This window comes from Bufo gargarizans, chromosome 7, assembly GCF_014858855.1.
Source record: "Bufo gargarizans isolate SCDJY-AF-19 chromosome 7, ASM1485885v1, whole genome shotgun sequence".
Lineage (NCBI taxonomy): Eukaryota > Metazoa > Chordata > Amphibia > Anura > Bufonidae > Bufo > Bufo gargarizans.
This window is the reverse complement of record NC_058086.1, coordinates 42,339,574-42,411,662: the sequence shown is the minus strand read 5'-3', so window position 1 is coordinate 42,411,662 and position 72,089 is coordinate 42,339,574. Positions and strand designations below refer to the sequence as shown.

The following is a 72,089-nucleotide window of genomic DNA, read 5'->3' as shown; positions in this document are numbered from 1 at the left end:
CCAGGACAGAGAATGGGGTCTCTTGCTCTTGTTTGAACCTTGTATTAAATACGGCTACTGTCTAAGGCTACTTTCACACTAGCGTTCGGGCGGATCCGTTCTGAACGGATCCGCTCATATTAATGCAGACGGAGGCTCCGTTCAGTACGGATCCGTCTGCATTAATAACTTTAAAAAAATTCGCAAGTGCGCAAGTGCGAAAGTAGCCTGCGCGGATCCGTTCAGACTTTCAATGTAAAGTCAATGGGGGACGGATCCGCTTGAAGATTGAGCCACATTGTGGCATCTTCAAACGGATCCGTCCCCATTGACTTACATTGAAAGTCTGGACGGATCCGCACGCCTCCGAACGGCCAGGCGGACACCCGAACGCTGCAAGCAGCGTTCAGCTGTCCGCCTGTCCGTGCGGAGGCGAGCGGAGCGGAGGCTGAACGCCGCCAGACTGATGCAGTCTGAGCGGATCCGCCTCCATTCAGACTGCATCAGGGCTGGACGGCTGCGTTCGGGTCCGCTCGTGAGCTCCTTCAAACGGAGCTCACGAACGGAAACCCAAACGCTAGTGTGAAAGTAGCCTAAGGCTAGTTTCTCTAGATCTGGCAGTGCCCTATGCAACTGGAATGCCTGCTGGCTCCATTAAAGGGGTTGTCCGCGATGACCTGTCCACAGGATAGGTCGTAAATATCAGATCGGCGGACGATCAGCAGTTTCAAGCGAAGGCTGTGCTCATATGAGAGCTGCCTACTCCACTCTGTTTAACTGCTCGCCGCAGCAATGGTGAGCAGGTGTAAATAAAAGTATGGCGTCCCCAGTCACTTCTATGGGACGACTGATACTACAGAGCCGTCCCATAGAAGTAAATGGGGACGCCATACTTGTCATTTCACTTGCTCACCACTGCAATATCCCGGGAAGCTCACACGTCCCGCTATACGACAAGGCAGGTCGGCATTAGGTAACAGACCTGGGCTTATTATCTCAATCTCACCTGGGCGCATTCATCCACATGCCCCCATGGCTGGGTGACCACCATGTAAATACATGCGCTGAAGCGATCACCTGTGGTTCTCCAGCTATTGGAAAACCGCAACTCCCAGCAAAACCCGACAGACAGACTAGGGGTTGTAGTTCTGCAGAAGCTAGAGAGCCAAAGGATGGAGACCTGTGCACTAGAGAATACCTGCAATACAAGACTCATAGCATGACATGCTGCACGTACCTTTATTACCCAACATCACGGCGAGGTGTAGCGGGGTGTTACCTGCAAGAAGAGAGGAAGAGATGAGCGAGACACAGTCACTGCGGCGGTGTCAATGTGATACAGGCAGCCTGCAGTGGTTAATGCTGGAAGTCAGGGGTCCTGGGATGCCAGCTACCTGGAAACTGCAGAACTGCCACTCTCTAAGGGTCCCAAATAACTCTAGGGGGTCCTGTTTGTGGTCTGAATTCATTTTAGGGGTTAGATTTCATTTCAGGGATCTGGTGTCTGAATGGTTTTAGGGGTCTGGGGGGGGTATTAATTTTGGGATCTGGCCTGGTTATTCATATCTTGATATATATAGCTTTATGAAGCTCAAAAACATTAACAAGCCATTTGCTGCCGGAGTTCAGGTAAACCTAGTACCTCTGCTGTCGGTTATGCCGGGGTACAAGACACGGGAGGCAGGTGGGGATGTCAACAACACATGTAGATTGTAAGCCCTCACGGGCAGGGCCCTCTCTCCTCCTGTACCAGTTTGTAACTCGTCTTGTTCATGCTTAGTGCAATTGTCTGTATTATGTATGTGCACCGCTATGGAATGAATGGCGCTTTAATAAATAATAACAACATGCGACATTTGCAAGAATTCCCACCACGATGCATTGTCAGACCGTCACCATGGAGCCCTGACCTAAAGGTTACACATTCTACTACTAAGCCACATGACTTTCAAGATCTCTGCTTGCAGTCAGTGATCAAATACATGGGTCATGTGATGCTGTAAAAAGGTTAACTCCAACTTGTGGCTCCTCCGTTGTTGCGAAACTACAACTCCCAACTGGAGGCCATCAGGGTACCTTAGAAGTTGTGGTTCCACAGGTTGGAGACCACTGCTCCACAGCAGGGACATGCTGGGAGTTGTAGTTTCACAGCACCTGGGGAGCTACAGGTTGGGAGGCCACGACCATTTCCTCCGGCACATCAATGACATATGAGAATAAAGAGCACGGTGTAATAGAAGCCGACGTGTCGGCCCCGCCGAGCACAGATCCCAATTAATGGGTCACCACTTAGAAAGGAAATGAGAAAATCTTATTGAAGGAGGCATGAAAGCCGGTGAGGACGCCTGGCAGATCGAGGCCGACAGATCTGGGGCAGCAAACACGCACGCTACTCTGATAAAACTTTAAACAGCACTTTATATGAATATTTCAGGTGGCGAAAAGTAAAATGACTGATGTTCCAAGTCTGAATGGCAAGACGCTTGCTATATGGAGCCTTATGAGGTGGGGGAGGGGTGCTCCTTAAAGTGCCACCAAGCCTAAGGCCTCTTTCACACGGGCGAGATTTCACCTCACGCATTGCACCCGCACTGAATCCGGACCCATTCATTTCTATGGGGCTGTGCACATGAGTGGTGATTTTCACACATCACTTGTGCGTTGCGTGAAAAATCGCAGCAAGCTTTATTTTGTGAGTTTTCCACGCAACGCAGGCCCCATAGAGAATATTGTATTGTGTGAACCTAGCCTAGGGTGACGCATGCCACGTAAAAATACATCACAATTAAAAAAAATAATAATCTGAAATTTTCAAGGTAATATGTAGGGTTGAGTGAATCGACTTCGGTTGAAACATCCGAAGTCGATGCGCATAGAACTTAGTTCTAATAGTGTACGGAGCAGGAGGTCCGTACAGTATTAGAATGTATTGGCTCTGATGAGCCGAAGTTATTACTTCGCAAAGTCTCGGGAGACTTCGCATAATAACTTCATAAATCAATTTCTACTGTAAAAAAAAACCATTTCCCGAAAGCGGGTCAGGTGCCAAGGTACTAATTGAAACCGGACCCAAGTTCAGGAAATGTGTTTTTTTTTACAGTACTAATTTATGAAGTTATTACCTGAAGTCTCACGAGACTTCACAAAGCAATAACTTCGGCTCATCGGAGCCAATACATTCTAATACTGTACGGAATTAGAACGAAGTTTTATGCGAATCGACTTCGGATGTTTCATCCGAAGTCGATTCGCTCATCTCTAGTAATATGAATCAGAAAATGAGCCATTGTTTAAATCATGTTACACGTTTTTAAACAATTTTTGGTGATGTGTTATTTTTAATTTTCCATGGCAATATCTGTATTTTTAAACTAAAAACATAAAATCCTGCAGTTTAGCCAAACATTAAGCGCCACTTCTTGATCTGTACAGATCACTTTACTGCAGTTATCTGCTTATCATTCAAAGCAGGATTAGAATGACAGGTATCATATAATGTGTGTGTGTATATAATATATATATATATATATATATATATATATATATATATATATATATATATACACACACACACACACACACATGCTTACATATACATACACATATACTCCCCTAAAGAATTATTAGGACCACCATACTAATACGGTGTTGGACCCCCTTTTGCCTTCAGAACTGCCTTAATTCTACGTGGCACTGATTCCACAAGGTGCTGATAGCATCTTTAGAAATGTTGGCCCATATTGATAGGATAGCATCTTGCAGTTGATGGAGATTTGAGGGATGCACATCCAGGGCACGAAGCTCCCGTTCCACCACATCCCAAAGATGCTCTATTGGGTTGAGATCTGGTGATTGTGGGGCCATTTTAGTACAGTGAACTCATTGTCATGTTCAAGAAACCAATTTGAAATGATTCAAGCTTTGTGACATGGTGCATTATCCTGCTGGAAGTAGCCATCAGAGGATGGGTACATGGTGGTCATGAAGGGATGGACATGGTCAGAAACAATGCTCAGGTAGCCCGTGGCATTTAAACGATGGCCAATTGGCACTAAGGGGCCTAAAGTGTGCCCAGAAAACATCCCCCACACCATTACACCACCACCACCAGCCTGCACAGTGGTAACAAGGCATGATGGATACATGTTCTCATTCTGTTTACGCCAAATTCGGACTCGGACCATTTGAATGTCTCAACAGAAATCGAGACTCATCAGACCAGGCAACATTTTTCCAGTCTTCAACAGTCCCATTTTGGTGAGCTCGTGCAAATTGTAGCCTCTTTTTCCTATTTGTAGTGGAGATGAGAGGTACCCGGTGGGGTCTTCTGCTGTTGTAGCCCACCTTTCTTTCCCATTCTGACATTCAGTTTGGAGTTCAGGAGATTGTCTTGACCAGGACCACAACCCTACATGCATTGAAGCAAATGCCATGTGATTGGTTGACTAGATAATCGCATTAATGAGAAATAGAACAGGTGTTCCTAATTGCAAAAGGTGATATTCCAGCTTATCTGCTCCCTCCTGACCTCTGCACAGGTCACAAAGCATGCCTGGAGAACTCTCCCGTAGAAGTCAATGAGGTCCCCTCTTGTCCATTGCGTCTATGGCCCATGGGGCCGCCGTAATTTTTTTTTAAATGTTGTTAAAAGGGCCTTCCGAGATTTAAATACTGCTGACCTGTCCTCTGGATAGGTCATACGATTTTAATTGGTCGGACCCCCACCAATCAGCTGTTTGAGAAGGCACCGGCGCTCCTGTGAGCATCGCGGCCTTCTGTGCTCACTAAGCACAGCGCCGTACCTTCAATAGTGGCTGTGCTTGGATATCGCAGCCATTCACTTCTATGGGGTTGAGCAGCACCTAGGTCATGTGACCAATGAGCATACCGTCACTTGGCCTAGGGAAAGCTGTGAGCAGGCCACTGCGATCACCGCTGCCTTCTCAAACAGCTGATCGGCGGGGTCCCGGGTGTCGGACCCCTACCGATCACATACTGATGACCTGTACTGAGTATAGGCAATCAGTATTAATGTCTCGGAAAACCCCTTCAAGAACAGCTCAGGCAAAATGGCCACCCACATAATCATGTTCAGCAAATAGAATTAAAAAAAAAAAAAAAAAAAAAATAAAAAAAAAAATCTACATTTTTTTTTTCTAAATGTCTGGTTATAACTGACAAAAAACAAACAAAAACCTTTCGGTGACACATTAAAGGGGTTCTGCAGTTCTTTTAAATTGATTATCTATCCTCTATCCAATCAGAGTTGCAGAAATATTTTTTTATTATCAGGATTACGTTTTAGCAGTGGATTTTCTCCTTAACGATACGCAGATTTTACGCCATGTGCGAATACTCCCCTAAATGTCCCAGCACTAGAGGGGGCATCCAATTCAGACTGCACAGATTTCAGTTTCATGTTCTTTAATTTTAAATTAAAGGGACACTCTGTCCACACCAAGCCCTACTCCACAAATCGGCGGTCTCTAACATCGCTGTAAAGCTGGCCTGCAGCTGTGAGGGCAGGATGGGGGTTGTAGTTTTGCAGTAGCTAGAAAGCCCTCAGCCTTCCCACCATACCCAGCAGTGCATGGCTCTATAGCATTAGGAACCAGGTAGCCAGTGCACCTATGCGGCTGTCGGGGGCATGCTGGGGGTTGTAGCTTTGCTGGATTAGGCCTAGGGGGGGGGGACACTGTCACCGTTGTGCTGCCCATCCCGACCCTGTGCGGCTCATGTAGCAATGCGGAAAGGGAGAGACCCGGCAACAAACCCATCACATTGTTACCCACCGGATCCCCTATGGGACACTTGCAGCTAATGACTCTTGCAGGCGCCAGCGGTCGGCTGCACTCCGGGGGGGACACGAGCCCCGGAAGCCGAGAACTTAATTAGCAAACATCAGAAATAAGTAAATCGCTGGGATCATTTATTCTCTTGGAGAAAATTAGCGGTAAGGATTCAAAGGGAAAGTCAGCGCGGGGCCCGGAGAGCAAATCTCTGAACGAACAGAAGGCTCTGGCAGACAGGAGAGGATATAAAAAGACCGCGCAGCGTGACTAATCCCGGCATCCAGAAATAACGCTGCCTTAAATATGCCATTCATAGAAAGGGGCGCAGAATTACTGGAATCCTGCCTCGATGTGTCCCCTCCACAAAGGCAGCAGTACTGTGGTGAGCGTCCGGAGCCTCATTTTTTCCCCCCAATACCAAGCTCCAAATCTCCTGCACAGACACCAAGGAGCTAAATGCTGCCTTCCCACAGCCACCACTAGGGGGAGCTCACTGCATATTTTATATATGAACACAAACATAACAGCTTACAGCAAGCTCCCCCTAGTGGTAGCTGGAAGCACTGAAAATGTACAGCTAGGAACAATACATGTCAATAGGGTTTTGAAAAGCCACATATAGGACCTGTTCACACGGTGGGTTTTTGGCAGCTGCGTCCTTTCTGCCTCCTGTTCATCTTTGTGTTGAGTATAGCGGAGCAGCAGCTGAAATCCATGGCTGCGCTGAGAATGAACATGTCCCTTTTCAGCGCAGCCGCTGCCTTGCAATCCTCAGCCGTCTCCCATTGATATGTATGGTGCTCCAAAATTACTCCCAGGTCCACGATGTGCACAAGTGCGTCACAAGGTGTGTCCGGCACGACGGATATATATACCCCGATAAGGAGGCCATGTGCCCGGACTGATATCGGCTGCACCCAAACGAGCAAGTGGAGGATCAAAGCGCAGCACAGTGCGCAGGAAATGATTCATTGGGGAGCAGGTATCAGCAGGGGCACCGCTTATCTGCTCTCATGTAAAGCTGTCCTTTACCATCCACTGAGCTATGGTATCTGCCCAAGCACCTGTCTGTATGTATTCTGCGCATGCGCAGTGAATGTCTGACCGCTTCCTTGCTCAGACATCTCCACTGCGCCTGCGCGATGACGCCATAGTGCTCCGAGGAACAGGCGCAGTGGAGATGTCTGAGCAGGGAAGCTGTCAGACATTCACTGCGCATGCGCCGAATACAGGCGCTCACAAGGAGGATCGCATTCAGGAGGAGATGGGCGGGCTGGAGGGACGCGCTCGGCGGCGGCAGTTTCTGAAGGTAGACGGAGCCTCTAGGTGCTAATGACGCCCCCATAGCACCTAGAGGCTCATTAGCATATTAATAAAAGTTCTTTTTTTAGCAAAACGGCTGCCCCAAAAGCAATTATATTAGGATGGTTGGGCAGAGCAGACACTAGCGGATCGCTAGTGTCTGACAGCTAAATATGTGACACCTAAGTGGTAGAAACCCTTTAAAGAAAAACCAAGACAGTATGGAAGAGGGGGGGGGGGGGGGGGGTAAGTATGAAGAGTCACATCTGTATATTCCGGAACATCTCCGAAGAGCGGAACCGGCAAACTGATGCGTTCTGAGCAGATCATTTTCCATTTAGAATGCATTAGGGCAAAACTGATCCGTTTTGGACCGCTTGTGAGAGCCCCGAACGGATCTTACAAACGGAAAGCCAAAACACTGGTGTGAAAGTAGACTTTGAGTCCATTCACACGGCCGCAATTTTTTTCCGGATCCGTTCCGGATTTTTGGGGCCTATTCATTTTCAATGGGGCCGGACGGATGCTATGTGCTGTCCGCATCCGCACTTCCGGATCTGCAATTCTGTTCCCCCAAAAAAATAGAACATGTCCTATTCTTGTTTGCAACTGCAGACAAGAAAAGGCATTTTCTATTATAGTGCCGGTGAAATGCGTAACGCATGTTGCCGATGTCAGTGTTTCACGGATCCGCATTTTGCAGTCCGCAAAACATCTACGGACGTGTGAATGGACCCTAACTGGTATAGAGTGATTTCCTCGGACCATTCCTCTGGTGAAGGAGAGGAGGGGGATTTCCAGTGTCGTGGAGTAACTGCTTTTGCTGCCTGAATCGCGTATCTCAGAGGCGAGTCCTCGGAGGCTGGAATATTTAGGTCAAGCAGATAGAGGAGCTTCAGGGGGGTTCTGCACAGGAACGCCGTCACCTCTGGTGGTTTTGTGCACAAAATTCCAGAAGGAGCGCAGGACAGTACAATTCCACCAAATATGGATCATTGCGCCCTCCTGACACTGTGGGGAACCACTGATGGAGAAGTGCGGGCCCCCTGGACCTTCTGGAGAGGACTTTTTAACGCGCCTCCTGGGCCTTAGTAGAAATCAGCGCTTTATGGGACAAGAGGAAACTCTGATTCCGCCGAGATAGGGGGAAATGTGCGCACCGTGGATTTTAATGCAGATTTCCTGGGAAATCCACAACCGAAAAGGTCTGCAGCCTAAGGGTCTATTCACACGTCCGTTTTTTCTTTCCTGATCTGTTCCGTTTTTTGCTGAACAGATCTGGACCCATTCATTTTCAATGGGTCCTGAAAAAAAATCTGACATTGTGCTGTCCGTTTTTTTTCAGGACCCATTGAAAATGAATGGGTCCAGATCTGGTCCAGATCTGTTCAGCAAAAAACGGAACAGATCAGGAAAGAAAAAACGGACGTGTGAATAGACCCTAAAGGTCTATTCACACGGCGTTCCCAGTACAGCAAGAGGAATTCCCATCATAGAGCTGAGCCATACGCCTCTGTATAGGGCGACTTCCATAGGATCCCATGTGCAATATACAGTCGTGGCCAAAAGTTTTGAGAATTACTTAAATATTGGAAATTGGAAAAGTTGCTGCTTAAGTTTTTATAATAGCAATTTGCATATACTCCAGAATGTTATGAAGAGTGATCAGATGAATTGCATAGTCCTTCTTTGCCATGAAAATTAACTTAATCCCAAAAAACCTTTCCACTGCATTTCATTGCGGTCATTAAAGGACCTGCTGAGATCATTTCAGTAATCGTCTTGTTAACTCAGGTGAGAATGTTGACGAGCACAAGGCTGGAGATCATTATGTCAGGCTGATTGGGTTAAAATGGCAGACTTGACCTGTTAAAAGGAGGGTGATGCTTGAAATCATTGTTCTTCCATTGTTAACCATGGTGACCTGCAAAGAAACCCGTGCAGCCATCATTGCGTTGCAGAAAAATGGCTTCACAGGCAAGGATATTGTGGCTACTAAGATTGCACCTCAATCAACAATTTATAGGATCATCAAGAACTTCAAGGAAAGAGGTTCAATTCTTATTAAGAAGGCTTCAGGGAGTCCAAGAAAGTCCAGCAAGCGGCAGGATCGTCTCCTTAAGAGGATTCAGCTGCGGGATCGGAGTGCCACCAGTGCAGCGCTTGCTCAGGAATGGCAGCAGGCAGGTGTGAGCGCATCTGCACGCACAGTGAGGCCAAGACTTTTGGAAGATGGCCTGGTGTCAAGAAGGGCCAGCAAAGAAGCCACTTCTCACCAAAAAAAACATCAGGGACAGATTGATCTTCTGCAGAAAATATGGTGAATGGACTGCTGAGGACTGGGGCAAAGTCATATTCTCCGATGAAGCCTCTTTCCGATTGTTTGGGGCATCAGGAAAAAGGCCGGAGAAGGAAAGGTGAGCGCTACCATCAGTCCTGTGTCATGCCAACAGTAAAGCATCCTGAGACCAGTCATGTGTGGGGTTGCTTCTCATCCAAGGGCAGTGGGCTCACTCACAATTTTGCCCCAAAACACAGCCATGAATAAAGAATGGCACCAAAACACCCTCCAACAGCAACTTCTTCCAACAATCCAACAACAGTTTGGTGAAGAACAATGCATTTTCCAGCACGATGGAGCACCGTGCCATAAGGCAAAAGTGACAACTAAGTGGCTCGGGGACCAAAACGTTGACATTTTGGGTCCATGGCCTGGAAACTCCCCAGATCTTAATCCCATTGAGAACTTGTGGTCAATCCTCAAGAGGCGGGTGGACAAACAAAAACCCACTAATTCTGACAAACTCCAAGAAGAGATTATGAAAGAATGGGTTGTATCAGTCAGGACTTGGCCCAGAAGTCAGTCAGGAATTGCAACCAAAAAGAAACTGTCTCATAAAGAGAACCCCCAAAGTGCCCCTGCGGTCAGCCGATACTCCCCGATGCGGATGCACCGCACCCAAGTCCCGGACAGCCGTGTCTATCTGATGCAGGAGCACAATGCAGTCGGGCAGTAGGATCTGCAGGCGGATTACCCTTAGGCCCCATTCAGACAACCGTATTTTTGGTCCACATACGATACGTAGATTGGATGCGGACCCATTCATTTCAATAGGTCCGCAAAAAATAAAAACAGACAGCACACCATCTGCTGTCCACATCTGTATATCCGTTCCTCAGCCCTACAAAAAGATAGAACATGTCCTATTCTTGTCCGTTTTGTGGACAAAGATACGCATTCTTACAACGGATCCGCAAAAAGAAAAGAAAAAAAATAACTGATGCAACACGGACACAATCCGCTGTGTCAATACCATTTTTTGCGGATCTGCAGACAGCAAAGCACATACGGCTGTGTGAATGCACCCTTAACTGAAGGCCCCGCAACTCGTGGTAATCCCGCTGGTGGACCCCCATCACGTAAGGGAACCCCTATAATCAATCCTTTGCTCGACATTAGGGCTCGGGCCCACAAACGCATATGTGGAATCATTCACTTCAACAGGGTCGCAAAAATACGGAAAAGACTCCATGTGCTTTCCATGTCCTATTATTGTTATAAGGATAGGACTGTTCTATTATGGGCTGGACATACGGTAAAAGGTCGACGGGAACAAAGCCGGTTTCCGTGTTTTTTGGATACGCAATTTGCGGACCGTAAAACATCCAACAGTCGTGTACATGAGCCCTTAGTCTTGGTTTTGACACTGCGGTTCTGATGCGTCTTTAAAACTGCTGTAAAAAAAACGGTTTTACTAAAGGGGTTGTCTCGTCTGAGATACTGGAGGCATGGCGCTTGGATACCCCAGCGAATACCTCTAGAACGGGGCTCCCTGGCACCCGCATTGCTTCCGATCCCTGCCTGGCCGCTGCATCTCCCCGTCACACCGCTTCAAACATCCAGTGACCAGGGGGGCAGCCAATAGCAGGCCGTGACAGCCTCCCTAGTGTCACCCGCGATGCTAGGGAGGATCGTTCCTCTCGCGGCCTTTTATTGGCTGCCCCCTGGTCACTGGATGTTTGGAGCTGCGGCGGCTGTGAGGGCAACGGAAGCGATGCAGGTGCCTGGGAGCGAGGTAAGTACTACCTCTGTGAGGGGCCCGGACATTTTGGAGGGGAGGGGGGAATTATAGGGGGTTGGATAATCTATTTAATGCTGACACGTTTTCAACAGATATGCAGTGTAAAGCATGGCGCGCACACAGCAGCAGCAGCCTGAGAATACTCTAATAGGAGGGGCATTTCAGACTACCTCAGACCCCCATTAGTCCCAGAGGCTGAACCAGTGTCGGACTGGGGTTCTTAGCTTACGGCCCACCAGTAAAATTAGTTTTGGGGACCCAATATACAACTATAGGCACACAGCGGCAGGCAGCAGCAAGACACTCAAGGCGATTGATTATGGGGGGGGGGTCTAGCAGCGAATTCGAGGAGGCAGGTCCCTCCCTATTCGTATACAGGGCAGTCACTATACTGTGCAGGGGGTGGAGGACTAGGGGCCCACAGAGGATTCACCTGTTCCCCTGTGGGCCGGTCCGAGCCTGGGCTGAACCCCCCACGATGACGACGTCATGAAATATCCCAATGATGCGCCAATATCAAGATAAGATGCGAATAGACTAGGGCATTCTGAGGTTATTGGGGGGTTCCTTTTTTAAAACCCCCCTTATGGCTACTTTCACACTAGCGTTCGGGTTTCCGTTCGTGAGCTCCGTTTGAAGGAGCTCACGAGCGGACCCGAACGCAGCCGTCCAGCCCTGATGCAGTCTGAATGGAGGCGGATCCGCTCAGACTGCATCAGTCTGGCGGCGTTCAGCCTCCGCTCCGCTCGCCTCCGCACGGACAGGCGGACAGCTGAACGCTGCTTGCAGCGTTCGGGTGTCCGCCTGGCCGTGCGGAGGCGTGCGGATACGTCCAGACTTACAATGTAAGTCAATGGGGACGGATCCGTTTGAAGATGCCACAATGTGGCTCAATCTTCAAGCGGATCCGTCCCCCATTGACTTTACATTGAAAGTCTGGACGGATCCGTCCCAGGCTATTTTCACACTTAGCTTTTTTTAGCTAATATAATGCAGACGGATCCGTTCTGAACGGAGCCTCCGTCTGCATTATTATGGGCGGATCCGTTCAGAACGGATCCGCCCGAACGCTAGTGTGAAAGTAGCCTTAATTAGTCAGAGTGGAGGATATCTACCGCCACATCCATGGCACACAGACAACTGATACTGATGGGCACCATGTAATGCTTGACTCCTCCTGTGGTGGCGCTGCAGGAGAACTGAACACTGGCTGCAGGGTGACGGACATTACAGCGGCTGGAGGTCACCTCTGCGACCGGCGCAGCATCTGCCGCCCCTAGAGATGACACACACGGGGTCCCCGCGTCGTCCTCTGAACTCCGGCCATTACCTATGATTATTGATCTCTATGGCTCCACCAGTTGCTGGAGGGGGCTGTGTACTGAGCAGTGGTATATACTGCAACCCCCATCATCCTCTGCTTCCATGCAGGAAGTGGAGGTAACTACAGTGATGGACACAGCACCGATACCTGAGGCGGCAGGAAAAACCAACAAGAAGCAAGAACTCTGCAGCCATGACTGATCACAGGAGGGGTTAACTCTGCACAAGTCACATGACCCAACCAATGACAACTCCTATCATCCACTGTATGTAGAACGGACGACACCTCGTGCCCCCCCTGGCTGTCACCTAGCTCCCCCCTGCTGTCACCTCACCCCCCCCCCCCCCCCCCGGCTGTCACCTCACCCCCCCCCCCCCCCGGCTGTCACCTCACTCTCCACTGCTGTCACCTCACCCGCCTCCCCTTACCCGGCTGTCACCTCGCGCCGCGCCCCCCCCCCCCCCCTCCACCGGCTGACACCTCGCGCCCCTGCCCCCCGCCGGCTGACACCTCGGGCCCCTGCCCCCCGCCGGCTGACACCTCGGGCCCCTGCCCCCCGCCGGCTGACACCTCGGGCCCCTGCCCCCCGCCGGCTGACACCTCGGGCCCCTGCCCCCCGCCGGCTGACACCTCGGGCCCCTGCCCCCCGCCGGCTGACACCTCGGCCCCTGCCCCCCGCCGGCTGACACCTCGCGCCCCTGCCCCCCGCCGGCTGACACCTCGGGCCCCTGCCCCCCGCCGGCTGACACCTCGCGCCCCTGCCCCCCGCCGGCTGACACCTCGCGCCCCTGCCCCCCGCCGGCTGACACCTCGCGCCCCTGCCCCCCGCCGGCTGACACCTCGCGCCCCTGCCCCCCGCCGGCTGACACCTCGCGCCCCTGCCCCCCGCCGGCTGACACCTCGCGCCCCTGCCCCCCGCCGGCTGACACCTCGCGCCCCTGCCCCCCGCCGGCTGACACCTCGCGCCCCTGCCCCCCGCCGGCTGACACCTCGCGCCCCTGCCCCCCGCCGGCTGACACCTCGCGCCCCTGCCCCCCGCCGGCTGACACCTCGCGCCCCTGCCCCCCGCCGGCTGACACCTCGCGCCCCTGCCCCCCGCCGGCTGACACCTCTCCCTGCCCTGCCTCCAGTGACAGCTCGGCTCTGAGAGGTTCTGCAGCAGCTGAGGCCCCTCCCCCGCACTCACCGTGGTTGTCCTTCTGGCTGATGCTGTGGGTCCTGATGAGGGAGGACAGGCGGCGGATGTCGCCCTTGAAGACGCACTCGTGCACGGGGTAGTAGGTGCCGGGCTTGGTCTCCCCGTCGCCGCTCGCCAGGGCCGGGTTGGAGGGCGCCCGGATCACCCGGTGGTTGCTGAAGCTCTTGCTGTTCCGGTTCTTGCGGGTAAACGTCCCCCCGGCCGTCGCCTCCTCATCGGGCTCCAGCAGCTCCTCATCCTTACACGGCTTATGGTCCCGGCGGAGGGAACGGATCTTTTCCCCGGTCATTGGAAGAACGAGGACGGGGAAAAACAAGGGAAAAGAGCACGGGCCGCCCCGTACGGAAGGGAACCGAAGTCCCGAACATGCGGCTCACACCCGGGATATCCCCTCAGCACAGCGACAAACCACCCGCGGCCATCTTACGGCACCGCTATCGCGTAACCACTCCGCTCCGAGACCTCAGCTACCTGAGTGGGCGGGCAGAGGAAGTAGTGACGTAAAGCCCAGCGAGCGCGCCTGCGCAGGGCGAAATGCGAGGGGGCGGACGCATTCTTGTGACGTGTCAGGCTTGCGCAGTCGGCTCCATCAGTGACCCTGTGTGGGCTGTCGCCATCTAGTGACGTAATGTGGTCCCTGTCGTTCATGGGCTCTGCAGCACTGGATATTCCTTGGGTCGCCGTTCCTCGCCTCTGCTGGTCTCTTAGTTTCCCAATAGCAGGAGAGACAGAGGTGGCGAACGTGCGGCTCCTACTAAGAGGTGGTCCATAGCAACCAATCAAATTCCACCTTTTATCCACTTCAGCCCCGCTAGCTGAAACCCCCTTCATGACCAGAGCACTTTTTACACTTCGGCACTACACTCCTTTCACCGTTTATCGCTCGGTCATGCAACTTACCACCCAAATGAATTTTACCTCCTTTTCTTCTCACTAATGGAGCTTTCATTTGGTGGTATTTCATTGGTGCTGACATTTTTACTTTTTTTGTTATTAATCGAAATGTAACGATTTTTTTGCAAAAAAATGACATTTTTCACTTTCAGCTGTAAAATTTTGCAAAAAAAAACGACATCCATATATAAATTTTTCGCTAAATTTATAGTTCTACATGTCTTTGATAAAAAAAAATGTTTGGGCAAAAAAAAAAATGGTTTGGGTAAAAGTTATAGCGTTTACAAACTATGGTACAAAAATGTGAATTTCCGCTTTTTGAAGCAGCTCTGACTTTCTGAGCACCTGTCATGATTCCTGAGGTTCTACAATGCCCAAACAGTAGAAAACCCCCACAAATGACCCCATTTCGGAAAGTAGACACCCTAAGGTATTCGCTGATGGGCATAGTGAGTTCATAGAACTTTTTATTTTTTGTCACAAGTTAACGGAAAATGATGATGATTTTTTATTTTTATTTTTTTCTTACAAAGTCTCATATTTCACTAACTTGCGACAAAAAATAAAAAATTCTAGGAACTCGCCATGCCCCTCACGGAATACCTTGGGGTGTCTTCTTTCCAAAATGGGGTCACTTGTGGCGTAGTTATACTGCCCTGGCAATTTAGGGGCCCAAATGTGTGAGAAGTACCTTGCAATCAAAATCTGTAAAAAATGGCCTGCAAAATCCGAAAGGTGCTCTTTGGAATATGTGCCCCTTTGCCCACCGTGGCAGCAAAAAAGTGTGACACATCTGGTATCGCCGTACTCAGGAGAAGTTGGGCAATATGTTTTGGGGTGTCATTTTACATATACCCATGCTGGGTGAGAAAAATATCTTGGTCAAATGCCAACTTTGTATAAAAAAATTGGAAAAGTTGTCTTTTGCCAAGATATTTCTCTCACCCAGCATGGGTATATGTAAAATGACACCCCAAAACACATTCCCCAACTTCTCCTGAGTACGGCGATACCAGATGTGTGACACTTTTTTGCTGCCACGGTGGGCAAAGGGGCACATATTCCAAAGAGCACCTTTCGGATTTTGCAGGCCATTTTTTACAGATTTTGATTGCAAGGTACTTCTTACACATTTGGGCCCCTAAATTGCCAGGGCAGTATAACTACGCCACAAGTGACCCCATTTTGGAAAGAAGACACCCCAAGGTATTCCGTGAGGGGCATGGCGAGTTCCTAGAATTTTTTTTTTTTGTCGCAAGTTAGTGAAATATGAGACTTTGTAAGGAAAAAAGAAAAAAAAAGAAAAATCATCATTTTCCGCTAACTTGCGACAAAAAATAAAAAATTCTAGGAACTCGCCATGCCCCTCACGGAATACCTTGGGGTGTCTTCTTTCCAAAATGGGGTCACTTGTGGCGTAGTTATACTGCCCTGGCAATTTAGGGGCCCAAATGTGTGAGAAGTACCTTGCAATCAAAATCTGTAAAAAATGGCCTGCAAAATCCGAAAGGTGCTCTTTGGAATATGTGCCCCTTTGCCCACCGTGGCAGCAAAAAAGTGTCACACATCTGGTATCGCCGTACTCAGGAGAAGTTGGGCAATGTGTTTTGGGGTGTCATTTTACATATACCCATGCTGGGTGAGAAAAATATCTTGGTCAAATGCCAACTTTGTATAAAAAAATTGGAAAAGTTGTCTTTTGCCAAGATATTTCTCTCACCCAGCATGGGTATATGTAAAATGACACCCCAAAACACATTCCCCAACTTCTCCTGAGTACGGCGATACCAGATGTGTGACACTTTTTTGCAGCCTAGATGCGCAAAGCGGCCCAAATTCCTTTTAGGAGGGCATTTTTAGACATTTGGATCCCAGACTTCTTCTCACACTTTCGGGCCCCTAAAAAGCCAGGGCAGTATAAATACCCTACATGTGACCCCACTTTGGAAAGAAGACACCCCAAGGTATTCAATGAGGGGCCTGGCGAGTTCATAGAAATTTTTTTTTTTTTGCATAAGTTAGCGGAAATTGATTTTTTTTGTTTTTTTTCTCACAAAGTCTCACTTTCCGCTAACTTAGGACAAAAATTTCAATCTTTCATGGACTCAATATGCCCCTCAGCAAATACCTTGGGGTGTCTTCTTTCCGAAATGGGGTCACATGTGGGGTATTTATACTGCCCTGGCTTTTTAGGGGCCCTAAAGCGTGAGAAGAAGTCTGGAATATAAATGTCTAAAAATGTTTACGCATTTGGATTCCGTGAGGGGTATGGTGAGTTCATGGGAGATTTTATTTTTTGACACAAGTTAGTGGAATATGAGACTTAGTAAGAAAAAACAAAAACAAAAACACAAAAAATTTCCGCTAACTTGGGCCAAAAAAAAGTCTGAATGGAGCCTTACAGGGGGGGGGGGGGTGATCAATGACAGGGGGGCGATCACCCATATAGACTCCCTGATCACCCCCCTGTCATTGATCACCCCCCTGGTAAGGCTCCATTCAGACGTCCGTATGATTTTTACGGATCCATGGATCGGATCCGCAAAACACATGCGGACGTCTGAATGGAGCCTTACAGGGGGGTGATCAATGACAGGGGGTGATCAGGGAGTCTATATGGGTGATCACCCCTCTGTCATTGATCACCCCCTGTAAGGTTCCATTCAGACGTCCGCATGATTTTTACGGATCCATGGATACATGGATCGGATCCGCAAAACACATGCGGACGTCTGAATGGAGCCTTACAGGGGGGTGATCAATGACAGGGGGTGATCACCCCCCTGTCACTGATCACCCCCCCTGTAAGGCTCCATTCAGACGTCCGCATGATTTTTACGGATCTATGGATAGGATCCGCAAAACACATGCGGATGTCTGAATGGAGCCTTACAGGGGGGTGATCAATGACAGGGGGTGATCAGGGAGTGTATATGGGTGATCACCCCTCTGTCATTGATCACCCCCTGTAAGGCTCCATTCAGACGTCCGCATGATTTTTACGTATCCATGGATACATGGATAGGATCCGCAAAACACATGCGGATGTCTGAATGGAGCCTTACAGGGGGGTGATCAATGACGGGGTGATCAGGGAGTGTATATGGGTGATCACCCCTCTGTCATTGATCACCCCCTGTAAGGCTCCATTCAGACGTCCGCATGATTTTTACGGATCCATGGATACATGGATCGGATCCGCAAAACACATGCGGATGTCTGAATGGAGCCTTACAGGGGGGTGATCAATGACAGGGGGTGATCAGGGAGTGTATATGGGTGATCACCCCTCTGTCATTGATCACCCCCTGTAAGGCTCCATTCAGACGTCCGCATGATTTTTACGGATCCATGGATACATGGATCGGATCCGCAAAACACATGCGGATGTCTGAATGGAGCCTTACAGGGGGGTGATCAATGACAGGGGGTGATCAGGGAGTGTATATGGGTGATCACCCCTCTGTCATTGATCACCCCCCTGTAAGGCTCCATTCAGACGTCCGCATGATTTTTACGGATCCATGGATACCAAAACACATGCGGACGTCTGAATGGAGCCCTACAGGGGGGTGATCAATGACAGGGGGTGATCAGGGAGTGTATATGGGTGATCACCCGCCTGTCATTGATCACCCCCCTGTAAGGCTCCATTCAGACGTCCGCATGTGTTTTGCGGATCCGATCCATGGATCCGTAAAAATCATACGGACGTCTGAATGGAGCCTTACAGGGGGGGTGATCAATGACAGGGGTGATCAGGGAATCTATATGGGTGATCACCCGCCTGTTATTGATCACCCCTCTGTAAGGCTCCATTCAGACGTCCGCATGTGTTTTGCGGATCCGATCCATGTATCCGTGGATCCGTAAAAATCATACGGACTTCTGAACGGAGCCTGACAGGGGGGTGATCAATGACAGGGGGGTGATCAATGACAGGGGGGGTGATCAGGGAGTTTATATGGGGTGATCATGGGTGATCAGGGGTTCATAAGGGGTTAATAAGTGACAGGGGGGGGGGGTGTAGTGTAGTGTGGTGTTTGGTGCGACTTTACAGATCTGCCTGTGTCCTCTGGTGGTCGATCCAAACAAAAGGGACCACCAGAGGACCAGGTAGCAGGTATATTAGACGCTGTTATCAAAACAGCGTCTAATATACCTGTTAGGGGTTAAAAAAATCACATCTCCAGCCTGCCAGCGAGTGATCGCCGCTGGCAGGCTGGAGATCCACTTGCTTACCTTCCGTTCCTGTGAGCGCGCGCGCCTGTGTGCGCGCGTTCACAGGAAATCTCGCGTCTCGCGAGATGACGCGCCGATGCGTCCAGGAGGAATAAATCAACCACCTCCCGGACGCATCGGTGCGTTAGGCGGTCGGGAGGTGGTTATTTTCCCAAAGTACCTTATAACATGAAAGCATTGATCTGATTGGCTGTGATGGCAGCAGCGTTTCTTTGTTGGTAGAAGAACTTGTGTGCACAAGGCCCTGTTCGCTCTGTGGCTGCAGTAAAAAAAAAAAAAAAAAACTGCAGTAAACAAGTGTACGGTCGACTAAACCGTTTATTCACTGGAAATAGCCGCATGGTTTTGCAGGTTGCTATGAACAACTGGCTTAGCAACCAATCAGACTCCAGCTTTCATTTTTTGAAGGAGCTCTAAAAAAGGAAAGGAGGAATCTGATTGGTTGCTATGGGCAACTAAAACAGTTTTCCCTTACACTCGTTTTGAACAGATTTTCATGCAGATTTGGCGGCTTTCACCCCAGCGCATTGAAGTCCGTCCGTATTCTGACTCTGGATCAGGCTTGGATTCCAGATGATACACCATCAGTATTTCATCAGGATTTAGATGCGGATATTTTTCTCTGACAGACTATAATGTCCGTATTTGGAAACAACTATGCACAAAACTCGGACATTCTGCGGATTTTAAATACTGACAGAAATTATACGCTCCTGTGAAAAGCTTCTGTGAAAGCGGCCTTTCTCCGTGTTTCTGCACCAAAATCTGCCCGTGTTACCCTTGGATTTTCTTGTAGCTTTTAATGCAGTTTTGCCCCAATCTCAGCCCTTCCTTTCCAAAGGTGAAATCTGCCCTTGTTTAGCCGCATCTAGTCTCCTGGAGAAATCGTTGTTTTATTCAGCCGCTGCCCCCTGCTTCAAGTCAGGTTTGAAGTCAAGGGGCCAGCCGCCTAGGCGCCTCCAATCCTGCTCTCCCCGCCTCCCGCTACCTTTATTGACACGCAGGATCTCAGTGCCGGGACCGCGCTCCCAGCCCGCATGTGCAGTAAAGGGCTGCTGTAGCGCAATCCCAGCTCCGGCTCGTACACTCAGCCGGCTTCAGTTTCGCTACTGCGCATGCGCCCGGCATCTTCTGTAACTGCGCTAGTATGTAAGACTGGCGGGCGCATGCGCAGTAGAAACTGAAGCCGGCTGAGTGTACGAGCCGGAGCCGGGATCGCGCTACAGCAGCCCTTTACTGCACATGCGGGCTGGGAGCGCGGTCCCGGCACTGAGATCCTGCGTGTCAATAAAGGTAGCGGGAGGCGGGGAGAGCAGGATTGGAGGCGCCTAGGCGGCTGCCCCCTTGACTTCAAACCTGACTTGAAACAGGGGGCAGCGGCTGAATAAAACAACGATTTCTCCAGGAGACTAGATGCGGCTAAACAATCAAAGAGTGCATTAGGAAACTACTCTGCAGCACTATAAGGTACTCAGGATAGGTCAATAGGTTAGGATAGGTTCCCTTTAATATTGATGACCTGTCCTCAGGATAGGTCAATATCAGATCGGTGGGGTCCGACACCCAGCACCCCTGCTGATCAGCAGTATGAGGAGACGCAGTGCACGTGCCGTCTCCCTTCTGTCTTCCTGTTCACCTCTGCGGTCTATGGCAAAGACCATGAACAGGACAGAAGGGAGACGGCACGTGCACTGCGTCTCCTCATACTGCTGATCAGCAGGGGTGCTGGGTGTCGGACCCCCGCTGATCTGATATTGACCTATCCTGAGGACAGGTCATCAATATTAAAGGGAGTCTGTCATCAGCATTTCACGTTTTTAACCCTTCCCATAGCTCCCTAGCATGCTTACAGTTAATAAAAACGTTACCTTTGGCATCAATCCTGGACTTATAAAACCATCAAAAACGATCTTTATAACATATGCAAATGAGGGCTCGCAAGTCCCCAGGGCGCCGTTACCCTCGTAGGTGCCCTGCTAGCTCAGCCTTTTCATTGCTTCCCGCCGCCCCTTCCTACCCTCCGCCCGCCCATCCTTTCCCTCTGACCGCCTATCTACCAACTTGTTATTCCGCCGAGATCCCGCGCCTGCGCAGTCATTCCTTTGGCCGGCGCATGCGCACTGCGATGCCCATTCCTTGTACGGCATCGCAGTAATTAATGCGCATGCGCCAGCTAACGACGCGAAAACCCCACAAAGGAGGCGGTCCATCGGCGCATGCGCATTAATTACTGTGATGCCGTACAAGGAACAGGCATTGCAGTGCGCATGCGCCGGCCTCGGGATCTGGTAGATAGTTGGTAGATAGGCGGTCAGAGGGAAAAGATGGGCGGGCGGAGGGTAGGAAGGGGCTGGGGGAAGCAATGAAAAGGCTGAGCTAGCAGGGCACCTACAAGGGTAACGCCGCCCCTGGGCACTTGCAAGCCCTCATTTGCATATGTTATAAAGATCGTTTTTGATGTTTTTTTAAGTCCAGGATTGATGCCAGAGGTAACGTTTTTATTAACTGTAAGCATGCTAGGGAGCTATGGGAAGGGTTAAAAAAGTGAAATGCTGATGACAGACTCCCTTTAAAAGCCCGGAGAACCCATTTAAATTAATAATACCAGGATTGGAGCCTCCACAGAGATAAGGCAGGGATGGCCAACCTGCGGCTCTGCAGATGTTGTAAAACTACAAGTCCCACCATGTCCTGCTGTAGGCTGATAGCTGTAGAAAGTCTGGGCATGCTGGGAGTTGTAGTTTTGCAACAGCTGGAGAGCTGCAGGTTGGCCATCCCTGGTTAGAAGGGAAAGATCTGCTCCTGTTCTGTGCTTCGAGCTCAAAATTAGAGTTGAACGAACTTCTGTTTTCAAGTTCGCCGTACAAGGTTCGGGTTATGTAAGAATTCCGTTACGGATTCCACTACCACAGACCATAAGTGCAGAAATTGACCTGCTGTGCATGGTCTGTGCAATTCCACACCTTCTGGAGAGAGATTTTCCCAATAGACTTTAATAGGGATGTCAAACAGAAATCCACGACAGAGTACCCTGTAAAACTTAGAAAAAGTATGCAAAGACGACCAGGTTGCCACCTTGCACACCTGAAGGGCTGAAGCCCCGTGATGCATCGAATGAGCAGTCACCCGGAAGGACGAGGCCCGGTCATTAACATGGTACGCTTCCACAATGGACAAACAAATCCATCTGGAAAAAGAAGTCTTTGACGCTGCCAGCCCTCGTCTCGGCCCCTCTGGAATCACGAACAGGGAATCCGTCCGCCTAAAAGATGCCGTCTGGGGCAGATAGATATGCACTGCACGCACCAGATCCAGAGTATAGAGCGACTGTTCTCGAGGATGAGACGGGTCGGGACAAAATGAAGGAATAATAGGATCAGGAAGGGCGACCGACATGACAGAGCCACAAGTTCCGACACTCTACGGATAGAAGTAATTGCAACCAAAAACGCAACCTTATAAGACAGGAAGTGCAGCGACACCTGCTGCAAAGGCTCAAACAGAGAAGATTAGAGAGCATCTCGCACTAGATTAAGATTTCAAGGATCCAATGGAGGACAGAAGGGGGGCGCAGCATGCGCCACTCCCTGCAGAAAAGTCCGAACCTCCGAAAGCAATGCTAAATTTCGCTGAAAAAGAATGGAGAGAGCCGACACTTGCCCTTTGAGAGAGCTGAGAGCCAGCCCCAAGTCCATGCCCAACTGCAGGAAAGCCAAAAAAGTCACGGCAAAGAAAAACGAACGGGAGACAGCTGTCTCCGCTCGCACCAACTAAAGTAGGACCTCCAAGTCCGGTGGTAGATTTTGGAAGACGACAGCTTTCTGGCACGAATCATAGTCTGGACCACTGCATCCAAAAAACCCTGAGCGTTCAGTACGGCGGCTTCAACAGCCATGCCGTTAAATGTAGCGACCCTAAATTCGGGTGGCAGATCAGCCCCTCCTCCCGAAGAGAAAGACGCCAAGGTTCGTCAGCGAGAAATGCGACTAGGGATACGTGCCACACCCTGTGCGGCCAATCTGGGGCCACGAGAATGACGGGCAGTCCCTCGGACCTGATCTTCCTGAGAAGCCGCGGAAGAGGCGGGAACACAATGAAACGTGAACCGACTCCACGGGATCACCAGTGCATCGCATGCCAGGGCCCTGGGGTCCCTGGACTGTGCGACAAAGTCCTCGACCTTGTTGTTTAACGGTGAGGCCATGAGATCCACATCCGGCTGACCCCACCTCTCACAGATGTCCCGAAAGACCTGCGGGTGAAGACCTCCCAGCTGAGAAAGTCCACGATCCAGTTGTCTACGCCTGGAATGTGAACTCCCGATAGCGCCTGAACCTGTTTCTCCGCCCAGCTGAAAATCAGCGCCGTCTACTCCATGAATGTCGGGCTTCGGGTGCCGCCCTGGTGATTGATGTATGCCGCCACCGCGGAGTTGTCGGACTGCACCCGCAGTGGACAACCCCTGAGATGGTCCGCCCAGAGTTGCAGAGAGAGCTGAATCGCCCTCAACTCCAGAACATTGATTGGAAAGGAGCGCTCCTCGCGTGACCATACCCCCTGGACCTAGAGATTTTCCAAAACTCCCCCCAACCCATGAGGCTTGCGTCCGTTGTTAACACCCTCTAACGGAGAGGGAGAAACGAAGGTCCTGATGTCAACATCGGAGAGGCCATCCACCATCTGTGGGCCCGGCTTCCGCATTTTTGTCTTATTAGACCGCTCCCTGTTCTATGGTAAATGGGTGCTCTTACCACCTGTAGCGTCCAAAATGATCTCATCCAGGCACTTACCAGAAAGTCTGCTGCTGGTAAATGGGAGGGCCGTCAGGGTCCGCTTTGATACATTATCTGCCGCCCAGCATGAGAGCCATAGGGTACGGGGAATAGCCACCAACAGGGCTGACGAACGAGCCATAAACCTGGCCACATCCAAAGATGCTTCAGAAATATCTGCACTGGCACGCGAGAGCTGTAGGGCCACATCTGCACGTTCCTCCGAGGGGACTCAAGACCCTGACGTACGTTATTTGCCCACTCCCCATAGCCTTGCTCACCCATGTAGAGGCAAACACTGCAGAGCTGTGCCCACTGCTTCAAAGGCAGATTTTGCTTCCAGCTTCTTATTTTTGATATCAGAAAAAGAAGCCCCATCCGCCATTGGCAAGGTAGTATGTTTAGCCAAGCGGGAAACTGGCAGGTCCACTATAGGTGAAGCCGACCATTTCTTAGTCATATCCTCTGGAAAAGGATGTTCAAGAGCTTTGGCAACATGAAATGTCTATCAGGAGAATTCCACTCCTTGGAAAGAGAGGAATCAAACTCCTGGTGGTTGGGGAAACATTTGTGCGAGCGACGGGACCTTCTAAAGGAAAAACCCGAGCTGGCAGATGACGGAGCGGGATCTTCAACCTGCAACGTCTCAATAACTGCCGTAATTAAATTGTCCACCATGGAGGATAGTTTGGGCAACTGACCCTCCGGTGAGATAACATCCTCATCTGACCCTCTCTCCTCTGAACATGCCTCTTCAGCTGAGGACATGTCGGAGTGAGACTCTCTAGCAGGAGGAGAAAAGGCCGAGGACACGGGAGACACAGAACCCTTTTTTGGGGGAGGAAGTTCTGGCCCGTTTTGTGGGGCGCCCGCGATGGGCACGAGCCCCATGATCCCCAGTGTCGGACCGGTCAGAGGACTGCCTTGCCGACAAACGCCCCAATATATACACAATAGCTTTGTTGGTATTGGAGACATCCTGTACCACCCTAGACAGGGAACGTGCCCATTCCGGTTCTTCTGTAGGTTGGGCAGTGGGAAGCAACGGATGCGGAGCCAAGCCGCTTGATGGCGGTGCAGCACACGCAAAGCAGAGGGAGTCCAACTGAGGGTATGGAAATTTTGCGAGACATGATACGCAGGCAAAAATGACGCACCAACGGGACCGCCTGCTTCGGGACCTGGGGCCTGGGTTCAGATATAATGACACCCCTGTCACCCCAATGAGGCAAATGGTAAGGTTAGGCCCTGCAAGAAGGGACAAACAACACTTATCCAGCCTGTGTCCCTCCAAACGCCAGTCAGACCCTCATTTAAAAATCCGGAAGTGGGCGGAACCCACTCTCCCACTGCTCTGCCGCTGACGCCCCTCACTCTCAGGCCACTTGCTGGAACCACGCCGGCATCCCCGGCCGTCTCAGATATTGGCCAGAGACAATAAGCCATGTGGGGGACCCTGCATGAATAGGCCGTTGTTAATGGAGGCCCCGGCTGCCCCAGAACCGATGCACCGACCCGGAAGCAGGGCTCAGGGGAGTAAACTCCGCCCCCTCCTCTCCCGGTGCGCACCAGAGGATGCAGTCAGCCCGGGAAGCCGCAGCAGACGCGCAGCGTGTACAAAGAAAGCAGCCACCCCCTTGCTGCAGCAGCGTCCCAGGTATGTTAACCCTTAAAGGAGATTGCTGCCCAAGTCCACACGTGGGGAGGAGGGAATACTGGCTGGCGTCCTGGAGGGGGGGCACTAGAGGTGGTACTGAGGGGTTTACTGGAGGGAGGGTGGAGGGGAGCACTGCTCCTACTCACCTGTCCGACGTCTTCTGCCCCCCTGACTCCAGCCAGATCACCACCTTCGGTGGTGAGGGACGCTACACCGGAACAGAGGGGGCTTTCTCTGGGGCGGCCGTGGTGATGCACTTGCTGGAGGGATACAGAGGTTTTTACAGGGACCTCTGGTCCTTCTTTTCTTCTAGGGAGCGGGAAGGAGCAGGGGTTTTGGGTGACCTTCTGGTCTCCCGTCTCTTGGGTGGGAGTGCAGGCAGTTTTTACCCGGACTGCCTGAAGCTTTTCACTAGAAGGAAAAAAAGAGACAAAATTTGTAATTAGCAGACCTGCAACTCAGGAAGGTCTGCCTCCTACAGACACTAAGCTAAAACTGATTATCTTGGTCCCTGCAGGAAGGGATATAGCTGAAGAGGGAGGAGCTTACACTTTGTGCGCTTAGTGTCCGCCTCCTAGCGGCAGCAGCTATACGCATGGTCAAGGCCTGTGTCCCCCAATGAGACGGATGAGAAAAGAAGAATACATGACGCTTGTCATACAGGATCCTCTGAGCCGATGGAATAGGTTCCGGTGGAGAAAATTGGCCACAAAACAAGTCAGATTATGTGTGTGATCAAGCAACATAGAAAAGCTTTTGGCAGCGGGCACTGGCTGAGGGTTATATATGTCCCTTACTGAGAAGGTGGCAGAGATGGGTAATGCAGCAGATGGCAACAGACGGCGGCTTCCGTAGAACTTCTATTCTGGCCACGTGAAAAGGCGATGGAGGAGTGCACTGAAGCAGAAGTCTGCACAGGGCTCCTGGAATCAATGACTGAATGCCATCTGTACTGACGCACCCTGGCACCAAATGCCAGAGTATTGTATTATGAGTCATGATAGTATAGTATGTGTCACATGAAAGGTTTAGATCAGGTCTGTCTTCCTCTGTCCACGTCTGGGTTTTTCTATTGCAGGTGTGTGTATTGACGCAGATAGGAAGATGTGCCCGGATCCAGGGGCACAGATGTGAAACCATCCCTAGTGCAGCAGGTATCACGTGTGGTTATCCTCAGATGATGCTTAATCCTTTAATACCGATCCTGCAGATCAGTCGTGAACTCCATTGAAAGTCAATGGGGGACGAATCCGTTTTCTATTGTGTCAGAGAAAATGGATTTGTCCCCATTGACTTGCATTGTGGGTCATGAGAGATCCGTTTTGCTCCGTATCCCATGACGGAAAGAAAATCGCAGCTTGCTGCGGTTTGCTCTCCGGTCTGGGAACGCAACCAAACGGATCGGAATGCATTTTGGAGCGTTCTGTTCAGTTATGTTTTGTCCCCCATTGACAATGAATGGGGACAAAATGGAAGCGTTTTTCTCCGGTATTGAGCTCCTATGACGTATCTCAATACCGGAAAATGTAAACGCAAGTGTGAAAGTAGCCATAATGAGTAAAGACTTTATGACAGTTTTCTCTGTTGAATCACACAAACTGTAACAATTTTTTAATTACTCCGATTTCCTCTCACACTCCAAAGACCTACTGATAGGGACCTTAGATTGTGAGCCCCATTGGGGACAGTGTGATGCTAATGTCTATAAAGCGCTGCGGAATATAGTAGCGCTATATAAGTGCATAAAAGAAATAAATAAATAAAATAGGAAATATATAAAGGGAGCCCGTCAGCAGAAAATCCACTGATACACCAGGAGCAGTGCCTCGTAGGGTTAACTCAGCTGAATGTAATGATACCTTTCACTTAGTAATCATTGTTTCATTCTTTTATGGACTTTAAAGGGACACTGACAGGCCCAATCTGCATATTTAGTTATATATATGACAGTACAGGTCTTATACAGTCTATTAAAAGCATCCACCTTATAAATACAGAAAAATAAAGTTTTATAACCTGCCTGTCTCGTAGCCAATCTGCCCAAGGGGCGGCGTTTCATCTCAAAATGCGCCCAGCCAGCAGCTCCCAACTGCCGTTCTGAAGCCCCGCCCAGCTCATCAATATTCACTTCGCTGGGCGGCGGCTACAACTCTCCCCAGTCAAGATCCTGCGCAGGCGCGATGTAACCACGGCCGGGCGCAAGCGCAGAAGAATAGACGAGGAAGATGCCAAGAGGATTCAATTGCCCATGCGCAGGATCTTGACTGGGGAGAGTTGTAGCCGCCGCCCAGCGAAGTGAATATTGATGAGCTGGGCGGGGCTTCAGAACGGCAGTTGGGAGCGGCTGGCTGGGCGCATTTTGAGATGAAATGCCACCCCCTTGGGCAGATTGGTGACGAGACAGGCAGGTTATAAAACTTTATTTCTCTGTATTTATAAGGTGGACAGGGGGGATACTTAGATGCTTTTAATAGACTGTATAAGACCTGTAATGTCATATATATAACTAAATATGCTGATTTGGCCTGTCAGTGTCCCTTTAAATCCATATGCAGATGAGCAATTAAGTGCACCAAGGGGCAGGCCTAAGACACTGCGCACCCTTGCTCCTGCTGCTTCCTCTTCCAGCCCCTCCCTTGACTGACCGGAACCCTGGACCTGCCAATCAAAAAGGAGAGGGAGGGGCTGGCAGAGGAAACAGGTGTAGCAGGGGGTGCACAGAGTGGATTGGACCCGCCCTTGGTGCACTTAGCTGCTCATTTGCATATGGATTTAAAGTTGTAGTGTCTTTGACCCATCTTCACCACTTGGTGTTGGGGTGGGGTTCGGAGGTCGGGACCAACAGGTGTAAATGTTGGTGAAAAACAGCTTCACTCAGAGGCCTAACTCACAGTCCAGCGCATTGGTCTCAACATGAGAGAGGGTCATGTGACTAGACCTGTCCATCAGAGGCCTCCACTAAACTGTGCAAGGTACTGCGCATGTGCAGGTTTCCAGTGCCGTGCACGGTGTTATTCAGTGGAAGCCATTGATGGACAGGTCTAGTTACATGCTTCACTCCAGGTGCACGGACTGCCAGAGAATGCACCTAATTTATGACTCGCTCCTCGTTCTAAATTAGGCGAATCCTAAGAGGTAAATCAAACACCAGTCTTTGTAAATGACCCCCCCATTGCTATTTTTAACTTGTAGTGGCGCCCTCTGCTGTACTTTTTATTCCCACCGAATATGTCCAGTGCTTATGAGAAGAAGCTGCTTCCCGTGTTTAGAGCCTGGGCCGCCATAACAAGGATGGAAGAGTAAGGGTTCAGCTACATAGCGATCTTAGTCGCGCCCAAGGATGGCAGTGGAATCGCGGTGTAGTAGTGCTAGCATAGAAATAATTGGGGTTGCGGTGCAACTCGCATACTGATGATCATGTTTGGGATGCTAAAGCTATGCCCCTGTCATCGCCCCCTGGAGGATGGCTGTGATTGACAGCTGCCCCCTAATACTAACAGAGAAAAAACCCATCCTGGCTGTTTAACCCTTTCTTCACCACAAGCAATGACAATGGGAGGATGAAAGTCATGACAGCCCTGGGTCTAATAAAGGCACTAATTTACTTGCCTATCGACATACAGATGTAGCCATTTCTATTTTGACACTCGTAAGCATTAAAGGGGTATTCCCATCACCGACAATGGGGGCATATAGCTAGGCTATGCCTCCATTGTCTAATAGGTGCATGTCCCCCCTCTGGGATCTGCACCTACGCTGAGAATGGAGCGGGGAGAGTGGTGACTGGAGGACTTCCAGGGGTCTGGTCACCTCCAAGCGCTCTCCCCTGCATAACGGAAATGGGACGGATCCGTTTTGAGGCCCATAGACTTCTATTATGACGGAATGACTAACGGAATGCCTCTAAAGGCATAGAATTGCGTTATGGTCCGTGGTAACAGAATCCATAACGCAATTCACCTTTTACCACCAAACGAAGTGTGAACGTATTTCAGAAGCGAAAATTCGCTCATCTCGAGACAGAATCCTTTAACCGAGAGACATTGGTTTATCATCCAGCAGACCGCTACTTGCCTAGGCTGAGATGTCAGCGCTGTCCAACATTGTGTGCCCTGAAGATTGGGGGGGACAACGACCAACTGCAATGACAGTAAAGCTGGATTTACACAGGCCGACTGAGTGGGCGATTGTCAGGAAGGAAGCGTTCCCGGCTGCCCGTTCATCAACCTCCTTCACTGTATGAGGACGAGGGATCGCTATTGTGATCCCTCGTCTCCATCCAGAATCATTGTTTCTGAGTAGCAGATCACTGTTTAGACCGCACAATCTGCTGCCCAGAAGCCATGATCAGTGGTGCCTGCATGAACGACAGGATCACCCAATGAACGAGTGGGTGATCGGCAACACATTTACATGGCCAGATCGTTTGGAACTACCGTTTGCAGGAAAGGTCGTTCCCAATAATCTGCCCGATTCTCGGGCCATGTAAATGCACCTTAAGAGGTCACAGAGGGGAAACTCGGACAGGTTGTCTGATTAGAAGAATGGTGTGTAGTGATCCATTCTGTACTGCAAGTGAAATTGGACGTCACATCCCAAGCCTAGGGTGGCAAACAGTGTCTACACAAACCATCAGAGGGCATCTGCACGACATTGCGCTGCGAGCCAGATGTCCAGCTACAGATGCTCCACTGGCCTCACACCACCGCTCTCCAGATGGCAGTGGAGGCTGGAAGGTCCTGTTTTTGTCTCAGTGATAGATTGGTCTGAAGAACATGTGGTCAACACCATGAAGAGACTTTTACAAGGGAACGTAATACCAGTGCTACTCCCAGAATTATGGTATGGGGTGGAGTAACATATGGTAGCCGGACCCCTCTAGTCTTCATTTCAGGTACAGTATTACATTGATTTGGTCAAGGAACCATTTGGATAGCCATATCTCTAAATGGGTCCATGATCCGGCCGTTCCGCAAAAAGATAGGACATGTTCTATCTTTTTGCGGAACGGAAGTATGGGACGAAACCCTACGGAAGCCCTCCATAGTGCTTCCGTAGGGTTCCGTTCCATGCTTCCGTTCCGTACCATTCCGCATCTCCGGATTTGCGGACCCATTCGAGTGAATGGGTCCGCATCCGTGATGCGGACTGCCCACAGAACGGCACCTGTGTATTGCGGATCCGCAAATGCGGTCCGCAATACGGCAACGGGAAACACACGTTTGTGTGAAAGAGGCCTAAATATGCTGCCATGGATCTGCAGTGTCTCCTCACTTGTCTCCCATTTAGCACATCTACGACATCATTGGTCGGCACTTGTAAAGGGAACTGCCAGCAGCAGATCTTGATGATTTGCATGCTCAAGTGCATTCAGCATAGACATTCCCCAGACAACCATTAATGACCTCGGTAATAACATGCCAATGCAGTCTGGAGAAGGCATCCTTCAAACCTGAGACAGATAGAGCGAGGAGTGGACCAAAATACCTGCGTACAGGGGCGGAAGTCTCATTGAGAGTTACAGGAATCGCTTGATTTCTGCCATTGTCCCAAAAAGTTGCGCAACATAATATTAAGTTAAGGCTACCTCCAGTTTCTTAAGTTTGTTTTTTAAAATTATTTTGTTGAAAGCAATATCTGATTTTCAGTCAATTTTTATGTATTATTACTTTTGTCAGTTTCAAGTTCTTTCCGTGACCATTGTAGGTTTTTCTTTCTTTAACGAAAGGGCACCGACAATTTTGTCAACACGTGTATGTATTTTCCCGAAAACGATGGCCAAAAAAATCCTCAACCAGCTGCATAGCGTAAAATTTAAAGTTTATGAATGTGAGACAAAAATGTAAAAAATTATTTTCCGGGAGTTAGATATTGATGATATATCCTCAAGTTGGATATTGATGATCTGTCCTTAGAATAGGTCATCAGTTTTTGAACTGTGGGAGTCCGACTCCCGGTTCCCCTTCCGATCAGAAGCCTCTTCCTAGGCCTGTAGTATCACTGTATATCAGTCACATGGACCAAGCACAGCTCAGTCGCTTTCAAATGAATGGGCCTGAGCTGCAGTACCAGGCATTGCCACTATACAAAGTATGGCGCTATGCTTGGTGAGGAGGCCACAGCATTCAGTGGGGGTGTTGGGAGTCGAACCCTTACTGATCAGATATTGCTGATCTAACCGGAGGATACGTCTTGGATATCTAACTCCCACAGAACCCCTTTATCAGCCTCATCTTTACAAGACGGGACCAAGGAGGCTCAGCAGCTGGTTTACCTTCCACAAGGTGTAGCAGGGTTATGCCTGGCATTTGCACGCCTCAGTTCTGCACACTTGTGAAAGTCTCTAGACTAGATTTACATACTTGAGATGTGATGCAAGAGGAGGGTGTGATGACTCCTCTCCGGCCGCACATGAATCAGCATGAGGAACTGTTGGTAAAGGACTCGTAAACCCGCACATCGGCATCATTACTGCGATGAGTGGCTGCAAACTGGACCCTCCCATGAATTGTTCAATGCATAAGAACAAAATGAGTTGATGAAGACAGTCTTTCCTTGGGCCCCTAAAAACCCCTCTGGGACATCAACATTGATGGCCTATGCTTAGATCAGGCATGGCCAACCTTAGGCTCTCCAGCTGTTGCTAAACTACAACTCCCAGCATGCCCAGACTGCCTACAGCTAGCAGCCTACAGCAGGGAATGGTGGAAGTTGTAGTTTTACAACAGCTGGAGAGCCGACTATCGGCATCCCCACCCGTCAGCTGGTTTAATAGACCACAGCCCTCCGATGAGCAATGCAGCCACTTCATTGTTTACTGGGCATAGCTCCCTGCATTTTGTAGTGGAGGTATCTGGTACTGCAGCTTGTCCCCATTCACTTAAAGGGGTTCTGCAGTTTGTTTAAACTGATGATCTATCCTCTGGATAGATCATCAGCATCTGATCGGCGGGGGTCTGACACCCCGGACCCCTGCTGATAAGCTGTTTTAGAAGGCAGCAGTGCTCCAGCAGCGCCGCGGCCTTCTCACTGTTTATCATAGGCCCAGTGACGTCACGACTAGTATCAACTGGCCTGGGCGCGGCTAAGCTCCATCTCCATTCAAGTGAATAGAGCTTAGCCGCGCCCAGGCTAGTTGATACTAGTCGTGACGTCACTGGGCTTGCGGTAAACAGCGAGAAAGCCGCGGCACTACAGCCAGTGCCGCTGCCTTCTCAAACAGCTGATTGGCGGGGGTCCGGGGTGTCGAACCTCCGCCGATCAGATGCTGATGACCTATCCAGAGGTAGATCATCAGTTTAAACAAACTGCAGAACCCCTTGAAGGCCTCATGCACATGACCGTTCAGTTTTTTTGCGGTCCGCAAATTGCGGATTAACAAAAAACGGAAGCCGCCCGTGTGCCTTCCGCAATTTGCGGAATGGAACAGGCGGCCCATTGTAGAAATGCCTATTCTTGTCCGCAAAACGGATAAGAATAGGACATGTTATATTTTTTTTTGCAGGGCTACGGAACGGAGCAACATGGAGTGCTGTCGGCATCTTTTGCGGCCCTATTGAAGTGAATGGGTCCGCATTTAAGCCGCCAAAACGGAGTCTCGGATGCGGACCAAAACTAACGGCCGTGTGCATGAGGCCTAAAGGGAATGTGTCATCAGAAATGTACCGATTGTATAAATCACATTTTTATGTCTAACATATTTATAAATCATTTTTCGGGATGTTATATTTTATTTCCCATGTCAATATCTATATTTAATTTAAAAAAACAAAACAAAATCCTGCCGTTTTAGCACTGACAACTAAGGCTACTTTCACACTAGCGTTCTGAACGGATCCGCTCATAATAATGCAGACGGAGGCTCCGTTCAGAACGGATCCGTCTGCATTATTTGTAGCATATAACAGCTAAGTGTGAAAATAGCCTCGGACGGATCCGTCCAGACTTTCAATGTAAAGTCAATGGGGGACGGATCCGCTTGAAGATTGAGCCATATTGTGGCATCTTCAAACGGATCCGTCCCCATTGACTTACATTGTAAGTCTGGACGGATCCGCACGGATCCGCACGCCTCCGCACGGCCAGGCGGACACCCGAACGCTGCAAGCAGCGTTCAGCTGTCCGCCTGTCCGTGCGGAGGCGAGCGGAGCGGAGGCTGAACGCCGCCAGACTGATGCAGTCTGAGCGGATCCGCTCCATTCAGACTGCATCAGGGCTGGACGGCTGCGTTCGGGTCCGCTCGTGAGCCCCTTCAAACGGAGCTCACGAGCGGACCAGCGAACGCTAGTGTGAAAGGAGCCTAAGCCTAATAGGCGCCACTTCTTGGTCTGTACAGATCACTTTACTGCAGTTACCTGCTTATCTGTATTCTAATCCTGCCTGTAATGGCATCACCTCTGTGTATAGATAAGACAGGATCCACCGTTCACAATAGGTGATTGTCGAAGCTTATCAATTCTTCTCTTGTACAATGACCTCTGCCCAGGTCACAGAGCATGCCCAGAAAACTCTCCCATAGAAGTCAATGAGGTCCGCTCCTGCTCATTCATCAGGTGATCGGTGGCTCCTTTACATGGGCAGATTGTCGGGAATGAGCGTTCGCAGGAACATTTGTTTCCAATAATCTGCCCGATTATCTACTCGTATAAATCCACCTTAAAGGCTCGTTCACACAAACGTTTTTTGCGTTCCGTCTACGGGCCCTTTTTTGAGTTCCGTATACAGTCCATATACGGAACTATTCATTTCAATTGTTCTGCAAAAAAAAACGGAATGTACTCTGTATGCATTCTGTTTCCATATTAAAAATTTTCAGTTCCGTTCAAAGATAGAACATGTCCTAATATTCCGTGGCTGCATTCAAGTCAATGGGTCAGCAAAAAAAACTGAACACATACTGAATGTACTCCATATGTCTTCCGAACCATCTATAGAAAATGCTATGCCTAGCCCAATTTTTTCTATGTGATTACTGCATACTATATATGCCATATGGAAAAACGGAATGGAACCGGAAACACTACTGAAACAAAAAACGGAAAAACTGATCCGTTAAAAAAGGCCCACAAAACACTGAAAAAGCCATATGGTTGTGTGAACAAGCCCTAAGGCCTCATGCACACGACCGTATGTGTTTTGCGGATAATGTCCGTATGGCATCCGTTTTTTTTTTGCGGATCTATTGTAATAATGCCTATACTTGTCCGCAAACTAGAAAAAAAATAGGACATGCACTATTTTTTTGTGGGGCATGGACATACTGATGCGGACAGCACGCGGTGTGCTGTCTGCGTTTTTTGCGGACCCATTGAAATGAAGGGGTCCGCATCCTATCCACAGAAAAAACGGAACTGAAACAAAATACGGCCGTGTGCATGAGGCCTAAGTCTGTACATGGAGAGGAGGGAGGGATGGAGTTAATGATAATACGGATGGTGTAGGGAGGGAGGTACATTTGGTAAAGTATGTGTGCGCATATTTGTAGTTATGTGGTTGAGTTGGTTGGAAGGAAGCCCGAGCCACGGATGTACCGGTCCACAGACGATGGCTCCTTGAAAGAACATTCCCTCAAAGATGGTTTGTCCTTTGCCCGGTGTCATTGAACACGTACGGCCAGTATTCACGGCAGTAATGGCCAATCTGGAATGTGTATGGCGTCCGCCAGCGTCTAATGCATGTGTGCTAAACCGTACATTGGCGCTGGAAGGAGAGAGGGTCGTAGAGCTGTGAGGATTCTCACAATTACATTTGTATGGGATTTAGGCAAACCCAGGATAATGCATTTTTACCCCATTGACTTCTAAGGGCTAAGAACTGTACTCATCATCCTGGGAAAGGCCATGAGCATAAAAAATGTATCTAAACAAAAAGGGGTTGAATAAGTTAATGAAAAACTTGCCAAAAGTGTCATAAAATGAGCCCATACTTCCCTGTCACTCCGCCACCATTTCCAGCGCTGCATCTCTGATCCTCCTTGTACAAGGCTCCAGCAGTGACGGAGCAATATATACTGCATGTGACCGCAGCAGCCAACCGCTTGCCTCAGGTACACGACACAAGGCTGCTGAGGCCAGTGGTTGGCTGCAGCGGCCACATGCAGTATACCTCTATGTCAGGCCAAGTTCACACGAACGTGTGTGATCTGTGGCCATATTGCGGCCCGCAAATCGCGGGCCGCAATACACGGCCACGGTTCCGTGTGCATTCCGCATCACAGATGCGGACCCATTCACTTCAATGGGTCCGCAAATCCGGAATCGCAGAACGGCCGCACGAGACGGGACCCCTCGGAAGCACTACGGAGTGCTTCCGTGGGGTTACGTCCCGTACCTCCGTTCCGCAAAAAGATAGAACATGTCCTATCTTTTAGCGGAACGGGCGGTTCGCAGACCCATTAAAGTGAATGGGTCCGCAATCCGATGCGGCTGACCTACGGCCGGCGTTCGTGTGAACTCGGCCTCACTGCTGCAGACTTGGAGGAGGATCAGCGATGGACAAGGATTATTTTTTATGACATCTTGAGGCTTTTGGCAAGTTTTTTAAATTAGCTCAGACAGTCCCATGGTGATGGATCATGTGACGGACCATGTGATGAGCGCAGTGACGTCATCAAAGGTCCTATTCCTCACAGAAGAAGACAGAAGAGATGCTGGCTGCGCGAACAAGCGGATTAAGGTGAGTTAAATTATATTTTTTAACCCCTCCAGCCCTATTGTACTATGCATTCTGTATTCAGAATGCTATTATTTTCCCTTATAACCATGTTATAAGGGGAAATAATACAATCTACACAACCTTGAACCCAAACCTGAACTTCTGTGAAGAAGTTCGGGTCTGGGTACCACATTCAGTTTTTTATCACGAGCGTGCAAAACACATTGCACCCGCGCGATAAAAACTGAACAACGGAACGCAATCTCAGTCAAAACTGACTGCAATTGGGTACCTACTCGCGCAGGTTTGCCGCAATGCACCAGGACGCAACCGGACCTTATTCAGGACATGCTCGTCTGCAAGGGGCCTAATAGTAATAGCCCATATGTGCTCCAATATTCTCTATCCTTTCTAGACTCAAGAGCTGCCCCCACCTTCCCAAAAACATCATATTGCATTTCTCTTCCCGATACCTCCCGGGTTTCCCTCTTTTGGAGGGGCAGGTGCTGCTTCTGACTCGTTCTTCTGCCCTCTCTGCACCTCTAATGTCTTGAGTTATAGATAGACATTAATACATTCGCTTTATTGCTCCGCAAACCTTTCAGTTTGAGTCCTGGTCGTACACGAGCAAATTATATATTACTTCATAACTCGGCGCAATTTGCGTCCTAAAAATGTGTGAATGAAAAACTCTCCAAATACTGTGCATCATTATGGATAAAGAAAAAGGGTCCTTCACATGACGAACGGTCAGCGTCCCTCTTTGACCCTGTATATAGTTTCCCTATAGATAACATTGTGCACTTGTATCATTGCAACATTGTATCTCTTCCTGTATCTTGTTTGCTAAACAGATGCTGTGAAGTTGGTGCTGAGGGGGCAGTGCGCTCCCTCCCTCCAGTGGTGACATGTGACAACGCCTCTCTCCTCCACCAATCACTGCAGCCGGAGCCTTGGAGCTGCTAGAAAAGGGGGGTGAGCACAGAGCACACTGACACAGCCAGCAGCATGCAGGACCAGGAGCACAAGCAGTGTCCCACACAGGGCTACCTGGGGGCATTTAAGCACTTTGCCACACAAGCGATCCACGAAGGGCAGGAACCTGAGCAATGGAAGTCTCTGGCAGTGGTGCCACCCATCTCCCTCTCCACCACCTTCAAGCAGCATGGCCCGGGTGAGCATGGGGTAAGTCTCATCACACGACTACACTGCAGTTTTTTGTAGCCAGACTGATTGATCTTCGCTGTGGAGCTACACCCGCAGTTTAAATGCAATCTTGTGGACGGCAGCTGTCACTCAATAGTTAAAATCAATCAGTCGCACTACTAAAAGTTGCAACATAGCCCAGGCCTTAAATATCTTGGATATCTTCAGATCTCGAACCACTTGCAGTCATCATCACAGAATTTCCCATCCTCCATTTCTGCCACTTTATTAGGCTGCGTTCACACCAGTGTTTTTGATGGATCCGTCATGGATCAGGAAAAAACGCTTCCGTTCTGAACGGATCCGGTTATATTATCTCTAAAATAAGCCAAGACGCATCCGTCTCTAAAACCTTTGTAAGTCAATGGAGGACGGATCCGTTTTCTTTTGTGTCCGAGAAAACGGATCCGCCGCCATTGACTTACTTTGTGTGTCATGACGGATCCGTCTTGCTCCGCACCACATCGCGAATGGGGAAAAAAAATGCTGCTTGCAGCCTTATTATGTGGGCGGAATACATTCTGGCGCGTTCAGTTCACATTGACAATGAATGGGGAAAAAAACTGAAGCGCCCCCCCCCCCGCGCTATTGCGATCCTATGACGGATCTCAATAGCGGAAAGGGAAAACGCTGGTGTGATTGATTTCTATGAGTTGGCACGTCACACTGTACTCTTCCATTCTGTGGTTACGTGGCATGACCGTTCACAGTATAATCCTAGATTACAGAGAACCTTGGAGAGGAAGGGATTCTGCAGCAGCTTCCATTCCCCTGCCTCCGCTCCCACCCCCGCCCTTTTGTTCCAGTCACCCTGTTGTGTACTGGGATCTCCCCAGCAGGTTCTGTGGCTTTGTACTATAAATGACGTGGCCTCTGATTGTATAGAGGGACAAACATGATGCAATATTACATAAGACTCCAGTGTAATTTGCTTAGTCAGTGGAATTCAGCACTTCCGAGAGGCAGCGTATGCCGTATGTGTAGGGGGAGCGCAGTCTATCTCACAGGGTGTAAAATGAATGAACTGCTCTGTATCCAGGATGTGTGGACACAGGCCCCAGTGTAAGGTCTCATGCATGATCTGTAGTATGGCGGCAATCATGTGCCTCTGGTTTCAAATTCAAACAGAATCCATGAGAAAAATATTGTGGCATGTTCCACAGTATGTAGCTTTGGGTTAGGGCAGGGATGGCCAAACTGCAGCTCTCCAGATGTTGTAAAACTACAATTCCCACCATATCCTGCTGTAGGCTGATAGCTGTAAGCAGTCTTTGCATGCTGGGAGTTGTAGTTTTGCAACAGCTGGAGAGCCGCAGGTTGGCCATCCCTGGGCTAGGGTTACACAGCGACTTTGGTCATGGGGCGTCCAGCTGCGGACAGGTTGCACGGCCTAAAATATTTGTGCAGCTCATTGTCATATGACTTGATTAAGGCTGCAAGTCTCTTGCTAATAATAATTTGCAACACCCATTAGAAAAGGAAAAAATGGCCACCATGTTGGAAAAGTTGCTTGTGACTTGCAATCTGCAACCAAAAATCTTCAAGATTTGGATTTTTGATGTTGCGGTCACATCATGTAACCGTCACCACTAGTCTAACCCTGCTTTCACACCTGAGCGTTTCCCAAACGCGCGTCAAAACGCCCCAAAGAAGCTCAAGTACTTGTTTGAGCGTCAGGCGTTTTACAGTGCGATCGTACGCGCTGTAAAACGCCCAGGTGAGAACCATTCCCATAGGGAAGCATTGCTTTTCAAGTGTTGAGCGTTTTACAGCGCGTTTGAACGCGCTGTAAAACGCTCAGGTGTGAACTTAGGGTTAGGGCTGTATTACACCGACAGATTATCTGCCCAATTATACACACCAGCTATTGGTCTGATTGGATAGATATTGGTCAGATAATCTGTTGGTGTAATACAGCTCTTAGCCTAAGGCCTAGTTCACAGTTTTAGTGTGTGTGTGTGTATATATTAAATATATATATTTTTTTTTTTTGCAAGTGTACGGGACGTTTTTTTTGTGTTCTGTATACGGAACCATTCATTTCAATGGTTCCGCAAATAAAACTGCATCTACTCCTTATGCATGCCATTTCCATTTTTCCGTTCCGTTGAAAGATAGAACATGTCCTATTATTGCCCACGAATCACGCTCCGTGGCTTCATTCAAGTCATCGGATCCGCAAAAAAAGAACACATATGGAAATGCATCCGTATGTCTTCCGTATCCGTTCAGTTTTTTTCTGAACCATCTATTGAAAATGTTATGCCCAGCCCAATTTTTTTCTATGTAATTACTGTATATGGCATATGGAAACACAATGGAACTAAAAAACGGAACAACGGATCCGTGAAAAAAAACGGAAAGACGCAACGGAACTCAAACGGAAAACAAAAAACGAAAAAAGCCATACGTTCGTGTGAACTAGGCCTAAAGGAAGTGTGTTTTTTTTTTTTTTTTTTTTTTTTTTTTTTTTTTTTTTTTCCGACAACCTGCTGATCACTAGCGGCGGAGACCGGTGCATTTACAGTGATCTCCTCCACAGTATGGGGAGGAGTGATCGGTAATTCCATCGCTCTTTCCCCGTAAGGACTCGTTGTTTGCCGGCGGGAGATGGTGTTTACGCGGCACGATCTGCTGCCGGTAAACGATCACTTTTGTGTGCGCACAAACAATTGGATTACCTGACGCTCGTTCATTGGGTAATCGCCGGTACATTTACACCGCACGATCATCGCTAATGAGCGTTACTATGAACGCCTGGTAGCGCTAATCCGTGCGATTCTCAGCCTGTATAAAGGGCCCTTAACACAGGTGTTACTCCTGTCCCCAGAAGCTTCTAGAAGGGAATACACTGCCATACTGGGACTCCCAAGTCCCGCCGTGCAACGTGGCTGACCCGGGATCCTGCAGGACTATATGGGCATCCATCAGTAGGTGGGGAAACCATCAATTATTTAACATTTACAAGTGTGGCCTTACCTTAACAAATCAGTCGCCCACGTGGCTCATGGCAACTGATCCCGGTGCAGCTTTCATTTTTCCATTGCAATCTATGGCATGAACGCCCAGTTTTGATAAATGAGTCCCAGATTGTGAAATGCTTAGCTGTCAGAAATGGCTGACTAGTCGGTTAATATTCACTTGGAGATTCGCCCAAGGTTTTGACAAGTCAAAGTTTAACTGACTATGACTCTGGTTTATGACCCGGTTCCAACAAGCAAGGTGAAAACCGTCATCTCAGCAAAACGCCCCTGGTGATCCAAGGATTCTCACGGACGTGGCTCCTGAAACCCTGGCAAACTGCTGATATTGGGGAAGGGGCTGGCAACACAAGTATTATTACACAGCGTCCATTTATATGAAGGAGTGACCTTGTGATACAGGACCAGGCCACCTCCAGCAGATCCGGGGACACTTTGTTTTAGCAGCTCTGCCTTATAGGGACGTGTCCTGAACATGTCAGCACCCTCTGTGGTGGACAGGACATATGGACATGGGTTGTGGTCAGAGAAATGTATTATGTGGTGAGCCTTCAGATGAAGTCGGACAGAACTGGAGCTGTCTGTACACCGAGGGTCTTCTTTCTGGCTCGGGGACCCTCTATGATGTCCATGTCCTCTCATGGACCATATAAGACAATCCATTAAATGTCTTTGGCCTCGTGTCCCAGTCCATAGTGGAAGAGCCTTTACATAAATGTCTCCCATGGTATGTCATTTATATTGAGCACAAACCAATCAAAAAAGATGTGTCTTGATTTATTTTGTTGTTTTTGCAGGGTTACGAGTACAGCCGCAGTGGAAACCCAACAAGGAACTGTCTGGAGAAAGCAGTCGCTGCCCTCGATGGGGCCAAATACTGTAAGATTCCCGATCTGGATGGGTCAATTACTTTCAGCATTTGATGTAAACTGTGTCAAACAAGATGAAGTGGGGCAAGTCAATACATTGAACATACGAGAATACATAAAATTGATAGGGACCCCTTTACTTAAAGGGGTTGTCTCATCATGGACAATGGGGAGCATATCGCTAGGATATGCCCCCATTGTCTTATAGGTGCGGGTCCCACCACTGGAACCCTCACCTATATTGAGAAGGGAGCCCCGCAAGTGAAGGAGGGCGCACCGCGCATGCGCAGCCCCCCCTCCTTTCATTTTCTATTCGGCTGCTAAAAATAGCCGAGTGCTGGCTCAGCTATTAACATCGGCCCCATAGAAATGAATGGGAGCGGGGGACGCTCCCTTTCACTTCTACGGGGAGCTGGCTTGGTGGTGGCCGGACTGGAGTCCTCCAGCCACCTCCTTGCGGGGCTCCGTTCTCAATATAGGTGGGGGTACCAGCGCTGGTACCTGCACCTATAAGACAATGGGGGCATATCCTAGCGATATTCATTTCCTCCCCCATTGTATATGATGAGACAACCCCCTTAACCACTTCAGGACCAGGCTTCCCAGGGCCATAACTTCTTTACCATTCACAAAGCCATTTGAGGGCACGTCTAGTGCGGTACAAGCTGTATTTTTGAATGGAACCATCTACTGTTGCATACGATGTAGTGGGAAGCTGGAATTTTTTTTAAAATGGGGTGGAATTATAAAATACCATTGTGGTGTGATTTTTTTTTTTTTTTTTTTTAATCACTTTTGATTAAATTTTTATAAAATTTTGCCGTATGGGATAAATGGTTTAATATTTTAATAGTATGGGTGTTTTCACCTGAGCATGAAATGCTCTGATGCTCATGTCAGAGGGGCTGAGTGGGGGAAGAAGGGTATGTGTCCAGGTTCAGCTCTGAACCCTGACAACCCCTTTAAGCCGCCCCCACCCGGCTAAACGTCCTGCAGCCGAAGATGAAGAGAGAAAGGAGACCCTTCACTGACTGCAAGATGTCCATGAAGAAAGGACTACAGACAGACTTTCCAGAGCAGCTTATGCTTCAGTTTTCTTGTTTTTCAAGGTTTAGTGGCCCTTTAACACTGTTGTGTAGCACTAGTCGTCTGCCTTTGTTTTTTTTAGCATACTTTTATTAGTTTTCAAATTAAAAATAAAACCCTATTGAATAGGTTCTTCAGAGAGGAAAAAAAAAAAAAAAAAAAAGGAAAATAGATAAATTTAACAGCTCGGCAGTTGAGAGTATTTTTTAGGGCATGGGGCTATCTTAGAGAGTCCCCTCTTTCAGCTAGAACGGAGTCCCTTTGTGAGGGTGGAGGACCCGGAGCACCCATGGTTTTCATGGTCCATGTAGTGCTACGTTTTGCAGAGTTACCATAAAGTGTTTTATATATTGTTGCTTCCTGGTGGTGATACATTGTTACCACTGATCTAATAACTGTTCTCTCTTTCTCTCTCCAGGTTTGGCCTTTGCATCCGGCTTGGCTGCAACACTTAACATTGCCCACCTCCTGAAAGCTGGAGACCATATCATCTGCACCAGCGACGTGTACGGAGGTAAAGGCTCAATCACATGCAAGAAGACCTTTTACTAAGACACCTAAACATGGGGCCTGAAAGGGCTCCGATAAACCAACTCATCCAAAAAGGAACTGTTAACCCAAAAGTGGGTTTCTGCTCACTGAGGGATCAGGTTACTACTGCTGCCCATAGAATTCTATGCAAGAGGAAAGGGAGAGAAGAGTTACAGTAAGAGAAACACACCGACAGACAGTGCTGGATTCACAGCTACACTGCTCGATAATGTCATCCATACTGCTGCTGCTTTTAAGGGCATCTGTCAGCAGTTTTGTCCCTATGACACCGGCTGACCTGTTACATGTGCTCTTGTCAGCTGAAGGCATCTGTGTTGGTCCCATGTTCATATGTGCCCGCATTGCTGAGAAAGATGATGTTTTATTATATGCAAATGAGCCTCTAGGAGCAACGGGGGTGTTACCATTACACTACACCTAGAGGCTCAGCTCTCTATGCAACTGTCACACCCTCTACACTTTGACTTTTGGAGGAGTCAGGGCCAAGTGTGATCACATTTACACTGCCTAGTCCCGTCAGAGGGTGCGGCAGTTGCAGAGAGAGCAGAGCCTCTAGGTGTAATGGTAACGCACCTGTTGCTCCTAGAGGCTCATCTACTTATATCAATACATAATTTTTTGCGGCAATGCTGGAACATATGAACATGGCAACAACACAGATGCCTTCAGCTGCCAAGTGCACATGGAACAGGTCAGCCGGTGTCATAGGGACAGATGCCCTTAAAGAGAGAGAACAGCAGAATTTCCTCTTCTGTGTGCTGTGTATGGGAGACATCATAGACGATTGTCTCCTCCACTGTTGGCGTTGAGCTTGTAAAAAAAAAAAACTAAGGGGATCATTTACTATACTGAAGTGTGCCTATAGTAGGCATATTTCAGGCGCAGATAGACGTTGTGCCGCAATCTGCGACCTCTCCCCGCTCACTCCAGGTCTAAAATTGTGGGTGTGACGTCTGGTCTGAATAAATGTGCCCCTGGCCCTAGGTGTCCGCTCTGTAGGCTCCATCATTCCTATAGCAGGATATCGTACGGTCAGTCACTTATACGTTTCGTACTTTCTGGCAGGTACAAACAGATATTTTAGAAGAATTGCAGTACAGCTGGGCCTAACGGTGACTTTTGTTGACTGCTCTAAAGTGAACTGTTTGGAAGCTGCAATTACACCGGACACCAAGGTAACTAAGTAACATATTAATCATGAAAACGTGGGCCCGGCAGCAGCCTCCTTGGCCCATCTTGTATTACTGGGAGGGATATGTCCACATGAGGAGGCTAGGAGCAGGCTACCAACTGTATATCAAGGAGTCTAGCAATGAATGGAGATTGCAGCCGGAAACTTAATGCAACAGTTTTTTTTACTCACTAAGGGCTCATGCACCATGTTCTATGTTTTGCGGTGCGGAGGCACGAAGAGAAACCCCACGGAAGCACTCCACGGTACTTCTGTAGGGTTCTGTGCCTCCGTTCCGCTCCGCTCCTTCCATACTGTGGGCCCATTCAAGTGACCGGGTCCGCATCCGTTATACGGTTTGCACGCGGCTGTTTGCGGGCCACAATACAGGCAATGGCCGTGTGCATGAGCCCTAAAGCCTCATTCACACGTCAGTGATTGTGAGCCAAAACTAGGAGTGGAGGCTACATGGACATAAGTCATAAGGGAAAGGCCTGCTCCTGTTCTGTGTTTAGAGACTCACCTGGTTTTGGCTCAAAATCGCTGATAGGGAAATCGCTGACGTGTGAATGAGACATAAGGTGTCGTTCACATCTCTGTTTGGAGATCTGGCAGGCTGTTCCCGGATCCTCTACTTCACCGCCATAGCCCCACTGACTGCAATGGGGTCCGGAGGTGTTCTGGACCATTTCCAGCATAAATACTGAGTTGCGTCTGGACCAAAACCATTGCCTGCAAGGGTTTAGGACAAAAAATAAAATAAAAATCAGTTATCATATAGTTTGTTTTGCTGGACTCTGCGCAGTATACTATGATTTTTGCATCCATTTTTTTAAACGTAGGACAGAAATGTGATGTGAACAGCCCCTTATAAAACCTTTTTCCATGTCAGCGGCGTTCCTAGTGTGTAAATAATATAATATTTCTGGGTTGCCCCCCCCACACCTGAACCCTTGACTTGCAGGCGTCGCCTCTGACCTCATGGAAGTGCTACTAACGGGAAGCGTGTTTAGTGGAAGTAAATGGCGCTGCTCATAGCGGACTTTTACAGTGATCGGTTGTATATGGCATTCATTTTATTTAAATTTTTTTGTTCCTCCCTAGCTTGTGTGGATTGAAACCCCAACGAACCCGACTCTAACGGTTATTGATATAAAAGCTTGTGCGGATGTCGTTCACAAACATCAAGACGTCCTCCTGGCTGTGGACAACACGTTCATGTCTGCCTATTTCCAGGTGAGTGACGCTATTGAACATTCAGGACAATAACTGGGGCACATTGGCATTCGAAACGGGCAGGGACTAAACAACCTCCGGCGTATCGGATCAAGGAAATGATGCCGACAGCAGCAGGGGAGGAGTGTGCTGGTCTTGGGGGCACTGCCTTGATTTCCCCTGAACAACTTTAAATCCTTTACACGATAAAACTGGCAGCCTCTGGGGAGGGGAAGTTTGGAAAAGGGAGGGAGAGAAATTGGAGAAAGTCTCAACATAATATTTCTGTAAAGTAATCAGCATGTATGCATTATACAAATGTTTATGGATATGTATTTTCTTTCTTTCAATTACTTTATTGAAATAAAAAATTGTAAAAAAAACTGGCAGCCTCCACTAGAGGGAGCTCTGTGTATATGGATTCTTACAGTTACTACTGAACTCAATGGAAGCTGTTAAATCTCTTTGCGCTGACCTCCCCGTCGTGGAGGCTGAAAGAAAAATGCTGCGAACAGTGGCGTACATAGAGAACTAAGGGCCCCATAGTAAGGATCAAACCGGGGCCCCCACACAGGACAGAAGGGTTTCCGCCTAAACCCTTTTCAATGACCCTTGGGACATTTTTCCACTGCCTCGTTTGCTAAAAGTTGTTCCTTTTTTAGAGGGTAGAGTCCTGACCAAGTTTTCACCTCCAGTAAAAGAGGCGATGAACCCAACTACAACTGGGCCCCATAGCAGCAGACCAGGCAACTGCTATGGGGCCCAGGGGAAGAGGGGGCCCAGTTGTAGTTGGGATCAACCCCTCTTCTACTGGAGGTGAAAACTTCCCCATAAAGTGAATACATCATATGTAAAGTGTAGCAAGCCCTTGTATAGCTATGTCAATCGGAAAATGATGGCCCATGGAATATGGTAAAAAATAAACCTTGCCCAAAATAAGGAGGTAGAGACTTATACCCAGTAATTCTTTCCCTACCCATTGAGTATTTCAGACTCCAATTCCTCAAAGGGTTTGCGGAACTGGAAGAATTGGAAGACGCAACATTTTTCTGGGTGCGCTACAGGACACTTTACAGTTTAATAAGGAAATGTTTTGGGGCTCAGTTTGTGGAAGATTATTTGGAATGCGTCCTGTGACGTTATTTTATGTGACGGATTGCATCTAGCTGCTATTGACTTTTTGTTTTCCAGCGGCCTTTGTCTTTGGGAGCAGATATCTGCATGTATTCAGCAACCAAATACATGAATGGTAAGCAGGCCTAAAGCCGCATGACGTGTAATAATAAATAAGTTTGCCCACTAGGGGGCAGTCTACGTTAAACCAACTCATTGGTCCAGCTGCTCAGTAAATGAGACTGCACAGTAAATATTCCAAAACAAACAGCCCTTGCGTGGAATGTAATACTGCATTAGAATTGATGACGTTTAACCCTTGGTGTTCCAGGCCACACTGACGTTGTCATGGGATTGGTTTCTGTAAACTGCGACAAAGTCTACGAAAGGTTAAGTTTCCTTCAGAATGGTGAGTGAAGAGGGATCCGAATTAGAACCGTACCATAATTATGCCACTTCAGATAACGCTACCCTGCAGTTCACATCATACACCACTAGGGGAGCTAGAGACCCAAAGTTACCTTTTACAGGACTGTCCCCCCACAAGGCAGATTTTCAGGGACAGAATTGCCGCCGCTGCAGACTTTGGGGAGATTTAGCACCCATTTTATTGGTGAGCCACCGAACACGCGCACACACACAACCTATATGATTTAGCAATGTGTCTTAGAAAATAGATTGGCCTTGTAGTACAGAAGACATAAGGGCTAAGCTCTGCCGTGTGCATGCTGCCTACTGATCCTAGTTGGAAACGGTCAACAAGCTGTGTATGTGTATAATATATATATATAATCTATATCCTTTTAATGCCAGAACTCCACGTTATAATGCAATGACTGGGATTTTATAAACCCCTTTCACATTTGGAGGAAACATCTGCACGAATTATGGGGTATGGTGCAAACTTTCAAAGCCACACAAACGAGAAAATATTAGTGCCGCCATTCGCTGCTTAATCAGCGCTAGCACTTCAGTTCATTCGGTCCCGGTAGTGGTGGGTTTTGGCATCGGGGGATCCTACTAAATTAATGTTTGCATTTCATCTCGTCCTCCTGCTCCTTGTAGAAAGCCTCAAATATTTGCCTTACAGACTGAATCAATGATTCCTGTATTTTGCAGCTCTTGGCGCTGTCCCATCTCCGTTTGATTGCTACCTCTGCAACCGTGGACTGAAGACCTTGCACCTCAGGATGAAGCAGCATTTCCACAATGCTCTGGCCCTGGCCACGTATATGGAGAAAGATCCTCGTGTCGATAAAGTCCTGTTTCCAGGTAAAGCTCAGATGTGATTCTATCTGTATTGCTGCGTGTCGTGTTCCAAGGCGCCATAATGGGTTGGACGTTGACTTCCACGCTAGCTTCCTATGGGTGGCAGTAGCGAGCCAGGTCTTCCTCCTGGAGGTGGCCTATTTGGCATACCTTTTCCTAGAGCCTTGCCTGGTAGATTGGGTTCCCACATATCAGGCCATGTCTTCCAGCTTGGAGGGTAACTGATACCAGAACTGATCTCATGGTTTTCTGGGGTTCCTTGGATCCACAAGAGGAAATTATTCTTGGGGCCCAGACCCCATATCATTAATAAAGTCTAATAGACTTTAATTCAAAGAAGACCCTAGGGGCGAGCTATTGGCTCCAAATGTTTTCTCTCCTCTTGGACCTTCAGACGTCACCTCTTATGCTGTGATCCTATTGTTTCAGGGCTGCCATCTCACCCACAGTATGAAATCACAAAGCGCCAGTGCACTGGAGTGTCCGGGATGATCACCTTCTACATCAAAGGAAACTTGGAGCATTCGAAGATCTTCCTCAAGAGCTTGAAGGTAAAGGCTATATTAGACGGGCAGAATTTCTGGCTGATAATCGTAGTAATGCTCGTTAGCGATCATCTGGCAGTCTATCACTGCCTCCAATTACATAGTTTATAAGACTGACAAATGCCCTCTGTTCAGCCTGTTGGGCTACTTTCACACCTGCGGCAGAGATCCGGCAAACAGTTCCGTCGCCCGAACTGCCTGCCGGATCCGGCAAAATGTATGCCAACTGATGGCATTTGTAAGGCTGATCAGTCAGAAAAATGCATTGAAATGCCGGATCCGTCTTTCCGGTGTCATCTGGCAAAACGGATCTGGCACTTATGTTTTTTTTTTCACCATTCAGGCAAGTTTTTTTTTTTTTTTTTTTTTTTTTTTTGGCCGGAGATAAATCCGTAGCATGCTGCGGTTTTATCTTTTGCCTGATCAGTCAAAAAGACTGAACTGAAGATATCCTGATGCAAACTGAGCGGATTACTCTCCATTCAGAATGCATGGGAATATACCTGATCAGTTCTTTTCCGGCATTGAGCCCTTTTGATGGAACTCTGTGCCGGACAAGAAAAACGCTAGTGTGAAAGTGCCCTTATCCTGCAAGCTGATCCAGAGGAAGAGCACACCCTCAGCGGTAGCTTAAAGGGGTAGTGCAGGACGGACGGACGGGGGGGGGGTTGCAAACTTCTCCCTCACACACTTGGCCGGACCTGTAGAGGGACGCTTGCCTACCGCCTTCCCAGCGCTGGCTCCCCGCTCCTTCTCCTCTGGTCCTGTGATGCTCCCTCGCTCCAAACATCTGGTTTGACATCGCCTCCAGTGACTGGATCCTATGGCATCATATGACCACTTGTGAAATAAGGGGAGCCAGTCGCCGCCATGCGCAGTGATTGTCTGCAGGAGATGTCAAACTGGATATTTTCAGCGGGGGAGCACAGCGGAGCGTCGCAGGCCTGGAGGACGAGGAGCCAGTGACAGGAAGCAGATAAGTAAGCTTCCCTTTGCCAACACCCCCCCCCCCCCTTTATTATTGTACAACCCCCTTTAAAGGGGTTTCCAGAATTAGAAAAATGTCATTTTGTTCCTTCTAAGAATAGCGCCGTTCTTGTCTATGGGCTGTGTCTGGGACTGCAGTATTCAGAATGGGGCTGAGCTGCAATACTAATAAATGGACAACCGTGGCGCTATTTCTGGGAAAGCTGACCTTTACTTTCTAATGCTGGACAACCCTTTGACTTGTCTGCTTTAGATTTGGGGCTCCCTAACCTTGTGTTCCCGCTGCTGCCCGATACTACTTGGCACAGATTGGAAGCATTTCCCAGACCATGGTTGGCACCAGGTGGAATATTTGCCTTTGTGATGGTTATCATACACTGACCGCGCCATTGAGCTCCTGATAATGTCGCACATCTCGGAATCTGTGCTGGTGCAGGAAGTGCCCGCCATCGCCTGCTTTGTTTCATAGTCTTTAGTGGAAAAAGTCTGACTTCTGATTTGTGATTTGCTCAGGTGTTTACACTCGCTGAAAGCCTTGGTGGATATGAAAGTCTGGCCGAGCATCCGTAAGTATATCTGACATTGGATCACAAACCTGTGACTCTCTCAGGGCTTGCTGGGAATTGTAGCTTTATTAAATCAACAGGGAAAGGAGAATTTTTTTTAAAAAAAAATTCTTGTCTAAACCTTAAAACTGCAGTACTTAAGTTGCACTCTCTAAAACCGTTTTTTTAACTTTTTGCATTCACAGGGTAAGATCTAAATGTCTGATGGCTGGGCCCCCTACCGATCAGTAGAACAAGGGTCACCCCCCCCCCCCCTCCCATTCCCCTTCACTATACAATGGCAGTGAGACGGCGGAGTTTGAATGCAGTGGAGCGAGTGGTGCCGCTCCATTAAAAGTCTATGGGAGGTCGCAGAGTACAGCCGCTCCATTCAAATGCTTCATCACTGCGATCGTACATTGAGGAGGAACAGGGGTCCGAGACTCGCGTTTAAGTAATTGGTGGGGCACAACTTTGGACATTTATCATCAAACCTCAGGGGGTGGTTTTAAGGGAATCTGTCACTAAATACCAGCTGACATGAGGGATGTGCCCAGTGGTGTTGGGCCCATCTCGCTCCATGGCTGCCTTGCAGAGAAATCAGCATTTTAATGATATGCAAATTATTCTGTAGGAGAGCGAGTGGGGCCTCTGAGTGCAAGAGCAACACCCTTGTTGCACCCAGGGGCTAATTTGCATATTATAAAAAAAATGCTGTTTTCTTTGTAATGTGGCCATAGAGCAAGATGAGACCAACACCATTAGATTCAACTGACAAGGGCACATCTCCCACGTCAGCTGGTTTTATTGAGAGGTATTTACAGATTCCCTTTAATTTACCTTGAAACACAAAGAATCTGTTATCTCTGGTTATTCCAGATTTGTAAACCCGCATCCCACTGCAGCAGTGCAGCTTTTTTGGCTTCTAACCGGCTTCTTCCAGCATTTTAATGGCCCATGTAATCCTCTGCCCGTTTCCTCTTGTGTAGAGCCATCATGACTCACGCCTCAGTGCCCGAGGAGGACCGAGCCGCCCTGAACATCAGCGACACCCTCATTCGCCTCTCCATTGGGTTAGAAGACACAGAAGACATTATAGGAGACATAGACCAAGCATTACAGGCTGCGGTGAGTACTGACTGGACACATAGGAGTCCATCCATCCCCCCCCCCCCCCCCCAGATCCCAAAAAAGTCACTGGTTATTAAAGGGGTATTATACTGCAAGGGATCTCCTGTGGAAAATCAATCATAAAGATTGCCTTGCTGCAGGCAAATAATGCAAGCTCAGTCTATTTCCACAGCCACTTTTGGAACCAACTGTATTAAAGGGGTTTTCCCAAGATTCCCACAGGATACGAGTTAAGAGCCTAATCGGAGGGGCGGCAACCGATGGGACTACGGATGAGCGAATCCACTTCGGATGCATCATCCGAAGTCAATTTGCATAAAACTTCATTTGAATACTGTAGCGAGCGTACAGTATTAGAATGTATTGGCTCTGTGGGGTTTCGCTCTGGTAGACAGGATTAGCGGACGCAGTATGGAGGCAACAACAAGTTTTTGGGATCAAACCGTTCAGTGTTTTATTCACACTTTAGGGAAGTGACAAAACAAACAGTCATAGTCAAACAAAGTCACTCTGCGGTGTTGGTGGTAATTCGCACCATGCCGCAATTCTGCCTCAGAGTCCTTGCTGATGGCGGCACCAACCTGTTTTCATGCCAAACAGGTAGCAAGCCTTCATCCAGACACAAGGCTCCCAGATCCCAACACAGAGACCTGGCTTCTGAGCCCAGCTGCCTATTTATGGACAGCCAGGTGCTGCCAAAACCCAGACTGGCACTTAAAATCCGGTCCGGTATTTTACCTCACCTGGCTGTAAATCAGCCCAGCAGCACATGCAGGGGGGGGAAATACCTGTTTTCCCAGACAAAACCTCTCACTGTGTCACAGATCCTATGAGCCGAAGTTATTACTTCGCCAAGTCCCGTGAGATTTCAGGTAATAACTTCAGAAATTAATTTCTACGGTAAAAAAAAAAAAAACTTTTACTGAACTCTGGTTCAGTTCCAAGGTACCACCTGCAACCCAAACAGAGTTCGGGTACTTTTTTTTTTTTTTTACAGTAGAAATTAATTTCTGAAGTTATTACCCGAAGTCTCTCGAGACTTCGGGAAGGAATAACTTCAGCTTATAGGAGCCAATACAGCGCTCGCTCAGTACAGTATTCAAACAAAGTTTTATGTGAATCGACTTCGGATGTTTCATCCGAAGCCTATTCGCTCATCCCTAGATGAGACCCCCACCAATCACAAGAACAGGGGGTCATGTGTACAACCTTATGAACTTCCACTCCATTCATTACTATGAGACTGCTGAAGAGAAGCAGAGTTCAGTGCCCAGCTATCGCCGTCGGTCCTGTAGAGATGAATGGAGTGGTTTATCTGCCAATCCATTTATATGGGGTCATGGGGATCACCATTATCATGATTGGTCGGGATCCCAGGGATCAGACAACTTAAAGGGGTTATCCATGAAATGATAACAATGACTTATCCCCAGGATAGGTCCTCGTTATCAGCTCTACAGGGGTCTGAGTCCCGGCATCCTCTCATTTGGAGTGACCTCTGTGGAAGCCATGTGCTTGAGGCCGCCTTCTTCTGGTGTGGAGCAGAGATTGAATGAATGGCAGGAATACGATTACTATAATAAAAATGTACTAGGATAATGCTGCACGCTGTGTATGAACAAGGCCTTACCAGTTTGATTTATACAAGCAGTGACCCCTTTTCTTTCCTTGACAGCACCCAGAGCTGACCAATCCGACCAAGGTGCAAGATCTGTTGCAGCATCTGAAGTTTAACTGCTGAATATTGATTTAACATTCCCGAGCCGGTTTCCTAGTAATTTAAAATATTAACATTGGGCCAGACACATGCCACTTTTAATTATCAACTAATTGTTTTCATGATCACTATTCAACTTGCAGGATGACAGGCCGAACTGGATGGACAAATGTATTTTTTTTCAGCCTTATGTACTATGTTACTCCAGAGCTGCACTCCCTATCCTGCTGGTGGCGTCACTGTGTACATACATTACATTACTTATTCTGAATTGCATTCTATATTATACTCCAGAGCTGCACTCTCTTCTATTCTACTGTGAAATCAGTATGTACATACCCTACCCTCCCTGATCTAGAGTTACAGCCTATTTTATACTCCAGAGCTGCAGTCCCAGTTCTACTAGTTGTTATGGGAAACGGCAGACTTGTGAACAGAGGCCCCACAAGAGTTTAGCTTAGCTGGTCTACTGTAACGTGAGGTGGAGGGGCAGTTTTTTTCTTTTTTCTTTCCTACATCAGATGACTGTAGTATAAGGGTCCATTCACGCATCTGCAAAACGGGTCTGCATCTGTTCCGCAATTTTGCGGAACAGGAGCGGACCCATTTATTTTCAATGGGGCCGGAATGTGCTGTCCGGATCTGCACTTTCGTTCCGCAAAAAAAATAGAACGTGTCCTATTGTCTGCAAGTGCGGACAAGAAAAGGCATTTTTCTAGGAGAGTGCCGGAGATATGCGGTCTGCAAAACGCGGAACACACATTGCCGTGTCTGTGTTTTACGGACGTGTGAATGGACCAAGTTGCTTAACTTTTTATGTGAATTGGTTGTTAAATGACACCCACAAGAGTGTAAAGATCCCACCCGCGGGGCCCGGGTCCTGCATTTGGCGTTAGCCATGATGCTGATTTTTGCAGTTGCATAGAAGCCAAAATCCCGTACTACTTATGAGAAGAAAGAAGGCGCTGGAATCCGTAGGGCGCGCTGGTCAGATGATTGCATCCTACGTCTTAGTACATCGTCCATATATCCAAACCTCAATAAAGCTCAGTATTTTCACACACACTGCTTGCTTTTTCCTTTTGACAAGAAATAGCAATGGGTTCCTGCTTTCGTGTTTCCTAAAACATTAGTAGCAAGTCCCCTGGCGGCTGGCACCGCGGGCTTTGTCTTTTACATCTGTACTGGCAGATGTTTCCCCACGCACTGGTATCTCATTCTCGTCATGTTCCTGCTATATACAAACTCGAAAAATTAGAATATCGGGCAAAGTTCATTTATTTCAGTAATGCAACTTAAAAGGTGAAACTAACACAAGAGACTCATTACAGGCAAAGCGAGATATTTCAAGCCTTTATTTGTTATAATTTGGATGATTATGGCTCACAGCTTATGAAACCCCAAAGTGACAATCTCCGGTCCCCTTTGCTCAGGGGGTATGGATTATTTAGCTGACTAGAGGGCGACACTTTGAGCCTAGAATATTGACCCTTTTCATAAAATTCGGATTTTAAGCTGCATTAATGCAATTCCTTTTAATTAGCATTACTGAAATAAATGGACTTTTGCACGATATTCTAATTTTTCAAGTTTTACCTGTATAATCTCAATACAAATTGAGACTATACAGGTGAATTCTTCTCCTATTTGATGCCACGAGGCCTAGAATCACTCCCTCAAAGGGGTTAGCCCAATGTTAATGATCTGTCCTTAGCCTAGGTCTGGGATGGCCAACCTGAGTCTCTCCAGCTGCTGCAAAACTACAACTCCCAGCATGCCCAGACTACCTACAGCTATCAGCCTACAGCAGGGCATGGTGGGAGTTGTAGTTTTACAACATCTGGAGAGCCGCAGGTTGGCCATGCGTGGCCTAGGTCATCAAAAGCCAATTATTGGGGGTCCAACTCCTGCCGACCCTCCAGCTGTTGTAAAACTACAACTCCCACAATGCCCTGCTGTAGGCTGATAGCTGTAGGCTGTTTGGGCATGCTGGGACTTATAATTTTGCAACATCCGGAGGGCCGCAGGTTGAGCACCCCTACTTTCGAGGGTAGAGTCCTGACCAGTAGAAGAGGAGATGATCCCAACTAAGACGGCCCCCTCTTGTCCTGGGCCCCGTAGCAGTCGCATGGTCTGCCGCTATGGTAGTTACGCTCCTGGGTACAGGTTGCTGTACTGTTTTGTGAACAGGTTTCATATCTCCCAGGTGTAACGTGCAGAGATGCAGATCCCTGCGGAGACTGCTATATACACACACACATGTGGAGGGAGGGCGGTATGGAGGCACGTGTCAGCTTAAAGACTGTGAGCCCCGTCATGGACATTGATCTAAATTCTGTACAACCGGCGTAATGAATAAGGATACATATGTATCAGAGAGTCATAGGAAGGAGAGTGAATGGGGCAGGATGCCATTGAATTTCCTGCCCCAGACTCCGAGGGGTAAGTACAGTCCAATGAATAACGTTAGTGTTAAACTGTGCTCCCTTGAGGCCACCAGGGGACATTATTCTTGGGGCCCAACCTCTGTATCATCAATAAAGGCTAATAGATTTTGAATTAAAGAAATAGATCCTAGTGCCAAGTGATTGGCTCCAAATTTTTTATTTTTTCCTGGACCTTTGGGGCCCACTATGACTTCAGAGGCTAGACCCACCAGAGGATCCCCTGGTACTTTGGTAGACTAGTCCGAGTTTGTATAACGGCCTACTTAAAATGAATTAAAAATAAAACTTCCTGACCTCTTGAGAGTCATGGCGCCCTGACTAAAGTCCCTTTTATGTGGACTAAGGATTGAACAGTTATCGGGAATGAGCCTTCAAGCACTCATTCCTGATAATTGCCCAGTGAAAGGGCTCATTCACGCGGCCGTTCCATGCATTGGGGGCTGCAATTTGCGGCGCACGGGCACCATCCGTGCTGCTGCCGCAACTGATCCAGCCCCATTCAACTTGAATGGGTCCGTGATCCGTCCGCACCTCGAAAAATAGAGCATATTCTTTTTTTTGAGGCACGGACAGAAACCCCCACAGAAGCACTCCATAGTGCTTCTGTGGGGTGCCATGCTTCCGTTCCGCACCGACCTTCCGGATTGCGAACGCGTTCAAGTGAAAGGATCTGCACCCGTGATGCAGGCCGCAATATGGGCACGGCCGTATCCATGAGCCCTAAAGGTGGTGGATGAGCAAACACTTGTCTTTTTTGCTGATTACATCTTTTATATGGGACATAAAATCATTGTTTGCCGGCAGCTAATCGCCCTTTGAATACAATTGGTGTGTTGCTGGCAAACAGTTAATTTGTATGGGGATGAACAATCACTGTAGCCATCATTCATCCCCGTGTGGAGGAGATGATTACTGCGTGTAAACAATCAGCCAACTATCGGGAACGTTTGGTTCATTCTCAATAATTGTTTTTGCATCAGAAGCTCGGAGATACAAACCATCGGTGGCAAATGGTTCTGGTGCTCTGTTAAAAGAGGTTTCCCTGAAAACCCAGTAGACTAAAAATGTAAATGGTTTTGTATAACAGGCAACTCAACGATCCAGAACTGCACCGATATGAGACCTAAATAGGCAAGATATAATAAAATACCAATTGATTATCTCAAATAGTGTATAAATTCATATATAATTTCAATTCAAATTTTAAGATTTTATTAAGATATTGTATGCTAATATAAAAAAAAAGGGTATAAAAAAAAATATATAAAAGGTGTATACAGGGAGTGCAAAATTATTAGGCAAATGAGTATTTTGACCACATCATCCTCTTTATGCATGTTGTCTTACTCCAAGCTGTAGAGGCTCGAAAGCCTACTACCAATTAAGCATATTAGGTGATGTGCATCTCTGTAATGAGAAGGGGTGTGGTCTAATGACATCAACACCCTATATCAGGTGTGCATAATTATTAGGCAACTTCCTTTCCTTTGACAAAATGGGTCAAAAGAAGGACTTGACAGGCTCAGAAAAGTCAAAAATAGTGAGATATCTTGCAGAGAGATGCAGCACTCTTAAAATTGCAAAGCTTCTGAAGCTTGATCATCGAACAATCAAGCGTTTCATTCAAAATAGTCAACAGGGTCGCAAGAAGCGTGTGGAAAAACCAAGGAGCAAAATAACTGCCCATGAACTGAGAAAAGTCAAGCGTGCAGCTGCCAAGATGCCACTTGCCACCAGTTTGGCCATATTTCAGAGCTGCAACATCACTGGAGTGTCCAAAAGCACAAGGTGTGCAATACTCAGAGACATGGCCAAGGTAAGAAAGGCTGAAAGACGACCACCACTGAACAAGACACACAAGCTGAAACGTCAAGACTGGGCCAAGAAATATCTCAAGACTGATTTTTCTAAGGTTTTATGGACTGATGAAATGAGAGTGAGTCTTGATGGGCCAGATGGATGGGCCCGTGGCTGGATTGGTAAAGGGCAGAGAGCTCCAGTCCGACTCAGACGCCAGCAAGGTGGAGGTGGAGTACTGGTTTGGGCTGGTATCATCAAAGATGAGCTTGTGGGGCCTTTTCGGGTTGAGGATGGAGTCAAGCTCAACTCCCAGTCCTACTGCCAGTTTATGGAAGACACCTTCTTCAAGCAGTAGTACAGGAAGAAGTCTGCATCCTTCAAGAAAAACATGATTTTCGTGCAGGACAATGCTCCATCACACGCGTCCAAGTACTCCACAACGTGGCTGGCAAGAAAGGGTATAAAAGAAGAAAATCTAATGACATGGCCTCCTTGTTCACCTGATCTGAACCCCATTGAGAACCTGTGGTCCATCATCAAATGTGAGATTTACAAGGAGGGAAAACAGTCCACCTCTCTGAACAGTGTCTGGGAGGCTGTGGTTGCTGCTGCACGCAATGTTGATGGTGAACAGATCAAAACACTGACAGAATCCATGGATGGCAGGCTTTTGAGTGTCCTTGCAAAGAAAGGTGGCTATATTGGTCACTGATTTGTTTTTGAATGTCAGAAATGTATATTTGTGAATGTTGAGATGTTATATTGGTTTCACTGGTAAAAATAAATAATTGAAATGGGTATATATTTGTTTTTTGTTAAGTTGCCTAATAATTATGCACAGTAATAGTCACCTGCACACACAGATTGTCATGGAACCATGAACCAGACGTACAACAAGAGATAAGTGGAAAATAAGAAGGTTTTATTGAAGAGCAAGCCGTAAGCAAAGTCCGAACGGATGGCTAAACCGAAGCAGGGTCTTGCGGAGACAGAGGTCAGGAACCAGAAGGGTAGTCAGACGAAGCCAGGAACAGGAACCAACGGGGTAGTCAGACGAAGCCGGAATCAGGAACCAACGGGGTAGTCAGACGAAGCCGGAATCAGGAACCAACGGGGTAGTCAGACGAAGCCGGAATCAGGAACCAACGGGGTAGTCACGAGCCGATAGACCACGGGTAGTCAGACGAAGCCGGAATCAGGACCAACGGGGTAGTCAGACGAGGCCAGGATCAGGAACCAGAAGCAGCAGCAGTCTTGGAAGCATGTGAACACAGGAGGACCAAGCAAGGAACTGAAGCCACAGACCTCCTATATATATGAGCTGGGCATCCAGCTCCTCCCAGTGGGAAGGAGGAGCCGCAGGGTGGGAGGCTACAAGAAAACCCAGAAACCAAGATGGCCGCCAGCACATGTCAAACGAAGGGAACAGCAAGGAGGTAAGACCATGACAGTACCTCCCCCTCAAGGGCCCCTCCTCCGCGGAGTAAGGAACGGTTTCTGAGGGAAGCGTGCGTGGAAGGCTCGGAGCAAAGCAGGAGCATGGACATCTGCGGAGGGAACCCAGGAACGCTCCTCTGGACCATAACCACGCCAATGGACCAAAAACTGCACCCGGCCGCGGACCAGGCGTGAGTCCGGGATATTGCTCACCTCATACTCCTCACGATTGCCCACTTGGACCGGACGAGGCCGAGGAATCGAGGAAGTGAAACGATTACACACCAGTGGCTTCAACAGGGAGACATGAAACACGTTGGAGATCCGCATGCCAGGAGGAAGCGCAAGGGCATAGGCTACCGGGTTTACCCTGCGAAGCACTCGGAAGGGACCAACAAAGCGAGGCGCCAGCTTGGGAGTGGGCACTCGAAGGTTGAGGTTGCGGGTGGACAACCATACGCGGTCTCCGACCTGGTAGGAAGGAGCGGGCGCTCGTCTGCGATCAGCCTGGAGTTTCTGGCGCTGCGCAGAGACCTCAAGGGACCTCTGGATCTGTACCCAAGAAGCACGTAGGACGGAAAGGTGATCCTCCACAGCTGGAATATCCTGGGGAGAGAATACCTCCGGTAACACGGCAGGTTGGAACCCATAATTGGCCATGAAGGGAGACGTCCCAGAGGAAGAGTTCACTGCCGTGTTCCTGGCAAACTCAGCCCAAGGCAGGAGGTCAACCCAATTGTCTTGGTGATCGGAGACATAGCAACGAAGGAATTGCTCCAAGGCCTGATTGGATCGTTCTGCGGCCCCATTGGACTGAGGGTGGTAGGCCGAGGAGAAAGAGAGATGAATCCCCAACTGGGAGCAAAAGGCGCGCCAGAACCTGGACACAAACTGACTCCCCCGATCCGACACAATCTCCTTGGGCAAACCGTGCAACCGGAAGACCTCCCTGGCAAAAATCGAGGCCAACTCTTGTGCAGAGGGTAACTTCTTGAGAGGAACACAGTGGCACATTTTGGAAAACCGATCCACAATCATGAGAATGACCGTATGGCCTCGGGATGCAGGGAGGTCCACAATGAAATCCATCCCCAGGTGTGACCATGGACGCTCCCCGGTGGCTATGGGTTGCAAAAGGCCCAACGGAAGGTGCCGAGGGGACTTACTCTGGGCACAAACGGAGCATGCCGCTACATATGCGGCGATGTCGGAACGTAGAGAAGGCCACCAGAACAGACGTGAAACCGCCCAGGACAGCTGATTCTTTCCAGGGTGCCCCGCGGCCTTGGAGTTATGGTAGGTTCGCAACAACCGAGTGCGCAACTCCTCAGGCACAAAACATCTGCCGTTGGGTCTCCCAGAGGGAGCACCAGATTGAGCCGCCAAAATCTGCTCACCCAGAGGAGAAGTCAGGCTGGTGCGAATAGCGGCCAGGATCTGATTCGGGGGTATGACCGTAGTCGGAATCGACTCCTCCCCGGACAGCTCGGAGTACTGCCGTGATAAGGCATCCGCTCTGATGTTCTTGGAGCCGGGTAGGTAGGAGACCACGTAATTAAAACGTGACAAGAACAGAGCCCATCTGGCCTGACGTGGTGTCAATCTCTTGGCCTCAGAGAGGTAGGTCAGATTCTTGTGGTCCGTCAGGATGAGAACCGGAACCACCGAGCCCTCGAGCAAGTGCCTCCATTCTTTAAGGGCCTGCACGATGGCCAATAACTCCCTGTCACCAATCTGATAGTTGCACTCCGCGGAAGACAGTTTCCGGGAGTAAAACCCACAAGGAAGCAGAGGACCCTCTGGTGTTCTACGCTGAGACAGGAGGGCGCCTACTCCCGTCTCAGACGCGTCCACCTCGAGGACAAAAGGCAACCCAGGGTTGGGATGCGACAGAATCGGAGCCGACACAAAGGCGGACTTTAGAGCCTCAAAAGCTTGGATGGCCTCGAGCGGCCAGACCTGAGGATTACTGCCCTTCCTGGTCAGATCCGTGAGAGGCTTGGCTAGCATGGAAAAGTCCCTGATGAACTTCCGATAATAATTGGCGAAGCCCAAAAAGCGCTGCAGGGCACGAAGCCCACTGGGCTGGGGCCACTGTAAGACAGCCGAAACCTTCTCAGGATCCATGGAGAACCCCTCAGCGGAAATGATGTAACCTAAGAAGGTTACCTGGGATCGGTGAAATTCGCATTTCTCAAGCTTACCGAACAGCTTGTTCTCTCGTAAGCGTTGCAACACTCGTCTGACATCCAGAATGTGGGCCTCCATGGATGCAGAATATACCAAGATGTCATCCAAATAGACCACCACACACTGCTGCAACAGGTCACGGAAAACATCGTTGATGAATTCCTGGAAGACTGCGGGCGCATTGCACAACCCAAAGGGCATAACCAAGGATTCATAATGACCGGTCCTGGTGTTAAACGCGGTCTTCCACTCATCGCCCGCCTTGATCCTTACCAGGTTATATGCCGCCCTCAGGTCGAGTTTGGTAAAGACCGTGGCCCCTTTGAGGCGATCGAACAGCTCGGAAATCAAGGGTATCGGGTAAGCGTTCTTGATCGTGATGCGATTGAGACCCCTGTAATCGATGCAAGGCCTCAACTCGCCGCCCTTCTTTTTCACAAAGAAAAATCCAGCCCCTGCCGGGGACGAGGATTTGCGAATGTGTCCGCGTGAAAGCGCCTCCCTCACGTACTCCTCCATGGCCTCATTCTCCGCTACCGACAGTGGATAGACTTTGCCACGAGGAGGAACGGCACCGGATTGTAACTCTATGGCACAATCGTATGGGCGGTGCGGAGGTAGGGCAACCGCGCGCACCTTATCGAATACATCCCGGTACTCTTCGTATTCAGGAGGCAACAGAGAGTCCGAGGAAGTACACAGCAACTTGACAGGCCCATGGATGCAACTAGCCCCACACTGCGGTGACCACGAGAGGATCTCGACCGATCTCCAATCGAAAGTCGGATTATGCTTCTGGAGCCAGGGGTACCCCAAGACCACCGAGTAGTGTGGAGACGAAATAACCTGGAGACAGACCGACTCTCTGTGAACGGCACCAATGGCTATCCCCACTGGAAGGGTCTCATGAGTCACGTGTGGCGGCAGAAGGGGTCTGCCGTCTATCGCCTCAAGAGCCAGTGGGGAACCTCGAGGCTGCAGAGGAATGGAATTGGCGGCAACGAACACTCTATCAATGAACAAACCACCAGCACCGAGCCCCCGACCCAGGAGAGGACAACCGTGATCAGTGGTTTGTCAACACGGGAAACCGGGGACGAGGAGACTCCACCCAAGATCTGCCCCCGACAGGACCTCAGGTGCGAGCGTTCTCCCGGACGGTTCGGACATGCCAACCGAAAATGCCCACCGAGACCACAGTACATGCATCGGCCCTCGCGTCTCCGGAGTACCCTCTCCCCCTCAGACAGGCGAGCAAACCCCCGCTGCATGGGTTCACCCCCAGACAAGTCATCCCCAGGAGGCGTGGGAGGAGAGGGAGGCACGGGTGGGACAGCAAACGTAGGCGCCAATCTGTTAGGAGACCTCCGCAGGCTCTCCTTAAAGGAAGGTCTCTCCCTGAGTCTGGTGTCAATCAAAATCAGGAAAGAAATAAGAGACTCGAGCTCCACTGGTAGGTCCTTAGCTGCAACCTCATCCTTCAAGGCATCCGAGAGACCATGAGAGAAAGCAGCGACCAGAGCCTCATTATTCCAGCCCACCTCTGCTGCCAGGGTACGAAACTCAATGGCGTATTCAGCTACGGATCGTGAACCCTGTCTGATGGACATAAGGAGCTTCGCAGCAGAGGCAGCACGAGCCGGCACATCGAATACCTTCCGAAGAGAAGCAACAAAACCGGAAAACTCGGCAACCACCGGATTGTTGTTCTCCCATAAAGGGCTGGCCCAGGCCAAGGCCTTGTCCGAGAGCAGCGAGATCAAGAAGCCCACCCTTGATCTCTCAGTAGGAAAGGCATGTGGCAGCAACTCGAAGTAAATGCCCACCTGGTTAAGGAAACCTCGGCACTGAGTTGGCTCTCCCCCAAAGCGCTGTGGAAGGGGGGCAGAACCGGTCATACCCTGAAACACCACAGGCGCAGCAACAGGTGTCAGGGTAGACTCTGGCGCAACAACCGGAGCGGCAGTAGGAGCGGGCCCAGGAGCGACAACCGACCCATCGGCAACGGAAGCTAAATGAGCCGTGCGTTCAAGCAGGGTTTGCAACGCCACAGCGAACCGACCCAACAGGTGATCCTGCTGATCAAGTCTGGCAACCAGCGTAGGTAGCGAGGGTGGCCCTGTACCGTCAGAATTCATGGCTTGGTCCTAATGTCATGGAACCATGAACCAGACGTACAACAAGAGATAAGTGGAAAATAAGAAGGTTTTATTGAAGAGCAAGCCGTAAGCAAAGTCCGAACGGATGGCTAAACCGAAGCAGGGTCTTGCGGAGACAGAGGTCAGGAACCAGAAGGGTAGTCAGACGAAGCCAGGAACAGGAACCAACGGGGTAGTCAGACGAAGCCGGAATCAGGAACCAACGGGGTAGTCAGACGAAGCCGGAATCAGGAACCAACGGGGTAGTCAGACGAAGCCGGAATCAGGAACCAACGGGGTAGTCAGACGAAGCCGGAATCAGGAACCAACGGGGTAGTCAGACGAGGCCAGGATCAGGAACCAGAAGCAGCAGCAGTCTTGGAAGCATGTGAACACAGGAGGACCAAGCAAGGAACTGAAGCCACAGACCTCCTATATATATGAGCTGGGCATCCAGCTCCTCCCAGTGGGAAGGAGGAGCCGCAGGGTGGGAGGCTACAAGAAAACCCAGAAACCAAGATGGCCGCCAGCACATGTCAAACGAAGGGAACAGCAAGGAGGTAAGACCATGACACAGATATCCCCCTAAAATAGCTTAAACTAAAAACAAACTAAAAACTACTTCCAAAAATATTCAGCTTTGATATTAATGAGTTTTTTGGGTTCATTGAGAACATGGTTGTTGTTCAATAATAAAATTAATCCTCAAAAATACAACTTGCCTAATAATTCTGCACTCCCTGTACAAATTACTATGAATTAATCAATGGATAGTCCTATTGTACTTTAGTTCATTGTGTCCATATAGCAAATAGATGTATCCAAAACTGCGTTGATCAAAATGGGGAAAAAAGAGAGAAAAGAAAAAGAGAAGATTGTTCCAGTGATTAGTGGAAAAAAAAAAGGAAATATATATATATATATATATAGTAAAAAAAAATTGGTCCGGTGATTGTGGGAATATAATGATAGAGGTTAGAAAAATATATCTACTCGTTCCTAATATGCAGCTATATTTATAGTTAAAGTCGCAGCAATGCTAATAGTGATGTTAGATTGTGCCGATATGTTTTACATTTAGATGTTATATACACGTGCAGGTGTCTGTTTCCTGGAGTTGGCGTCCCACGTGTTGGAGCGCTCCTTATTCCTGGACGCCAACTCCAGGAAACAGACACCTACACGCCGCTGCACGGACGTAGCCGGGAGGAAACCGATACTAAGGCTGGCAGTACGGTAAATCAGCTACATTGTAGCTAACACAAGTATAGTTTTACCTTCTATACATGATACAAAATATTATTAATATAGTAGATATAACATCTAAATGTAAAACATATCGGCACAATCTAACATCACTATTAGCATTGCTGCGACTTTCACTATAAATATGCCTGCATATTAGGAACGAGTAGATATATTTTTCTAACCTCTATCATTATATTCCCACAATCACCGGACCTACATTTTTTTTACGATATATATATATAGTAGCTCTCCTATCTCATTTAACTAAGGTATGTGTGCTTAGTTTATAAGTGACTCACCCAGGCACTGATGAAATAAATTATAGTACAAATTGATAAATAAACAAGCACTCACCATCCAAATCACATCTAAAACCAATGGATTGCAAAAAGGTAGATTAAAATTATTTAATTCAACATAAACTAAAAAGCTAAAGTCGATTAGATTCACCAGCTGAAATCCATATGAATCTATAAAGATAATTAAAATGTCCAATCAACATCCACTTAAAACTTGATCTTTCTTAAATAAATAAATAAGTCCAAAAATTCAAGCTGATATTTATGTGATGTCGTTAATAGATACAGTTGCAAGAAAAAGTATGTGAACCCTTTGGAATGATATGGATTTCTGCACAAATTGGTCATACAATGTGATCTGATCTTCCTCTAAGTCACAACAATAGACAATCACAGTCTGCTTAAACTAATGACACACAAAGAGTTAAATGTCACCGTGTTTTTATTAAACACCATGTAAACATTCACAGTGCAGGTGGAAAAAGTATGTGAACCCTTGGATTTAATAACTGGTTGAACCTCCTTTGGCAGCAATAACTTCACCCAAACGTTTCCTGTAGTTGCAGATCAGACGGGCACAACGGTCAGGAGTAATTCTTGACCGATCCTCTTTACAGAACGGTTTCAGTTCAGCGATATTCTTGGGATGTCGGGTGTGAATTGCCTTCTTGAGGTCATGCCACAGCATCTCAATCGGGTTGAGGTCAGGACTCTGACTGGGCCACTCCAGAAGGCGGATTTTCTTCTGTTTAACCCATTCTGTTGTTGATTTACTTTTATGCTTTGGGTCGTTGTCCTGTTGCAACACCTATCTTCTGTTGAGCTTCAGCTGGTGGACAGATGGCCTTAAGTTCTCCTGAAAAATTTATTGATAAACTTGGGAATTATTTTTTCCTTCGATGATAGCAATCCGTCCAGGCCCTGACGCAGCAAAGCAGCCCCAAACCATGATGCCCCCACCACCATACTTCACAGTTGGGATGAGGTTTTGAGGTTGGTGTGCTGTGCCTCTTTTTCTCCACACATAGTGTTATGTGTTTCTTCCAAACAACTCAACTTTGGTTTCATCTGTCCACAGAATATTTTGCCAGTACTGCTGTGGACATCCAGCTGCTCTTGTGCAAACTGTAAACGTGCAGCAATGTTTGTTTTGGACAGCAGTGGCTTCCTCTGTGGTGTCCTCCCATGAAATCCATTCTTGTTTAGTGTTTTACGTATCGTAGATTCGCTAACAGGGATGTTAGCATATGCCAGAGACTTTTGTAAGTCTTCCTCAGTGGCCACGAAGACCAACATATAATTAGAGATCGCAACTACCCACCACTACCCGTACATAGTGTTTATTTAATTGCAATATCCAAAAAGGATTGCAGGATCAACCAAGAAAGATTTTTCCTCACACTTTATTCAACACCCTTCCGAGGCATCACGTGACAGAACTACAAGCTCCGATACACAAGTCACGTGACGGAGGATCACGTGAGACGCCGGAGTCGATATATACAGACCTCACAGTAATACGAGGGTGGGTGAGTGTATATACACCACGAGGGACGCCTCTGGTGGAGACGCAGAAGCAACTATAAAGTGGGTTAAGCTATTTATGTATATTTGCAAGAAAAGAAAGACACTTACAATTTAAAGGATTGCCGATTTTTCTTATACGCCAGTATGTGAATGGAATAATATAGTACCTCATACTATAGCATTTGTATACTACAAATGATGAAAAAGTGACATTACTTATTCGATACCAGTTCATCTATATTGGACTCAATGTATGAATTATTACAGCATATCGATCTGTTTCTAACCTCTCTTCTATATATCTATTAACGACATCGCATAAATATCAGCTTGAATTTCTGGACTATTTATTTATTTATTTAAGCAAGATCAAGTTTTAAGTGGATGTTGGTTGGACATTTTAATTATCTTTATAGATTCATATGGATTTCAGCTGGTGAATCTAATCGACTTTAGCTTTTTAGTTTATGTTGAATTAAATAATTTTAATCTACCTTTTTGCAATCCATTGGTTTTAGATGTGATTTGGATGGTGAGTGCTTGTTTATTTATCAATTTGTAATATATATATATCATTTTGATAAAAAAATATTTCTTTTCACTTTTTTTTTTTTTATATTTTTCACTAATCACTGGACCAATTTTTTTTTTCTCTCTTTTTTCCCCATTTTGATCAACACAGTTTTGGATATATCTATTTGCTAATGAACTAAATCAAAACTACAATAGGACTATCCATTGATTAATTCATAGTGTTTTGTATATATCTTTTATATATATTTTTTATACCCTTTTTTTATATTAGCATACAAAATCTTAATAAAATCTTACAATTTTAATTGAAATGATATATGAATTTATACACTATTTGAGATAATCAATAAGTGATTGTAACACAATCAATTGGTTACAGTGATATGTATTTTATTATATCTTGCCTATTATGTCTCTATGGTTGGGTTGCCTGTTATACAATACCATTTACAAATAGTAAAATGGTTGCAGCAAGCTTCACAGTTCCTAAGTTTAGGCCTAGTGATTAGGCTGGGCCCCAATATGACTCCTGGCTCTTCCCTGAGTGTATGTGCCCCTATGGTTCTACCACAGCATATTCTACGTAGGCACTGATTTACAGGTTGTACCAGTCACTTTTATATGGTGCCATGGAGCCTCTCGGGACCACTAGGTCACTACCTGCCCCTTGCACCTCTCTCTCTACGAGCTCAGGTCTTCGACTCGCGTGGGCTGTGAAGGGCTTGTGTGTGGTCACTACCAGGCAATACCTTGTGAGTCTTCCACTTGGAAGCCCAACAAATTCCCCCGTTTCTGCACTCACAAGAACCCTACTGGCAGCTGCCTGACCTAAGACTTCCACTAGTTCCTGCTCCAATCGCCTGCTGATGTGGCATCTACTTGGGCTTCCATTTCTTCACAGGCTCAGTCACCCTTGGACCTCAGCAGAGTTGACTTCTTCCTCCAACTTCTGTCTCTGAATTGCATTTGCTTCCATCTCAACATCACAAACCACTGCTCCAGGAATGGTGCAAACCAGGGCATAGGGGGCCCGGCTAACCCCCCTTGGTGATAAAATGCTCAACATTCACTTAGCAAAATTCAACAATGTATCTTTGCTCAAAGCAGGTTCTCCTGGGGCTCCTCCTCTGTCAGGCCCTTTCTTTAGGAATCTCTCTATGCTTGCGGTCTAGTTCTCTGTCACACAGGGGACTTTGGCTTCTCATGTGGTCTCCGCCACACACTGACTCACTTCCTGCTTACAGCCCTTACTTGTAATATATGGTGCTACAGGGACATCTAGTGGCTACCATTAGCATTGTATGCATGCATTCGTGCATTGAATGACATATAAAAGCATGTAGGGAAAAGTATTATACTGGAATAGGCAGTTACACAATTGACCAGGGGGTAAGCGCGGTGCATTGCCTTACATGTGCGTCACTGGAAAAAGTTCTAGGAAATTTGTAAGTGATTTATGCATTACTTGTACATATTTAGTCATGTGTATCGCTCCTGTAATCACAGTGTGCGGGTGGAAGTCAGAGCTGTAATAACCCGCCATAGAGTGTGATTGATCTGAGCTGGATCCATGCCTGCCCTCCCACTGGTGTGACTTACCTGATCTTAAAAGTAGGTTATTGACTGATCCTCCCACTATATATTTCATTTTAGTTTGAAAGCGGAGAAAAATGGGGATAGGATTGCAGAGCCGAGGTCTCTGGGGAAGGGTGACGACGAGAACATAATTACAGCAGTTTTCTAAAAGCAGATTTTGTACTGAGAGAAAAAGTGAAATTACAAATCTCTTTCTCATTTTTAAAAACATTTTAGTAAAATGCAATTCAAAGTTCTTCTTTTCTACTTAATTTAAAAAAACATTTTAGTAAAGTGCAATTCAAAGTTTTGCTTTTCTACTTAACCCCTTGTCGCCATAAACATAAAAAAAAATAAAAATTCTCCCTGCCTTTCAAAAGTCTTGAACTTTTTAATGTTTCCATTCACATAGCCGTATCAGGGATTCTCTTTTGCTGGTCGTTAGCTGTTTTTTAATGGCGCTGTTTAATTTACTATCGTATGTGTTAGAAATCGGGGGGAAAACTCTTTGTTTCTTGTGTCACCTTTATTCTGCGGAAGAGTAGGATTACAGCAATACCAGCTTTATGTCGTTATTATGCTTTACTTTGAAAATATAAAAAAATTAAGAAAAATGTAATCATGTTTCCCTATATTCTGTAAATTTTATTTAATTTTATATGTCTGTCTACAGAGCTAGGGCTCTTTTTTTGCAGGACAAGCCATAGCTTTTAACTTGAAATTTTTAACTTCTTATTTTATTTTATCTTTTTTTTGGGAGGGGGGGGGGGGTGACCAAAAAATATAAATTTAGGCATTTTCATTTGTTTTTGTCCGTTACAGTACTCACCATACAGTGCATTCAGGAAAGTCTTCAGACCCTTTTGCTTTTTTCAAATTTTGTTAAGTTGCTCCTTGTGCTAAAATAAAAAAGATCCAGTTTTTCCCCATCGTTCTTGCACTCAATACCCCATAATGAGAAAGTGAAAACGGGATGCCAGAAATGTTTGCTCATTTATTGAAAAGGAAAAACTAAAATCTCACATTGATATTAGGGTACTTTCACACTAGCGTTTTTCTTTTCCGACATTGAGTTCCGTCGTCGGGGCTGTATCCCGGAAAAGAACTGATCAGGCATAGCCCCATGCATTCTGAATGGAGAGCAATCCGTTCAGGATGCATCAGGATGTCTTCAGTTCAGTCACTGAACAGCGTTTTGGATGGAGGAAATACCGCAGCATGCTGCGGTATTCTATCTGTCCAAAATTCCGGATCAGTTGCCAGAATGCCGGATCCGGCATTAATTTACATTTAAATGTATTAGTGCCGGATCTGGCATTAAAAATATTGCAATGCAGGTAAAAATGTGAAAAAAAATTAGAAAAGGATCCGTTTGTCTGGATGACAAACGGAGAGACGGATCAGTTCTTGCAATGCATTTGTGAGACGGATCCGCATTCGAATCCGTCTACAAATGCTGTCCGTTTGCATGCAGATTGCCGGGTCCAGCAGTCTTCAGGCCTTTTACTCAGAACATAAGTCTTCAGACCCTTTAATCAGGGCATATTAAAAATAATAATTTTACTGAAATCAATGCAAAATCTGCATGGACATAACTAGTGTTGAGCAAATCAAAGCATCCAAAGTGGACTTCGATCCGAATTTCAGGAAAAATTCAATTGGCCACAAAGCTGAATTTCCTTGAGCTTCATGGTAATGAATCAATTTTCCCTGAAATGGCGGTAAAAAAAAATAAAAAATACATACTCGTCTCATCCATTTACGCACAAAGGGGCTGCCACGGCCATCTTGATTGAAGATACCATGCAAAACTTCTCGCGCACAGTGATGTATGACGTCACCTCGCCAGCCAGCGTGATGACATTATCACGTCACCGCACAAGACTTTGCCTTTAATCAAGATGGCTGTGGCAGCCTCTACGCTTTCAAATGGATAAAGTGAGTTTTTTTTTACCGAATTAACCCCTGAAAGCCCTTACTGTTCATCTCAGATGCCGCGATCAGCGATGAAAGCGGCATCTAAGGGGTTCAATGACGGAGGGCGGTGCCATTGCCGTTTCCCGTCATTGTGCCCGCTACATACAAAGAAATGCGCTTCGTGACGAAGAAATTTGTCACGAGGCGAATTTCTTTGTGAAATCCAGTGAAGCAGCAGAATCACATTTTTTTCCATAACTTCGCTCATCTCTACACATAAGCATTCAGACCCTTTGCTATGACACGTTTCGCTCTGGGGCCTCCCATTTATGAGATGTTTCTACACCTTGATTGGAGTCACCTGCAGTAAGTTCTGCTGATTGGACCTGATTTGGAAAGACACAGCCCTGTCTATATAATGTCTCACAGCTAACAATGTGTATCAGAGCAAAACCAAGCCGTGAGAGCTCTGGACCTCAGATTGGGCTGTGACTTTTTTTTACTGAAACTTTTTCAAAAATTGTTGCATCTGACACTTTTTCGCCACCCTCCCCACTTTCCTGAAAGGAGGGGTTGGCCAACCACCCTGACAAACCTATCTTCATTTAGGCCACTGGTGTGTTAATAAATCTCCCCTATTGACCCTGAGCACACAGCCAAGACATCACAGGAGCGTCTGAGGGACAACTCTGTCAATGTCCTCGAGTGGCCCAGCCAGAGCCCTGAACCCAAGGGGACATCTCTGGAGAGACCTGAAGATGATTGTCCACCAACGGCCCCAATCCAACCTGATGTGCTGTTCTTTCAAATTTAATTAATGTACTTCACTATGTTGTTACCAATGTATTGTTCTCTGCTGCCATCTGCTGGCCGGAATTCGTTATTGTTAAATAAAGTTTTTCTCTGCTGGGCGTGGTTTTAGCAGCCTTGGTCCTTGTCACTTCCTGTAGCCATTTTTCAGTGCTGCATTCCTTTGTGACTGGAGACTCACACCTTGGCTTGCGAAGGCATCAGTTTATGATCAGCAGTTGCCTCAGGAAAGACATCCACATGACAGCATCTACTCTACTACTGCATTCCCTGTATCGCATCACCGTATGTTGCTGCTCTGGATCTACGTCTGGATCCATCTAACCTGAGCATCTGCCCGTCCGGTCTGCTCCACTGCTTGGATACGAAGGTAGGACAGTCACAAAGTCATTATCAGTTACACCTTCATTCGCCTTCATGTGGGGACAGAACACCTGACAGAGCTGGAGAGGATCTGCAGAGAAGAACGGAGGAAAGTCCCAAAATCCAGGAGAGCAAACCTTGTGGCATCATCTCCAAGAAGACCGGAGGCTGGAATCACTGCCAAAGGGGCTTCAACTAAGGCCTCTTGCACAAGGCCGCTGTGCGGCCGTTCTGTGCATTGTGGACCGTGATTTGCAGTCCCAAATGCACGGCCCCATCCGTGCGGTAGCCGCAACGGGTCTAGACCCATTCAACTTGAATGGGTCCTTGATCCGTCCGCACTGTAAAAAAATAGAACAAGCGAATGGGTGTTTACGGGCCGCAATACGGGTCACGGCTGGCAACGGCCGTGTGCATGAGGCCTGAGTCCTGAGTAAAGGGTGTGAATACTTATGTCCTGATTGAAGGGGCTGAAGACTTAAGTCCTAAAAATGGGGCTGAAGACTTATGTCCTGAGTAAAGGGGCTGAAGACTTATGTCAATGTGATATTTTAGATTTTCCTTTTCAATAAATGAGCAAAAATTCTGGCATCCTGTTTTCCCTTTCTCATTATGAGTGTATTGAGTGCAGAACGATGGGGAAAAACTGGAACGCATTGTAAATGCTTCCTTATTGCAATAGTTCGGGCACTGTCGCACATGGCAATACCGATAATGTTTATTTTTGTTGTTTATTATATAGATATTTTGAAAGAGGAGTGATCTTAATTTTTTGTATTTTTGTTTTCTTTTTAAATCTATATTTTAAATGCACACGAACGTTGTTTGTTTCTGTGTTTGTTTTTTTTTTTTTTTGCGGATAGGATGCGGACCCATTCATTTCAATGGGTCCGCAAAAAATGCGGACAGCACACCGTGTGCAGTCCGCATCAGTATGTCTGTTCCGTAGCCCCGGAAAATAGAACATGTCCTATTCCTGTCCGTTTTAGGCATTGTTACAATGGATCCGCAATGCGGACCGCAAAACACATACGGTCGTATGCATGTAGCCTAAGGAATTTTCACATGCGTTTGATCGCTTACACCACAAACTGCAATACTATAATATTGCCATCTATAGTCCCTCTGATGACTTCCTAGGGGTGGCCAATTGCTTAAAAGTGTAAAACCCTTCATAACCAGTAATGTTTTACGTGTGCATACACAATCCTGTAGTGTGCCCCAGCTCTTAAATATTAAGTTGGCCCGATATCAGCGATATCAGCATATCAGCGATATCAGCATGCCAGCGATATCAGCGCATCAGCGATATCAGCGCATCAGCGATATCAGCACACCACATTTGAATCTTCCACGTCCCAGGTCTGTTCTTGGGTTCCTCCTCCGGGCACTGGTGCTGTAGTCACCTCCGGAAAATGATCAATGGGAGGGCAAAAACATGGAAGTGCGATCTACCGGGAGTGCACCAGCTTCCCCTAGCAGGGATCGGGGGAGCGGATGCAGTGTGCAGCAGCGTTGGTCC

At 47.9% G+C, this 72,089-nt stretch overlaps 2 protein-coding genes across 2 annotated transcripts in view; one reads left to right on the top strand and one right to left on the bottom strand.

The window, feature by feature from the left end:
- The window catches only part of ANKRD13C (ankyrin repeat domain 13C), a 29,055-nt gene extending 14,879 nt beyond the window's left edge, over nt 1–14,176 (bottom strand). The window contains exons 1-2 of the mRNA XM_044301681.1: nt 13,666–14,176; nt 1,217–1,258 (exon numbers count right to left, since the gene is read on the bottom strand). Of these exons, the coding sequence (XP_044157616.1) occupies nt 1,217–1,258; nt 13,666–13,966 (343 nt within the window). The 5' untranslated portion in view covers nt 13,967–14,176. The remainder of the gene's footprint in view (nt 1–1,216; nt 1,259–13,665) is intronic.
- Nucleotides 14,177–36,873: 22,697 nt separating this feature from the next.
- On the top strand, nt 36,874–53,347 carry CTH (cystathionine gamma-lyase). Its single transcript, XM_044301571.1, has 12 exons — nt 36,874–37,080; nt 40,880–40,961; nt 42,456–42,551; nt 43,655–43,764; nt 44,865–44,996; nt 46,167–46,224; nt 46,420–46,497; nt 47,208–47,360; nt 47,787–47,908; nt 49,403–49,455; nt 50,424–50,562; nt 52,241–53,347. The coding sequence occupies exons 1-12, from the start codon at nt 36,904–36,906 to the stop codon at nt 52,304–52,306; spliced, it is 1,266 nt and encodes a 421-aa protein (XP_044157506.1). The 5' UTR covers nt 36,874–36,903; the 3' UTR covers nt 52,307–53,347.
- The last annotated feature ends 18,742 nt before the right edge of the window (nt 53,348–72,089 follow it).

What these genes read in the sequence shown, in the direction of transcription:
- CTH (XM_044301571.1), top strand. Translation starts at nt 36,904, where the DNA reads ATGCAGGACCAGGAGCACAAGCAGTGTCCCACACAGGGCTACCTGGGG. An exon ending in CACCAGCGACGTGTACGGAG is followed by an intron (nt 42,552 to 43,654) that starts GTAAAGGCTCAA and finishes ACTTTCTGGCAG; the next exon opens with GTACAAACAGATATTTTAGA. An exon ending in GTTAAGTTTCCTTCAGAATG is followed by an intron (nt 46,498 to 47,207) that starts GTGAGTGAAGAG and finishes TGTATTTTGCAG; the next exon opens with CTCTTGGCGCTGTCCCATCT.